The sequence below is a fragment of the Cryptomeria japonica genome, chromosome 10 (genome assembly GCF_030272615.1).
Source record: "Cryptomeria japonica chromosome 10, Sugi_1.0, whole genome shotgun sequence".
Taxonomy (NCBI): Eukaryota; Viridiplantae; Streptophyta; class Pinopsida; order Cupressales; family Cupressaceae; genus Cryptomeria; species Cryptomeria japonica.
The window spans coordinates 585,158,048-585,230,136 of NC_081414.1; the positions used below are offsets into that span (position 1 = coordinate 585,158,048).

Below are 72,089 nucleotides of genomic sequence, written 5' to 3' on the forward strand. Positions count from 1 at the left end.
TCTATCTTCTATGTTCTATATCTTAACTTTTTACTACATTATAATACTCAATTACAATGATTTATACAATCCAAGGGGATCTAGTCGGCCCAAAAAGGGATAAAATGCCGAAGAACAAGACCTAATGTGTAAAAACAACAAGGTCAACCTCTGCCAAAGAAAGTCCTCCAGAAAATCCAAAGGATGAAGTATAGATAAAAGGGAAGGTCGGCCACACACCAAGGAACATTGAAATCAACGTTCAGGGCTCCGCAAGCTACGAAAGGCATCCGGTAGATCCCGATAGATTACAAATGCAAATAGGTCCAGGCAACCAATACCAAAAAAACTGTCTCAGAAAACGGTAGTGATAACTTGTCGTAAAATGATCCAAATGCTCTGCAATTTAGGAATAAGGTAGATAATCAAGTTCTCAAGCAAAATCCAACTTCTTAAGATCCGATGAGACAATTCCAAAAAATGTAGAATGAAATGCTGAAACTGCAAAACAAAAAGGAAATAGATTTTGGTTGATGCAAGATTGTCAAGAACCGGGGATGCCCTTGCATTAGACATCTGGGGTTGTCGAAAAAGTGAGTCTCTCACTTTTCTAGGGTCGGTAGAAAACCAAGGCGGTCTACCTCTGCCTGAGAAATCCAAGATGAATCTTCAACTGGTTTGCCTTTCTACTTTACAAGATACTCCTTATATTGACTGCTCTAGGTACTACGCCCAATCCGACTATCCAAAATGTCTTCAATCTAATCCGGTTCCTTCCGGGGTAACTATTTTTCCAAGTTTGTAATACTGTCCTCACTGAATTTTGGTTCATGATATTGATGTAGATTTGCAATGTTAAATACAAGTGAAATACTCAGACTATTCGATAACTCCACTTCATATGCATTTCCAGAACCGAACTTTCTCAAAATCTTGCAAGGTCCAAACTTCCTCATCTGCAACTTGTTATAAGTTCCAACCAGGAATCTTTTTTTTCCAAGATACACCATCACTTCATCACCAACCTCAAATTCCTTATGTTTCCTCTTCTCATCTTCTTTCTCCTTATACTTGTTGTTCATGTCCTTCAAATGTTGTTTAACTCGAATATGTAAGTCCTTTATGTGATCTGCAAATTCTTCTGCTTCTAAATTTCTTTGGTCTTCACTGCTAATATCTCTTAATTCTGATATACCTCTAGGGTGTGTTCTGGTAACAATCTTAGAAGGTATCCTTCCAGTGCTCCTGTTTACTGAATTATTGTAGGCAAACTTTGCTTGTGCAAGAATCAAATCGCAACTTCTGGTTTTGTCTCCAACTAAGCATCTTAACAAATTTCCCAAGCTCTGGTTAACTACTTCTATTTGTCCATCAGTTTGCAGGTGAAAAGCAGAACTGAACTTCAAATATGTCTTCATCTTCTTCCAAAGTCTTCTCCAAAAATAACCAACAAACTTTGTATCTCTATCTGAAACTGTGCTCTTAGGTAATCCATGCAATCTTATCACTTCCTTGAAAAATAGGTCAGCTATATGGACTGCATCTGATGCCTTCTTACAAGGTATGAAATGAGTCGTCTTCGAGAATCTATCCACTACCATAAATATAGAATCATTCCCTCTTTGTGTTTTGGGCAATCCAAATATGAAATCCATGCTTATATCTTCCAAGGTCTCTCTGGTACTGTCAAAGGTTTAAAGAATCCCACATTCTAACTACTACCCTTTGCAACTTGACAAACTCTACAACTTTGCACATATTTCCTAACATCCTTATGAATCTGGGGCCAAAAGTAATGCTCACTCACCAATGCTACTGTTTTATCAAAACCAAAGTGTCTAGCTAATCCTCCACCATGTTTCTCCTTTATCAGATTCTCCCTCATAGAACTCTTAGGTATGCACAACTGAACTCCTTTGAACAACATCCCATCCTAAATGAAGTAATCCAGCCACTTGATTCTATCTACCGTAACCAGTTCTCTACATGCTCTCCAAGGTTCTACAAAATATGGGTCATCATCATACAAGGTCTTCAATTCCTCAAATCCTAATATTGTCACTCTCATCTCTATCAGAAAATTCCTTCTTCTACTCAAGGCATCAACAACTTTGTTAGATTTACCACTTATATGCTTCAACACAAAGGTGTAACTCTGCAAAAATTCTACCCATCTCATATGTCTCTGATTTGACTTACTCTAACTGTTCAAATACTGCAAATCTTGATGATCCGTATACAACACAAACTCCTTAGGCAACAGGTAATATCTCCACTTCTTCAAGGCTTGAAATATGGCATAAAATTCTTGATCATACACTGAATATCTCCTCCGAGCATCATTCAATTTCTCACTAAAATAAGCTACTTATCTTCCTTCCCAACTCAAGACTGCTTCTATTGTTGTTCCACTCGCATCACAATCCACTTTAAATACTTTGTTGAAATCTGGTAAAGCTAACACAGGCTTCTCAGTCACCTTCCTCTTCAGAAATTCAAAACTTTTGTTTGCTCTGATGGTCCACTTGAATTCCTTCATATCTCCCCTCATTGTCTCAGTCATAGGGTTACAAACTTAACTGAAATTTCTGATAAACTTCTGGTAGAAACTAGCCAATTCATGAAATGATCTTACCTCTCCAATGCTTTCCGGTGTAGGCCACTCAACAATTGCTTTTATTTTCTTAGGGTCCATCTTCAAACCATCCTTAGATATCACTAATCCCAAATAGACTAACTCGTCCTTCATGAAAGTACACTTCTTAAGATTTATCAACAACTTTTCTTCTCTCAACCTCTACAAAACTTGTCTTAAATACAACAAATGCTCCTCTTTTGTCTTACTGAAAATCAAAATGTCATCCAAATATACAATAACAAACTTACCCAAGAATTTCTTCAATACCTCATTCATCAACCTCATGAAAGTACTCAGTGCATTAGTCAATCCAAAAGGCATCACCAACCACTCATACAATCCTTCATTTGTCTTGAATGTTGTCTTCCAGTCATCTCCTTCTCTCATTTTAATCTGATGATATCCACTCTTCAATTCTATCTTTGAAAATTATTTGGCTCCACTCAAACACTCCATTATGCCATCCATCCTAGGCAATGGAAACCGGTACTTAATTGTGATCTTGTTTATTGCTCTCAAATCGGTACACATCCTGCATTCTCCATTCTTCTTAGGTGCTAATACTATTGGTACTACAAAAGGACTTAGACTTTCTCTGATCAAACCTTTCTTCAACAGCTCCTGCACTTGTATATTCAACTCTTCATTCTTTGTTAGTGTCATCCGGTGTCCAACTTTGTTAAGCAAACTAGCTCTGGGAATCATGTCCATGCAATGACTGATAATTCTCACAGGCGGTAATCCATTAGGCACATTATCTGAAATGATGTCTTCGTACTCTGTCAGCAACTCTTTTATCTCTTCTGGTTGTTCTTCTTCATGCTCTAGGTTCTCAGTCTTCTTAGGAACTAAGGCAAAACACACATTCTCATGTCTCATTCCATCTAGGAGTTTCCTTCCATCCACCAAATAGATTCTAGCATTCATACAGACTTCACTCTTCAAAGTCTCCTCCAAGGACAACAGGGTTTGCTCCATCCCATTGGCCACAATAGTGTACGTGTTCTTTCTCCCATCATGTATTGCATGTCTACCAAACTACCAAAGTCTACCCAACAAAAGGTAAAAAATATCTATAGGAATAATATCACACAAGACTTCATCATGATAATTCCCAATTTTCAATTTTACCAAACATTGCTCACTTACCAACAACTTATGATTATCCTGAATCCACGCTATCTGATAAGGCTTAGGGTGTTTAAATATTTCTAAATTTAACTTATTCACCATCTCTTCTGAAACAAGATTATCTGAACTACCACTATCAATAACAACTTTACAACACTTACTGGATAACTTACATCCGGTCTTGAATAAATTCTTCCTCTGCAAGGGCTCTTCATCTCCTCTAGTATGACACAAAGCTCTCCTCATCATCAACAATTATCCATCTTCCGATTTATTAGCTGATCCGATGGGGTTTTCTTCCACCACTATTGTTCTTCCGATATTCTCTATCTTCTTAGATTTGAAAGCATGATGTCCTTCTCCTCCACATTTATAGCAAGTTCCTTTAAAAACTCTATTGTCTTGTCTTCTGTCATCTTTTCCAAAATTCTCATTCTGGTAGCCATCCGGTTCTTTCCTCCGGTAGAAATTTCTATCATCTTTCTGGTATGAATTACCTTCTTTGTTCACTTCCTTGTCCTTTTTCAGATCTGTATAGGTTCCTCTACCTCTGATGTATCCTCTTCCTCCTTGAAATATTCCTCCAAAAAACCTTCCACCTCTACCTCTCTACCTTTGCTCATGTCTTTTGTTTAGCTTCTCTTCTACTTTCAGGGCATACTGGTAAGCTTCTTCAACACTCTGTAATTTGATCAAACTGAGTTCATCTTGTATAGACATCCACAATCCATTCAAATATCTTGCATCTTGTTAAACTTCATCATCAATATTTCTAGATATGATATTCAACTTCTAAAATGCTTTGGTGTACTCCTTCACACTAGATTCCTTTTGCCTCAAATTCTGCAACTTCCGGAACAAATTCACCTGATAATCAGTTGGCATAAATTCTTATTTCAATTTAGCAACCATTCAATCCCATGTCTTGATCTTCTCTTTACCTCTTCTCTGTCTATCAACTTACAAATGCTCCCACCAAAGAGATGCATGACCTTTCAATTAGGTATAGACATATTTCACCTTTCTTTCTTTTGCATTGTTCTCAAAATCAAAATATTTCTCCATCTTCTAGATCCAATCCATCAATTCATCTGAATCCAACTTTCCATCATATTCCAATGGGGTAAAATGAGGTTTAATATTCGCCCTACTCAAAACCCTCAAAAAACTCTCTTCATCCAGATCAATCGCTGGTGGGTTTACTTGTTCTGTCGGGGCTTCTTCTTCTTCATCTTCACTCACATCTTTGATATGTCAGCCTCTTCTCTGGGTTGTCTCAACGGCTTCCAATTGGGCTGAAATTCCTTACAAAATTTCCATCACAACAGGGTCTACATTCCCACGCGCTCCACCATTCCTATTTCCTCTTCATGCTAGTCCTCTGCAACTAAGGGTCAGATCGATAGTCGGCCACACTACAACAAAATTTTCAGGACAACGCAATCTTTGGAATGAAAGTTCGCTTTGATACCACTTGGTGCAATCACCGGTTAGGAGGGACCTCAAAGAGATCAATCTGGACCAGTCAGCAAGAGCAAACACAATGGAAACACGAGGACATGATGGAGGTAATGCAAAACTGTTTACAATCAATCGGTAACAACCAGGACCTCAAATCTTAAGATCTACCTTCTATGTTCTATATCTTAACCTATCTCTACATTATAATGCTCAATTACAATTATTTATATGATCCAAGGGTATCCGGTTGGCCCAAAAAGGGATTAAATGCCGAAGAACAAGACCTAATGTGTAAATACAACAAGGTCGACCTTTGCCAAAGAAATTCCTCCGAAAAATCCAAAGGATGAAGTGTAGATCAAAGGGAAGGTTGGCCACAATCCAAGGAACATCAGAATCAACGTTCAGGGCTCTACAAACTACATAAGGGATCCTGTAGATCCCAGTAGATTACAAATGCAAATAGGTCCAAGCAACCGATACCAAAAAAACTGTCTCGAAAACCAGTAGCGAGAACTTGTCGAAAAATGATCCAAATGCTCCACGGTTTAGGAATAAGGTAGATGATCAAGTCCTCAAGAAAAATCCAACTTCTTAAGATCCAGTGAACCAATTCCAGAAAATGCAAAATGAAATGTTGAAACTACAAAATAGAAAGCAAAACAAAAAGGAAATATTTTTGGGTTGATGCAAGATTAACAAGAACTGGGGATGCTCCTGCATTAGGTAGAGAATCTTTCGTTGAAGATGGAAAGTCAGTAAAACATCTTAGTTTTTGTAGGAGTTGATTGGAATTCTACTTGGGCTTAGTTGAAATTAGTGTATAAAGAAATCATATCCCTAGCCTAGGAAAGTGGGCAACCTACCTAGGAAAGTGCTTAGATGGATTTTGGTAGGACATTTTGATCATGTACATATATAGATGAGCTTGTGAAACAATTTTGGTTTTCAGTTTTTGAGGTCTTGTAGATAGGGGGAGTTGTGTAGAGTATTCATTTTGTTGTAAGAAGAAGCCATTTGTCTTTGATGTAAGAGGGGAAGATATTTTGGGATTGGCACAAGTGTTTCCATCAATGACAAAGGGGGAGAATGTTGCAAATATGAGCTCTTTTTGTCATTGATGTCAAACTTGTTGATCTAGATGTGCAACTTGGTTAAATTTCTCAGTTCAGTTGTGGTCTGATATAGTTTAGTTATAATGGGATATCAATATGATCATGCAAATGTGTGGAATCCATTTGTGGATGCTTCAGAAGGCTTATAAAGGTGTATCATAATATTTCCAAAGCTTTGGTGTTGATTTCTAGGATCTACAGTTGGTGTTTAATCATGTGTGAATGTGTTTGGTGTTAGTGTATAGGATTGCATTACATTCCTATGTCTACTAGTATTCTAGTGGTGCGGTTCAATTTTTCAACATTTGTGGATGTTTGGTGATGTCATCTTGGGCATCTGCTTGCATCTTTTGTGATCCGCATCATAATAGGTGTTAATTGTATTGGTGTACCTTAATCACTTTATCTTTTGCACCTAACCTATAATGTTTTGGCCTGTGTGGTTGTGTGTGGACATATGGGCAATGATTTAGGATGGACAATAAGGTGTGTCAACATGGTGTGATGCCTCTCACGTCTCATTTTGCCTTCCGTATTGCATTGGAGTTTGTTTTTGGTCGTTTATTTTGTATTTGCATATAATATCTAATTAAGGCAACCTAATTGATGTGAATCATTGTGGAAAGTGATATTTAAGTTATATGTGTTGTGCAAAGAGTATGTGAAGTAGTATAATGGTCCAAAAGTGTTTCAGAGTAGTGATGAAGACAATTTCTATCAGAAGTATTGTATCTTGCCCTAAAGAAGTGATCTTCAATGTTTGAAAGTCCCTTTTTGTATATTTCCCTAAGGTTGTGTGCCTTAGCTTTGTAACTCATCTCAGAGGTAGTGATTTCCTTGGCCTTTGGCCTAAAAATTGTAATCTGATTATCATATAGTGATATAATTCTCACTATGGTTTTTCGCAGTTTGGGTTTTTCATGTAAAAATCTTGGTGTTCTTGTGTGGTTTCTTTATTGGATTCAATTGTTTACTTTCATGCATAAGGTATATGGAATGAATGATAAGTAAAAAGGTTAAATCTGATTAAGTTTTAGTATATGTTGATTCACCACCCCCCCCCCCCCCCTCTTAGCATCTAATAGTGTTCAACAGAGTCAACCTTCATACTTAGGCACATACCTATATGAAAGATTTCACGACTTTCTTGAAACACCTATTTTACCATATAAGGCATGCACATATATATGTGAATTCAATCTTTGATTTGCCTTCAAAGATGCACACTCCACATATTTTTTTACTTAAATCTTCCTTTATATATGCATGTGTTGGAGTGAGGCTCCCAAGCCAAGATCACAACTGCAACAACTTCCACAAAAAGATAAATATTTCACCAGGAAATGATATATTAAGATGTTGAGATTTACAAATGTACAATAGCCTTGCTTATATAGGCAAGGGATGATGAGGTAAGTATAAATACCTGAATAAAAAATTAAATGCATGATTCTCTAAGAGACTGATATTACATAATGATCTATGACTTATCTCTATCTAGAATCACACCTAAGATAACTAACATGAACAATATTAAATGAGAGTTCCATATGACAATTAACCTATCCTAAGTAAACTTAACATGTGTGAATAATATTTACTCCAACACCCCCCCTTAAGTGCAACTTAGGAAGAAAAAATATAATGCAAAACTAATATGTAGATGCAATATGGGTCCTGACTACTAGGCAAATTTAGGTACTCATGTACAACTAATCATGCAAATAATCTCTTACAAATAGATAAAAGGAGAAAACCTCATGGGACAAAACTCCTCTCCAAAAAAGTGATATGAAAAATATGTACAGGTGATAGATCATGTGATGTATGGAGGTCTCATATCAATACCCCCCAAGAACTACATCCATCATGGGAATCGAATCAGTAGCCCCTGCATAGGAGGAAATGTGAGAGACTTTGTATCCCCCCAATAATAAATAATCACATACAAGAATGATAAGTGTTGAAGACAAAACAAGATCCAATGCTTACAACCCACTTGTCTCCTCTTAAGAAGAAACAAAACCATGTACATATGTAGGTATGCTTCCCATTCAGGATATGCTATGAAAGATGGAAGCATGAAGAATGAAAAGGGTATCTTTGTAAACTACTCATGTGTCTCCTTGTCCATGAAATATGTGTTGCAAATGTGATGTTGATGATTATGATTGGTTGTCATTGATTTCAACATAATGGTTGTCATTGATGTCAACACTTGGTTTTGGTGTTGGTAATTCAGTAGATGTGTTCCTGGAATCTTTAGTGCCCCATCAGAAGATGTGCTTTAGTTGATATTCAACGTGGATTGATTGAGTTGATGATGATCCAGATTTGGATATGGTGTTGATCAATTGCATTCATGTGTATCCTAGTTTCATTCCCATTTTTGTTGTTTTGGGTAGTGCTATTTTGGCTCTGAATTAAGTCCGAAATTTGAGGACGAGTAGCGACATTGGTGTAGTGTGTGAATCATGATTTGGGTCCAAAATTTGTGATGAATGTAACATGTTGATTTGACTGATGATGTGTGTTGTTGTATAGTCTACTTCTCATTCCTTCCCACCATGAGAATGTTTAGTGTTTACCTATTTTAGATCTTTGTCTTAGCCGACTTAGAAGATTATGTTTTCCAGAAGACAGTATATATGAGGATGATCTGAATGAGTTAGTGTGGAAAAAGTGTGGCATTTTTATTCAAGATATGCAATATTGAAAAGGAAGGATCAAATTGTTGATGATGTGTGAAGTGTGTTGGTGTTGAGGCTTCAAAAATAGTTTCGATTTTGCAGTGTGTGTTATAGTAGTTGATTACCTTTCTTTCTTTCTTTATTTCTTTGGCAGTGAGCCTTTTTATGGGTAGTGAGAATTATAGTAGTGATCCACCCTTTGTAAAAATCACCTTAACCAATGTTTTATATTGAGAACTAACATTCTTCATGGTTTTTCCCTTCTTAGGTTTTCTATGTCATATCTGGTGTTCATTGTGTGATGTGTTGTTTGTATGTGTTTTCATGTTATATCTGCTTTAATTAATTCTGTTGGTTATTACAAATGTGTGAAAGCATTGAAGAAATTGTTTAAGTTGTCAACTGATTCACCCCCACCCCCCCCTCAGTTGCCTGGATATTCAACAAGATGATGATGCCACAATCAAATTGGGTACATGCCCAATCAAAGAAGAAAGTGACAAAATGGAACTATGTAGAAAATGATGTAGAACAAGCTCCAAAAACAAAATAATAATAATATACATAGTTTCAAATATCACAAGGAATCAATGATGTAGGTCCATGAACAAACTGGAAAAATACTGATGCAATTAACTAAGAGTGAAACATGTAAGAGATTGGGTGGCACCAAATGGAATGACACAAATATATTGCCAATCTACAAATTCCCAAGATCTCAACAAGGCTTGTGAAGGCTATCAAGAGGAAACAAACGCAAATCAAAAGGCTTTGATACCATGTTGGAGCGAGACTCCCAGGCTAGGAGTGTGTGTTACAGTAGTGGATTACCTTTCTTTCTTTCTTTATTTCTTTGGCAGAGAGCCTTTTATGGGTAGTGAGAATTTTGGTAGTGAACCACCCTTTGTAAAAATCACATTAACCAATGTTTTATATCGATAACTAACATTCTTTGTGGTTTTTCCCTTCTTGGGTTTTCTATGTCATATCTGGTGTTCATTGTGTGATGTGTTGTGTATTTGTTTTCATGTTATATTTGCTTTAATTAATTCTATTGGTTATTCCAAATGTGTGAAAGCATTGAAGAAATTGTTTAAGTTGTCAACTGATTCACCCCCCCTCTCGGTTGCTTGGATATTCAACAAGATGATGATGCCACAATCAAATCGAGTACATGCCCAATCAAAGAAGAAAGTGACAAATTGGAACTATGCAGAAAATGATGTAAAAAAATCTCCAAAAATAAATTAATAATAATATACATGTAGTCTCAAATATCATAAGGAATCGATGATGCAAGTCCATGAACAAACTAGAAAAATACTGATGCAATTAACTAAGAGTGAAATATGTAAGAGATTGGGTGGCACCAAATGAAATAACACAAATATATCGCCAATCTACAAATTCCCAAGATCTCAACAAGGCTTGTGAAGGGTCTCAAGTGGAAACAAATGCAAATAAAAAGGCTTTGATACCATGTTGGAGAGAGACTTCCCGGCTAGGATCTCAACTGCAAACAACTTCCACAAAAAGGGAGAAATATTTCACTAGGAAATGATATACAAAGATGTTGAAATTTACAAGTGTATAATAGGCTTGCTTATATATGCAAGAGATGATGAGGTAGGTACAACTACCTTGATACAAAATTAAATGCATGATGCTCTATGACTCATCTCTATTTAGAATGACACCTAAGATAACTAACATTGATAGTATTAAATAAGAGTTCCATGTGGTGACTAAGCTATCTTAAGTAAACATGTGTAAAAAATATTTACTCCAACAACATGCACCCATCAGTGTGAAATTTAGATTGAATTTGACATGCCAAATATTCTTTCATGTTCATATGGCTTATGAAGAATTATGATTTTTGACTTTTAGCCTTTGTCTTTAATTTCCCTTCACAAGGTGTGTGCTCCAAATTATAGATTTGATCCTTGATTTTATGTTATATCTTATAAGACACATGCTTATAATTGATTTTAAATATCATCAATTTTTTAATGAAGTTAAATCTAGAAACATTTTAAGCATCAATATGGACAATGGGAATATCATTATTATTGTTGATTTTGAATATTAATGTTACCTTTGTTAGGTGTGTGCCAATGAGTGCATTTGCATGGTTTTTGAAACTTAAATGCATTCCCTTTAAATAGGGACATGCCACCATATAGTGGTTTTACATTGAAGATTTAAACTCTATTGTCTCTCATTTTGGTTCGTGCTAGTGTTCTATTTTGCTACTTAAAACATCTTTTTTCACTATAGATCATGCATTCACATATGTCATTGCATCTTTTCCTTAATGTTTGCATTCACTTCATAATGGTGAATACTTCCTACTAGATCTACAAAATTTTGATCCAAATCTTCCATCTCTTTGTTCGTTCTATGATGAAATCTCTACTATGGATGACAATTTTAATGCCCTGAAAAATATCTACATAAACTATTCAATAGTTGAGTCCATTATTCACCCAAATAGATGCATTTAAAAGCCTTTTATCGCTTCTACTAAGACATACAAAAATGATAAAGAGCACATGGATTAATAAGATAACAAAAACATATTTGCTAATTGGAAAAAAAGAACAATATTATAGTTATAATCTTGACACAATACAAAAGAATTACTTATATGTACAAGTATTCTATATGAGATTTTTTTTTTTACAATGAATATTCAATGTGACTATATATGTTCAATAACAAATACCATACAATAATGAACATTTGAATATTCACATGAACCAAACCAAAATCAATAAATTAGTATTGTAAATGTGAGTTTTTAATTTGTTGTTAGAGTTTTAGCTTTGACAAATATTTGCATTATTTTAATTTGAATATAACAACTACTTTTGAAGTAAAGTTTATTGGTGTTTATTCAATAAAGAGATTATAATTTTTTTCATATAAATGTGTCTTATTACTCAATAAAAAACACTTGCAATAATTTTCTCAATTTAGACACATGAGTTACATATAAGTATACACATAATATTTCAAAACTTTGTAAAATATTATGATAAGTTGTGCAAACCTTTAGGTGTTGCGACATGAAATTATAGTGTTGCAACATTTCTATTGAATTGATGTTTAACACAATCAACACACACACACACACACACACACACACACACACACACACACACACATATACATATTCACACACACATACACACATACCCACATATGTGTGTGTGTAAATTTTTGTATAAAATCAAATTGTAATAAAAATGTATTGCATAAAACAAGATCTTAAATTCGAATTATAATTGAACACATGACAATGCAATAAAATGGGTAAGACAAAAATAACTACTACGTGATACAAACCCAATTTGTATCTTATAGAGAATTGAATATAAAGTCTAAAAACTACAAGACAAATATAATACAACTCCTACAATGCTTTGCAAATAAAATGCCATACTTGAAATTATATAATTTAAATCATAATTTCAAATTTGCTAATCATATGTGTAGACACCCAAAATTGTCCAGTCTAATTAGATAAATATTTTATTTATTTAATTATCTAAGCTTAATTCTTCTATTAATTAAATAAATCTTTATTTATTTAATTAATTCATTTATCCTCTTCTAGCCTTATTTCTCATTTAAATAAATACATTTATTTATTTAAATTATCCTTTTCCTAAATTAAATAAATATCTTATTTATTTAATTGATCCCACTTCTTCTATTAATTAAATAAATCTTTATTTATTTAATTAATTCATTAGCCTTTTCTACCCATGACACATGTCATTCATCTCTTAATTCATACACTACCTACCCCTTTCATTATTTTATTATTTCCTTTACCTACCCTCTAATCATAGCCGACCTCCTTTTACACCTCTCAATCTTATCCCTCCATTTCATATAGTGTCTTCTATATAAGAGGATACTTCCTTCATTATCAACCCTGGCTAATAAATTTTATGCACTTGACTACACTATGATCCTACTTGCAACCACATTCCGTTCTTTATTGAGCTCTTGTGCACATAAAATCTGAGAGCAAATATATCAAACAAGATCAATGGAGATAGGAAGAATGGAGATCCAAACCCTATTGGACATGTGATGGTATAATCTTTGTGATTTCATTTGATTTGCATTGTCTTAGGTAATCTTCATATGTTATGGTGGATCTTTGTTGTTGTTAGGCTAGGGTTTTGTGGTTGAATTCATTTAGCCTTTCAATATCATTATTATTGTTATCCATTTTCACCATAAACATTTTGGCACGCCCGGTGGGACTCTTGTCTCTTTTTGCATTTAACATCCTTGTTGCAGATTTTGTATTTTGAAGTTGCAGATCTGACGTTTTTGATAGCATTTTGATATTCTTGCGTCTGCGTACTTTCGGATCGCGTTTTTGATTTTCTAGCGCGTCTGCGACATCTGGAATCGCGTCTGTGTTATTGGCAGTATTTTATTTTTGCAGGTTCCGGAAATAGCGTTTGAGTTCCTTAGTCACGTCTGCGGTGTTTTTATCTGCGTCTGTGTCCAGAGGTCGCGTCTGCATTCTGGAGCCACGTCTGTGTCTCACAGAACCGCGTCTGCGTCACGAAGTCGCGTCTGTGTCGAGGGTAATCGCGTCTGTGTGCACCGATTTCAAATTTTGAGTTATTGATTTAGTTTTGGGTTTTTGCATTTAGGGTTTCAGATCTGGTTTATTTCGAGCTAACATTTTCAGATCTAACGAAATTGGTGCAGCTTGTCTTGAAAGCAAAATCGTTTGGTTGAAGGTCCCTATTTTCACAAAGTCTTTTGGATCTAAAATTTACCTAACTTGTGTGCTTGCAGGAAGGGGTGATTATTTCAAACAATCCAAACTACTAACAACTCTTTGTTGCAAGTCCTTGGCAAGGGTTTTTGGATTTTTATTGTGTGCCTTGTTTTCATAGACTAGCAAACACTTCAATTGGTGCACTAAAATTGAATCATTGTTTTTTGTGTCTTGAGCAATAGGCTCTTTTTGTTTAATCTTTAGAGGGTCTGTCTTCTCGTGTGGTCATTAGGACTACTAGTGAGAAGAGAACGACCCAAGTTGTAGCGAGGAAAACCCACCTCTTCCGAACCACTATAAACAATTGTATTCATGGTTAAAACTATGGATAACGTGTGCTGATTAGTTCATACCGACACTATGTCTCCCCATAAACCCGTTTGATCAAATTTATTTGATCAGTTGTAGGGCGTAACCCCTACCGGCTGGGAGCCTTCTGTATTTATAGAGCTGAAAGTGCCGCATGTATGGCCACACGAGCGGATGCCCTTACTAGCACCTTTTTGTTTTAGAAGCCCAAATCCTTCTAGTTGTTGGGGCAGGAGGTCGGACCTCTGGTAGCGGCCCACACACATACGGTTCTTAGTAGAGATACAAAGTTCGCCACGGGGAGTTTTCGTTGGGACTGATGCTTGGCTGACTCGAGAAGTGAGTGCCTAGGGTGGAGCCAGTGAGGTCAAGCATCTAAGTATCCGCTCTGAATAGCGTAGCCTCGGGGGTAAAACCCCATGTGGGATCAACAAGTATTGTCTTGGCCAGCCATAAGAATTGTGCTTGACTTATGTTAAACATTCAAACATTCAAGACCAAACAACAAAACATTGTGTCTTTTGTGTCTTCAAGTGTATGCAAAACAATTTTACATCAAACAACACACTTTTCTTGGAGTCATTTTGAGTCTAGACACTTGCAAACATTGGGTCTTCATCAACACTGTGTCCTCTTGTCACGAAAAACAGTCAAACAGTCAGATTTGGTCACAACAAAACAACCTCACAGATTGGAAAAAATTGCACAAATTTTGCAGAAACGCGTCTGTGTCTGACATAATAGCGTTTGTGTTGTATAACCGCGTCTGTGAAGAGCAAAAATGCGTCTGTGTCTCCAGAATCAATAGTGTATTTTACAAAAATATTAGAATCATGTCTGTGTTAAACAGAACCACATCTGTGTCAGGAAATCGTGTCTGTGAAGTATACAGGCGCGTCTGTGTTCAAAATTGAAAAACTTTTACAGTCCAGCAAACAAACACAGTCAGTTTCAGAATTCTTGAGCTTCCTAGGTCATTTCTCCAGGGTTCATCTAGCATTCAACCTGTCTTTGGGTCTCACAAAGTCTATCATTGCTTTACACCTTACATTACATTCACATTAGTCTAAACTTGAGTCAAAAGGTCACTTGCTTGTCCTCATCATACTTTGTCAACACACTACATACAACAACATTTTGCTAAGTGGTCCCTCATCAAGGTCTATCACCTTTGGGTCTCATTTGGTCTTACTTAGAGTTAAGGTCAACTTACCTCATCAAGAGAAACTATCCTCTCTTTGGAAGCCACACCTACTCTACTACATACATACTTGGTCTTACACTTTGGACATTGCAAGTACACTTCAAATTCATTTACATTCCATCCATTTCTTGGTCTTCAATACTTTTTTCCATTTTTCATCTAGTCTCACACATCTCGGTCAATACCTAGTTCATGGTTGAAACCTGTCTTCAAAAATCTAGGAGAGAAACTAAAGAGGCTCAAGAGTCCGCAAACATGAGTTCTTATGAGTATGACAATGATATCTTTTTCAATTCTGATCATACTACATTACCTGACATGGATGCCTATAGAAACATTCCAAATATTGAGAACATGGACACTACAAACAACAATGCTACACATAATGACAATATGGACTTTTCCATACATTCAGCAGATGTGGAAGAATCCATTATGAATCCCCATTTCAATCGATTGGTTGAGGAAATAATGAGGAGGGATAGACAATACTTCTTACAAATGATGGCACAAAGTAGAGCCAAGATACCTCATGATTTTGACATGTCTCAAATAATGGAAAATCGACCTTTGCAACAAACTCACTCCAACATGGATCAAAGGAGGCCTAATAGTGGAGGAAATAGAGGACCACATATGGTACCTGAATCACCATCATCTTTGTTTCAAAAACCAGAGGTCCCACATACACATGGTCAAGCATATGATACTCACCTTCGCAGACCATTATGGAAGTCTTATGCAGAGAAATATGCTCAATCAAATATCAATGCTAAGGATCAACCACCAAAGCAATTGGACATTCAAAGGCATGCTCAAAATTTGGACACAAGGAAACCCCGTGTCAAATTTGGGGGCAACACATTAGAACATGACATGCCTATAGAGTATGGTATACAGGGACAAAATATATATGGCGTTCCTCAACATGAATCTATACCAAGTGGTCCATATACGCAGCATCATTATAGACCTCCTCCATATGAACATGTGTATGATCAATATTATCCATATATGCAACATGCTCCTCCTGCAATTGGTGCCTCAGGCATGGGTATGGTCCAAGAAGTCGATCGCCACCTAAGAGCAATTTGGAGCAACAAATCAGGGACTTACAAAAGAAAATGGAGGACATAAATACACCAAATCCAACATACACAATGAGAGACATATGTCCTTATCCATTTGACAAGAGCATTCCAATGCCTCCTTTTCCTACACACTTTGTGATGCCTAAATTTGATAAGTATAGAGGAAAAGGGGATCCTAAGTCACACATAAGACAATTTTTCACAGCTTGCATTGAGGTAGCAGCAGAAGAGACATATTTGATGAGATTATTCCCACGAAGCTTAGGTGATCAAGCTATGGAATGGTTCTCCCAACTCCCACCTAGTATTAAGTCATGGGGTGATCTAGTAGAGGCATTTATTCAACATTTCTCCTATAACATAGAGACAAACATATCAGTCACTACTTTGTGCAACACTAAGCAAAGGGAGGGAGAGTCTTTTGCATCATTTTTACAAAGATGGAGGAATCTAGACAACAGATGCTCTTGTGAAATTCCACAAAAACAAATGGTGGAGATGTTCACCCAGAATGTTAACAAAGACATTGGTTATGACCTAAGAAAAGCTTGTTTGTCCACCTTCAAGGACGTCATTGAAAAAGGCTTAGCAACAGAGAAGGTCCTAATTGAACAAGGAGTCATTAAGATATTCAAGGAAAACAAAGATGACTTTAAAGGAAAAGACAAGCCAAGATTTTGGAATAAAAACAAGAACACAGTCAATGATGGTGTTGTTGATGCCAACACAGTGCGACCCAAATTCATTTTTTCGGGATCAAGCTCTACAAACAACCAAGTGAATACTCAAACAACTTCCAGATCATGAAGGAAGTACACCCCATTGGGAGAACCACTTGAGTCAGTTTTCAAAAAGCTAGTGGCAAACAAGGTAATCACAATTCCAGATTTTCCTCCATATGAACCAAAGGTTAAACCAAATTGGTGGAATGATGATGAGTATTGTGAATTTCATAAGAGCAAGGGTCATAAGACAGGAAATTGTCATCGACTAAAGAACATCATACAAGATCTCATTGATAGAGGTGACATTGAGATTGAGGGACACTCATCCAATCAAGAACATGAGATGTTTAAGGAACCATTCCCAAAGCATGACAAGGGAGAAGCTAAAGCCACAAATGACCAAACCAATTATACCAGAGCAACCTATAACTATGATTCAACTATTAATTACATTTCGATGGACAATTACGTCTCTACCATTATCATCAAGGACAAAAACCTTGAGAATTCTACCCGGAGACCCAAGATTGTCCTAAAAGGCGTTGGATCTTCTTCCGAACCTACCTCTAAATGTAATGTCACAACCCGCCGAGGTAAAATCACTTTGCAAGGTGCTCCAACCAAGAACACCACTTCCTCATCAACCAAACTTGAGTATGACCTTTTAGAACAGTTAGGGAAGACACCCGCGCTCATCTCCATCCTTGAGCTCTTACTCATATCCCCCACACATAAAGCCATTCTTGACAAAATCTTGAGAGACACTTCTGTTCCTACTGATCTGAACGTGGACCAGTTTCAAGCCATGGTGGGATACCTTTCCATTCCACACTCTCTTACATTCACAGAAGCCGATGACGCCTCCGTCAGTCAACCACATAATGCACCTTTACACATTGAAGCCTTCATACACAAACATCGAATAAAACGAGTCCTGATAGATGGAGGAGCTGGTCTGAACATTTGTACATTGAGCACTATTAAACAATTGGGATATTCTGATAAAGCTGTGAATTCTACAAACAAAATTACTATCAAAGCATATGATGATGAAGAGCGTTCATCCAAAGGCACAATCACCTTACCTCTCAGAGTTGGGCCAGTTACAAAGGATGTGGTTTGTCAAGTCCTAGACCTGGATCTCACATACAATATATTACTAGGACGTCCTTGAATTCATGAAATGAGGGTAGTACCATCAACATATCATCGATGCATCAAGTTTCCACACAATGGAGTTGAAGTGACCATCAAAGATGACCCAAATCCGTTCATATATTGCAACAATCTGCGACCTAGATCAGAAATAACAATCCCAGTTAATAGAGAACCTATTCCTTCATCGGCATATGTGGATCCAAAATCATTGAAAGCTTCTACATCCAAACAAGCAGAGCTCAAAGAAAAATTCAAGATTAAAGACCCGAGATGTGGTGAGTATATCTTTCACGTTGATCAACTCCCACTCTCTCCTAAGGTATTCAGTCAACAAGAACAATCTATAAATAATTTGCAAGGAATTGGGTATGAACTACCTAGTGTTGTGGCTACTAAGTCTGAATGCAAAACTCCTCTAGTGGTGCAAGCATCTCTTGATATCAATAGTCGTAAGAGTGGTTCCAACGAAGAATTTATTGAGTGTATCGCCAGCCCTCTTGAGAACTCACATAGCTTTACCATTTCATCCACTCATTCCATCTCCACTCCTCTCCCAAACTTGGATCAACAAGAATCACAAAAGCCCTTAGTCATTGGGGATCAAGAATCAGGCTTTGAAAAGAAAAATCTACAAGTCAAAACTAAAGAAAAGTCCTTCAGTCCACATCAAAATCAAAAGCTATTGGACTCTAAAAAAATCAAAGTCAAGGATAAAAATCCTATGAAGCAAAAAGAGCAAGAGTTGATCTCCCCTAATATCAAAATAACTGGGGGCAAAAGTTCTACAATTTTAAGTCAAAAACCATACTTGTTGATCCTAAGTCTCCATCATGCTATCCTACTTTCACTTCTTTTCACAATCATAAGCCTTCATAACTCATCCACTTGTTCCACACATCCATTCCCTTCTGGTGATACATCATGGACCTTTAATGGAGCTTCCTCGAAGGACTTTGTTATCAGGGATGCCCAAACTTCTTCAGGTGACACGCATACGGGCCTGTGTAGTCCACACACTAGTAATTCTATCTCAGTTCCTTCATCAAGGAAGACAATCACTCGAGCTACATATCATTCAGTCAAGGAACAATACAATTACAATCATAAAGTCAAGCCTCGCACATTTGAGGTAGGTGACTTGGTTCTCAGAGAAAATCTTAAAAATCAGCAAGACAGAGAGAAGAAGGGAAAATTCGAACCAAACTGGCTTGGTCCTTACATCATCACAACAGCATATGGATCTGGTGCATATCAGCTTATGGATCTGGTGCATATCAGCTCTCAACCACAAAGGGTGAACCTTTGGAGGATCCTATCAAAAGCATGCACCTTCGCAGGTTTTACACATAGCTCTTCAGAGTATCCCAATTCAAAAATACAAAAAATCAAAAATTTCAAAAATACAAAAAAAATCAAAAATTTCAAAAATACAAAAAAAAATAAAATTATAAAACAAAAAAAATCGTTACTTGGTGAAAACCTGCAAATAGGGGCCTTGTGACACAAAAAAAACATTGAAAAATCGAAAAAAGTAAAGAGAAATAATTTCGTCCAACGGTGAAAACCACTTCGGTGGCGCCCTGGGCAAGTACCATGGTGAAAACTGGGTTACCAGCGCCATGCGTAGAGACATTGCTCCTCCCTCCTTTAGGATTCACTTTCATCTTTTCACTTTGCACACACTCACAACCAATTCATCCATAATAAACTTACCCGTTCCCATCATGGCTTGTTATTGATCTACCTAAGATTGGTTCGCCATTCATAATAAACATTCCTTTTCGCTTGTTTCAATCCATAATAAATCAGCTCCTATCTATGGCTAAGGCAAATCCTTCGACTAGTGATGGGTGTGGAACTGAGAACATCACATGTTTCGAGGAGTACAGTTTCTTCCAGCTTCCTTAAGTCTATCAGCACACAATCCGCAATAAAGCAACATTTGCATCACAGATCCGCAATAAAGTTTCATCTTCTCCGCAATAAAGTATCAGTTTCATGGATTCAGTTAGTTTCAAATGAGATAGTAGCAACAATGGACTTCAACAAATCAAATCTTTCAACAGACTCAAACAACATTATGGTTCAGTGCTATCTATCCTTTTTGTGAAAGTAAACATTGTGACCACAATCAAATAAGACTTATACAAGTGACAAGAGACACTAAACTTGAGGACTACAGTGGATGTTGGTGTCGAGTCTTGGTTTTCTTTTGATTTTATCTTTTGGTGACATGTCTTTTAGCTTTTCCGGGATGTCTCTGACTAGAGATTTTATCTCCAGGATGTCTTTGACTAGAAAGGTGAGGATGGGGTATCGTCACCTATTTTTATTTGCTGTTTGTGGATTGTCTCTTAGTAATGCTATGACTTGTCCAAGGATATGAGGACACTATGAGTCTAGTGTGAACTGGGGCATTCCTTGTTTGTGACTGTCTTATCTCCATGCAAACAGGTACAATGACTTTCTGGGTCGAACATATGCCTCGATTGTCATAACCTACTTGCCATAATAAAGCTCAATGATGATAACGCACAAGAAGCTCTTTCACTTTCATATCTTCTATCTTCCATCCCCCTTTCTTGATTGACTTCCATCATCCTTCTTGAGTCCGCGTAGCCTGCTATCACATGACTGAGTATAATGACACACCAAAAACACTTGCATTTCATGTAGTTGCACCTGCATTACCACATATAAGCATTCCATACATACATATAGATATCACAATTGCATCACATCCTGCACACAACACATGTTAGCACAATTTACATTTGCATTACATACATTCACATTTGCATCATGCATACACATATAAAACATAAAAGAACAAAAAAATATATTGCATTGCATCATATACATATTTGCATCCATATCATAAGCATCACATAGAAACATACATCACATAGGTACACATGCATATAGCTGCCGCAAAGATGAATCATCTCATATATATAATCATAAGTGTCATGATACAATGATGTCAAAATACATATGGCTACAAAATCACCTGCAGGTGTCTACATCATCATACAAAAATGGTACAATACTGATACATAGGGAGCCCTCTATGGCTATGATGAACTCCCTCCCTCAGAGCCGCCTGGCCTCGACAGAATCTGAGCCCCCGAAGGACCCGCCCCAGGATCATCCCTCCTGTCCCCTCTATCTGGTGGTGGTGGAGGACCCATAACCCCACCACTAGATGCCTATCTCCTCCAGCTCCCTCCCGTAGCTGTCGCTGTCCACGACGGTCTATGGAAGCTCCTCGCCTGCTGATCAGCTGGCACCGCACCATAATAGAGATCCCGCAAGTAACCGATCTCCTCCCCTGCCCGCAGGACGTAGGCATATCCGGCCCCTGTGTCCTCTGCTGCCTGCCTCCCAGCCCTCAGTGCTGTCTCAGCCTTTGTGTAGCGCTGAATGGCCTGATCCTGCTCCCGCTCAGTATCTTTGAGTTGCCTCCTGAGCCTATCCCTCTCTCTTTCCAGCTCCTGGATCTCATCTGCTTGTCCCTAGCAGATCTCCCTCAGCTCCATCAACTCATCCTCCTCTGCCTCAGCCCCCTGTGGCTCCCCCTGTACGGGTGCCTGCTCCTGTGCCTGTGCCTGTACTGGTGCCTATCCCTATATTTGTCTCTGTACCTGTCCCTGTACCTGCACCTGTCTGGGACCCTGTGCTGCTGGCACCTGTAGCGGTAATCCACCGCGACCCCTCACCACCCGAGCCCCTGTGTCCTCTCCACCCTCCCTCCGTAGCGCCACCCTCCTCTCTCCAACTGCACCCCTCCTGCTCCGTCGGCCTCTGCCCCCATCATCTTCGTCATCATCACCATCCCCACCACCATCTCCATCTAGTAACTCCCCTGGATCCGTCAGGCGTGGGAATGGATGCTCCGCCCAGTATGTTGTGTACTCGACATCCATGTCGGCATCCTCGATCTTTGGCCACATGTCCCAGGATAGGGGCATCATCTCTACTAGCTGTGTCATAGCCTGATCATATGATAATAGGGGCCCAAACTGCGTCTGATCCCTGACAGTCCATGCATACATGCCTGAACCCCGCGACATCCGCTGGATCCTGCCGAACTGCCTGCCCACCCTGTCCACTAACTGCCTCTCCAGCACATAGGGCATCCGCCCAATCAGGTACCTGCTTCGGAAGGTGTAGGGAAGCTTTACAGCATCGTGCTCCCACTGCTCACATCCCAGGTATGGCCTCCATATGACCATGTCAATATCATCAATCACCCGGCGCCAGTGCTCTAACCTGCCAATCCGTGGCTGCGAGGTGATCATGTCGTACAAGTGTACAAAACTGCGCCCATGACCTCTGCCTCTGAAATGTATCGGTCTTGTCACTAGCAGATGCTCATAGGCCCACACCTGTAACAATGTCACCCCGCAGCCCAATCCCACTGACCCGTGGTACACAAACTGATGCAGCTCATAATACAGGTGTGCTAGCACACACGGTCCCCGAGCATATCTGGTGTGCTGTGTCACCAGTGTCTCCAGTGCACCTCCCCAGCCCACAGCCAACCCTCGTGTCGCTCTATCAGGACACAGGAACCCACTGATCGCTCCTCCTATCACTGCTGACAGCACCAATCCTGTAGTAGTCATGGTGTCCCAAGCCACATGTCCAGCCCTCATCTCTAGTCCTGGGTCCTGGAACACTCGTCTCAGGGCATCCCTATCTCCGTCTCGATCGTACGGAATCAGCTCCCCATCGATTGTATCCGCAGAATCCTGTATACATCCTCAAGGGTGACTGTCATCTCACCCATCGGCAAATGAAACGTATAAGTCTCGGAGTGCCACCTCTCCGCCAGTGCAGTCAGCAGTCCCATGTTCGCCCGAAACTCAGGCACATACAGAATATGTCTCAATCCCATAGCCTCAATAGCAACTCACTCCTCGACGGTCAGCTCAGGTCGCAATCTCTGCGTCGACGAGAATCTCTCCCGTGACTCCAACATAGGCAAATACTCCTACAGTCAAGCAAATCAATCATGTCAGTCATTGTGGCATTCAATGTTCATCACAAAGTGCTACTTTTTATATAAGTGCATATGGTTATCTATCCTAGTGACACTCCCTATTCATCACAAAGTGTTGCTATTTATCCTAGTGGTACTCCCTGTTCATCACAAAGTACTACGTGTTTGGCACTCATTGTTCATCACAAAGTGCTGCTCACATTTGCACTCCCTGTTTATCACAAAGTGCTGCTCACATTTGCATTCACTGTTCATCACAAAGTGCTGCTCATATTTTAGTACTCCTGTTCATCACAAAGTACTATATCTTGGTACTCACTGTTCATCACAAAGTGCCTTGATCTATCCTATCTTAGGGCCTATGCTTGAGTGAATCCTCTTGAGTAGTTTCCTAATTGGCAACGTATGTTCTATCACAGAATTGTCAATTCTAGCCCTATTTGCTATCCTAGTCTTTCCTAGAGGACCTGCTTGAGTGTATCCTCTCAACAGCTTATCCAATCGACAACATATGTTCATCACAGAACTGCCGATTTGACCTAGAAGACACAAATTCACATTTTTGGACACAAACGCGCTTACCTGACATAAATGCGCTTGAAGACTGCACAGATGCGCCTATTTTACACAAACGCGCTTGAAAGACATAGACGTGCCTATGCTCTGCACAGACGCGCCTGGGCGACATAGATGTGCCTTCTTGGCATAAACGCGCCTACACATCACAAATGCGGCCGCATTTGGCACAGACACGTTTTCCATCATAGACGCGCTGACACCAACACAGATGCGCCTCACGAGCATAGACGCGCATGGCACCAACGCAGACGCGCCTGGACGTTTTTTGACATTTTTGGACCCTAACCTAAAGCGTATTTATTGCCCTATCTACCATGCATTAATGACAACAATAAATGCATCAAAGTACAAGGAGGTTTTGCAGTACTTACCGACTCTCCTGCCTCTGCTGGCCTATGAAATCAACGAACGTGGTCGAATCTGTGAACAAAGGCCATCGCTGCTGACTACTGCTGCTCTATTTTCGCTCTGCACTCTGCTCTCATGGATGTGTAGATGACAATGAGGATGTATTTCCCCCATGGTCTATCTTATAGACTACCCTAGCCCTAGCCCTCGTCTCCCGAGTCAGTCTTCTTTATCCCGTGACTTTGTCACTTTATCCGGTCAGTCCATTCTAGCCGTTCTTTCTTATCGAGAGATTGTCTGCAATCTTTTCAGACATTTTCATCCAATCTCTCGAGGGGGCATATCATTCCCATCCTAGGGCAACTCTGTATCAGTTCATCTTATCTTCTTTGAAACAACGTGACAGGCCGCATTGTCTCAAAGAGGGGCAAAATGTAGACACCCAAAATTGTCAGTTCATTTTATTTATTTAATTATCTAAGCTTAATTCTTCTATTAATTAAATAAATCTTTATTTATTTAATTAATTCATTTATCCTCTTCTAGCCTTATTTCTCATTTAAATAAATACATTTATTTATTTAAATTATCCTTTTCCTAAATTAAATAAATATCTTATTTATTTAATTGATCCCACTTCTTCTATTAATTAAATAAATCTTTATTTATTTAATTAATTCATTAGCCTTTTCTACCCATGACACATGTCATTCATCTCTTAATTCATACACTATCTACCTCTTTCATTATTTTATTATTTCCTTTACCTACCCTCTAACCATAGCCAACCTCCTTTTACACCTCTCAATCTTATCCCTCTATTTCATATAGTGTCTTCTATATAAGAGGATACTTCCTTCATTATCAACCCTGGCTAATAAATTTTATGCACTTGACTACACTACGATCCTACTTGCAACCACATTCCGTTCTTTATTGAGCTCTTGTGCACATAAAATCTGAGAGCAAATATATCAAACAAGATCAATGGAGATAGGAAGAATGGAGATCCAAACCCTATTGGACATGTGATGGTATAATCTTTGTGATTTCATTTGATTTGCATTATCTTAGGTAATCTTCATATGTTATGGTGGATCTTTGTTGTTGTTAGGCTAGGGTTTTGTGGTTGAATTTATTTAGCCTTTCAATATCGTTATTATTGTTATCCATTTTCACCATAAACAATATGAACATATATCATATGACACATGTGAATGATTGGATATAATTATTTTAAAATTTATCTCATAATTTTATGCTATTAGTCTACATTTATTTCAACAAGCTCCATTCCACTTGATATTTAATCATATCTATAAAGGATGTTTCAAATAAAAGTATAATTGATTTTTTTTTTTTGATTGGTAAATATTTAAATTTAAATTTATATTAATAATATTAAGAAATTAAATAATTAATAGGCATTGTATATCTGGAATCCCATGGTATGATTTTGTTACAAAATTACATCTTCCCCTTCAAAAATGGATTCACTACTACATACCCACTACAAAAATGACATATATATCTATTGCAATACCAAAATCATTAACGATTAAACCCTAAAATCTAAGTCTTTCTTTCGGCTTGTCAAACCATCATATTCAACAAAATATCTTATTGATTCAAATCCTTGTCACTAGGTATCTCGCGGCTGATCTAGTAGTCTTCCTTATGAAAGATAGATTTTTGTTTTGCCTTCTTTGGTCTCCTCCCCACTCGAAGTCTGCTCCATTTGTTCTCGATTGCAGAGATATTCCTTGATGAGGTTGCAACCTCCTTATGCCTCCACTCGACACATTTCTCTATCACTATCCACACCCCATATCAAGGAGAACCTCAATGGCGACACAAACTCTACATCTCAAACCCATTCCCCACTTTTGGTGATAAAACCTTCACTCAATCGTGCGATTGCCATCAAAGTCTCCATCCCAAACTTGCATTCTTCCCTTACATATGTTAGAAGTATGGTTGCCATTGCACCAAAAGATCGATCTGTTAGTGTTTGATACAATCATTAGGCTTATAGAATCCACAAGAAGCGGTTAAGACATGTCATAATCCTGAGCGTTGCACTACACAACACAAAGAGACCAAGGGCACACACCTTGCAACAATCCCCCCCTAGCGCAAGTGAGGGGTTTTGAACATGTGACCCAGGCTCTGATACCACTTGTTAAAAGTACGGTTGCTGTTGCACCCAAAGATCGACTTGTTAATGCTCGATACAACCACTAGACTTATATAATCCACAAGAGGCAACTAAGCCATGTCACAAACCCAAGCGTTGTGCTGCACAACACAAGGAGACCAAGGGCTCACACCTTGCAACAACACGTTCTTGCATAACCCATTTCACACCCTCCTTGTTCCTTTGCTCTAGGCACCAAGCAAAAACACTAAGGCAACATCCACATTCATGCAATATCTAAATTCTGAGTTCATGTATTCCTCACCCAAGGACATGTCAACAATCCTCAGAAAATGCGGATCTTCAATCTTAAAAATATTTCTTATTCTCTCTTCGAAAATCTTCCCCATAAAAGCAAGTTGTTGCTTGTCTGCTAGGAGTGAAAATTTTTCTTTCGTAGTTGATCTAAAAGCACTTGTTAAACCCCAAATCTCTTGCAAATACCACCACCCATTCTTTCTACACCATCTTCTAAAACCAATTTCTTCAAATACCCTTGTTTGTGAGCATTCAAACCAATGTCATCTGCTTGGACATATTCCTCCACTCCCCATAGATATGCCATCTCCGTCTTAAAGATGCCCTTGGTTGATCATCAAAAATCTTCCCAACGACGACACATTGCATGTTGATCGCTACACCACACATTAGTCTCTACTCTTGCCTTCACACAATTGGGGAAACAGTTGTCCCATCAATCTTTTCTCCAATCTACCCTTACTTCTTTAACAAGTTGTAAATCTCTAAAGTCTTCCCACCATTCAATGGAACTAACTTCTTTATTTAGACAACCCTAATTCGATAATTTATCCTCCTCCCTGTTATCTTCTTGCTTAACGTGAGAAATTTTAAAATCTTGAAAATGATTCAATTTGGACTTAATAGACTTTATAAACTTGTTTAATTTCCAATTTTGTGCTTCTCCCTTCGCAATTGAGTTTATTATCACTTGGGAATTGCCCTCAATTTGAAGTTTTGAGACTGAAAGTCGAGATGCTAGATTAATTGCAAGAATTTCCGCTTGAGCGTCTGCCTCATTATTAGTTCTTTCTTCCAATTCTTGGGCACTAATTGCAAGAATATTTCCATCTTCATCCTTGGTTACACATCCCGCACTCGAGAGGCCAAGATTTCCTTTTGACGCCCCATCAAAATTGATTTTAATCCACCCTTTCTTTGGTTTTTGCTATAAGACTTCTACATCTGATTCCTGAAGTGGATCAACCCAAAGAGGCCCATTAACCGACTGCATAATTGAATTTATTAAAATGAATGAAGATTATGCATATAAAATTATGAAATTAAATGGTCATTAAACATTAATTATGTCGAGAGATGCCCTACAATGGAAGCAGGGGGAGAAGCACCTGATGTTATGACCATAAAAAGACACTCTTACCATTTAACTTAAATTTGATAACTATTTAGATATCATAAGATCAATATTTTATAGTAAAAATTATATTAATAATATCATTTATTAATAAATATAAATACCATTTAATTGATTTTAGATATAATTGTGTAATTTTTTAGTATCAACATTTCACATGATCCATCATAAAATATTTGGAGTGCAAAGAAATGTAACATTGTAAGTTAAAAATTTCTGATTGTCCTTTTTGTAAATTTATCTAAAATAATTTATAATTCTATTAAGTAAGCAACCATTTGTTATTGTAAACTAAAATAAAAAAATTGAAGTCCTTCAATTAAAGCAAAAATAAATATTGTTACCTATAGACATAGCCATTGAATTGCACCGTTTCTGGTGTTATGCATATGACATAGAAAGGCAAAAAGTGAGTAAAAGCAAAAGCTTTTCTCAAACCTTCGCTTCCTTCTCACACCTTCTCTTCCTCCTATTCCCCGATCCCGTCAAATGTTTTTTCTCTGTTCTACCCGGTCAGGGCATACGACGAACGAAAAGTACTGCTAAAATTCCGTTTTTTTTTTTTCCCCCTACGTCTTCTCTTTTACAGATCGGGATTTCGAATCTGTTGGCCTCCATATCTTATCAAGCCCTGAGCTTTTCCTTCTTCGAGGCCACCTACAGCCAGAAAATAACAGAGGAAAACAAGATAATGGCGGAAACAGACGAAACAGCAGCTCGTCTGCACGCAATTACTGAATACAGAAAAAAGCTCCTACACCACAAGGAGCTTGAGAGCAGAGTTCGCACCGGTATGTGATGAAAATAATATGGTCTGCAATATATTTAGGTTTTGTTCTAGGGTTTCAATTCTGTGGCCATTAATTAAACTTTTCTTTATTTTCTAAAACTTTGTTGCTCTGTAGTCTTCGTCTTAGATGCCGTACACATGGGGTTCCTCTTCCATTGAAATCCCGTACGAGTAGGGCACTACTCATGGCCTTTTTTCTTCATTTTTATCTAATTTCATAGTTTAATAAGTTTTAATGGGATTTAAATTTCTTATGATTTGCTACTTTTGTTCATACAAGTCTATAAAGTTGGTTGATTCATTTTATGCAATTTTGGTACGTAATAGTCAGTTAGAGATTAGGACTCATTACTTCTTCTCTTGGAAGAAAAGTGTTGTTTAAACTTTATATATGGTAATCTTTGGAGTAGTTGCCACAGATGAGGTGTAGTTCTTCCCTCAATTTCATCTGAGACTTGCAGCGGAGTTTTATATCTATATCTTATTAATTTCAACACTTTATCATAAAACCTGGGAATGAGAACGCTTCTCCGCTTTAGAAGCTTCACATTTATATCATTTGAACTCATCCAAATTGACCCTGCTTGATAATTTTTTAATATATTCAACTTATTTTACATTTTTGTTAGATGTCTATGAATATTTTGAAGCCCAATGCTCAACGAGAAACTGAAAATGTGAATTAAATGAGTGTTATACTTTACACGTTCTTACCGTTGTTTCCATCATTATATGGGGTAATTGGGCTCAGGTAGCATTTATGAGTCATTTATTTATTGCTTTGTAAACATAAGTCATTAATCTTACACTCTGATGTATCCTATCCGTGTTGTGACGCAACCTTGTATATATGCACCGGAATCATGGACCGGCTTTTTACAGTGTGAGGATTTAAACCTGTGATGCATTTTTTACAAGTTTCTGTCCATCACTACCATACGGTACACAACTACCTGCTCCATATAAGGTAGTTGAAGTTCTATTTGCAGTGATCAGATGTGTTAGGTAGGGTTTTAGAAGCCCTTTCATTTTGGTGTTAAATTCATCAAGGCATAGGTAGATAGTTAGTGCCTAATTTAGGGAAGATACATCCGTCAAGGCATAGATACTTTGGATAGAGATAGGTGCAAGATATTAGGCAAAAAGATATGTAGGTATCCGACTTAGTTCAGCATCAGTCTCTTGCTCATGATTTTCGTGAAAGCTCAATGTTTTGTGTAATGCATAGTTTGATCTTGTTTGAGTGTCAAGTTTAGGTTTGTGATATTTGTTTTCTCAAGATAGTGACAATCAAGGATCCAACCCACAAACTAGATAAAGAAAATTGCTCCCAATCAGCTAAGTAAGCATTATTGTGATGGTAGATAGATGAAACATAGATATTGATAATCAAACTATGATAGGTGGGTAGGTGGAACTAATACTAGGTGAAAGTGTAGAGAACCTACTATGTACAAAGCTGCTAGTGTATCCTGGGGATCAAACATAAAATTTCTTAAGATGAATGCTATGATAGGCTCCAGATCCATAGCTGGCTATGATGACGAAGGTTCCTAATTAGTTAGGCTATTCTTTGGAATGGAAGAATAGCCAGTTGCCAAAATTGAAAGTATTAAGCAGATCTTACAAATGCTAAATTGAATGGTTAGCATTTAATTCTTGGGGTGCTTCATGCAAATAGAGGCGAATCTTGAAAATAAAGGCCTGGCTTTTTTGTGAGTTTCTGTTATTTCAATACAAGGAACAATGCACACTGAAAATAACACATAAACGAATTGAGCCTTTCTTACCAGAAGCTCAATAAGACCCTAGCATACCTTTTATTTTACAGTTCCCCTGTGAGACATGTGGCAACTGTCAGAAAGAAAGAAAATGAATTTTTCAATGCCCTTGAATGATAAAACTATGATGTCTATGATACTCAAAAGTACTCTGCAAATATAGCAATAAGGAGTCAAGTTTTAGCTTCAATATATAAAAGAAAATAGAGGCTATATGATAAAAGCACAGCACAAAATTCTAAGTTCTTACTACCTAGGGGATGGAAGATGAACCCTAAGCATGTAAGGAAACACAATGTAATGTATTACAAAGATTACAAATAACTATAGAACTACCACAGGAGAATATTGATGGCTTTGGGTGTTACAAAGATTACAAATAGCTACAGAACTACCATGGGAGAGTATTGATGGCATTGGCTATTAGGAAAGTTGAGATAATCAATCAATACCTCTTTTTATCATAGACTATAGTTCTGGTATGCTTTGTATATTGTTATTGTATTATGATATCAGATGATTTGTCAAATCTTGTACCATGTAGTTTGATTTATCATTGATTAATATTACAATATATAATAGACTCAGTACCATTTTGGATCTATATTCTATTTATAGCTTAATTGTACCATAATTCAATGGTGGATACACATTTTAGGCTCCAAAGAATGTGGTAACAGTGGCGTAATACAATAGCTAGGGTGCAATGAATCCTATTATATAACTATTCATTTGTAGGAGATAAAATTGATTCTATTTATTATAACTTTTATAATTTTATTCAATAGGAAGTGCATTCTTATCTGAATCTGCTCAAATTCTGTATTACTTTACACAAGAATTAATTGCATTTGTGCTAAAAATGCTAAAAATGATATTGATACCTAGTTCTATCAGCACATAACATTTGTACATGTGGAGAAATTTTCTTCTACTTGCAGAAGTCAATTCATTGTGCTCTGTCCTTATTCTAAACAACAGAATGTTTGTGACAGTTGCCTTTGATGTGATCCCAATCAGACTCTGATGTTGGATTTGAATAGGGAACAGGATGATTCATGACCAAGACCACTTAAAAAAAAGGCCTTAGGGTTGAGGGTTAGGGCCTTTTGTGCAAAACAGGCCATATTTTTTATTAAATTTTTATAAATAGAAAAGGAAGAAATTTGTCAAATCTTCTACCCACCTAGAAACTGTTGATTTTAGGTAATCAGATGTTAATCCAGTTACTTAAGTTATAAACAGATTGAGAATAAGCAGAAATAACAATAAGAACACACAACACAAGACACAAGTACCCTGGGAAAACCTCCCTCTTGGAGGAAAAACCCAGCATGAAAGATTCAGATCAGATTCTTAATTATGAGCAGATTACTTATCTGATTTGGTTGCCAATCTAGGGCAGACTGAACCTAGCATATGCAGCTGTAGTGTGTCTTCAGGGAGAGCAGAATATCGACATCAATTGAAGAGGGAGATCACTGAAGTATAGCGCATCACCTTGCCCAGCAAGTTGTCTAATGGATTCGCTCTCTAAGATGCCTGATTCGCTGACTGTTCTTGCATAAGGCTAATCGCACTTGATAAGGATGTTTGTTGTGTAGAATGAATCTTGTTTATATACAAGATTCATGTTCAAGTCTCTAAGTCGGCCTTAACTAATTTCCTTTATTTTACATATTTCACTTTGCACTTTGGTGCCCAATTTGGGGCCTACATAACTTGCAACTTGTAACACGTTTCATTTGGGCCTAGCCCTATAAACATAAATTGCTTAACCACACGTTACATATAGGTGTGTGTTTAGCACGTTTCATGTGGAGGAATACATAATGTGTTGCGTGTGAACATTTATGGGTCCACACGTTGGGAAATGGTCCTGTCATAATACAACGTATGGTTATTGGGCCCAGCCCAATACATAACTAATTCACAGGCCACATAGTAAGAATGGGTCCGCCCTATTACTTAAGTTGAATTCTAATTTTGCCTTTGGCAATCAGAATTCAACTTTTATTTTTCTACCTAGTTACAAAAACCAACAGAAACTGCTCTGATTCCTTCAAAGAAATCTTGTGCAAATGTGGAAAGAAACAAAAAACATCTTTGACTAAAAAATCACCACGACTAGTTGAAAATTGGTCAAACTCACAATTTTTGATTTATCAGATCTGATTTTCTTGCTATTTTTTGGGTAAAAATTACAAAAAAACTGTATGGGTCAAGTCATTGTTTAAATTGTGATTTTGCCAACCTGTTGGCCGGGGATTTCTTGCATGTTTTTTTGCAGTTTTTGCTCATATGCATCAATTATTCTTAATTTTAGTATTTAAAAAATATTGTGGGTGTGAAATGAAGCCTACACATCATTTGTTAGATTCTTTGAAAGCATTGTTTGTGAAGATTAATGCTATTGTGTATTGGATTGCCATATTTTCCTCCACTGCCGCTGCTGATGTTTTTCCCCTCATGATGCAGCTACACAAGGTTACAAATTAATTTTATTTTAGTGAAAAAACTTATGAATAGTTTTAATTTTTAATAGATATAAACTTTTTTTGAGAGGAAAGTTGAGGGAATCTATTGAGCTGTTGCCTATAACCAAAAGAAATTTATAACACTCATCAAGACTAGGAGGTGAAACCTCCATACAACTTAATCTAGCCTTGCTTGAAAAAGCCAGGGACAACAAAACTACTCAAAGCTGTAAAAGATTCACACTTAAAAAACTATATCAATAAACTAAGAAAAGCAAGTGTCATCCTCTAGGAAACTTCCAATTTTCTTCAATGGATGAGAAACAGTAAGTCAAGAGCAAGCCAAGAGAAACCTAAAAGTGAGCTTCCACAGTCCACTAATCGGCAGCACTGATTGAATCACTAGTCACAATAACTACAGTCATGTTTCACAAGGTTTTCAAACCAAAGTATGCCAGTGATGCTCCCTATTCACGAGGTTTTCAAATCAAAGTATGCCAGTCGTGTTGCCTATCAACAAGGTTTTCAAACCAAAGAATGGCAACTGTCTTCACAGCTGTAGAGATAATTATGTTCATTTTTGAAATAATGACAGCAATAATCACCATTGTTTCTGGGCAACAGATCTAACTGCTATATAGTAATGGCAGCAGGAAATCTTAATAACTACTTACATTATTTAAGGTGTATAACCCATTTATAAAAATTCTAGAGAAGAATGATATAAGAATGCATGTTTGACGCCTATCTAGAAAAATAAATAAAATTATTGTGATATACTGCCAATAATATTGTGATATGTTGGTGAAAAGTTTTGGTCAAAATTAGAGTCAAATATTATATGTTGAAATGTTTTCAAGAAAATATTGGGAACCCTGCCAAGGAAAGATATATTGATTTATATTAGAATATTATAAAATATCTGCTTCTATGAGATTCCAGACGTTACTTGATCATTTATAACTAAATAAAAAACTCATCAAACTATATATTGTTCTTCTAAGGATATCATTAACAGCTAAGTGGTGTATTTGGATAGCATAAAGTGAAGTGAAACAAGGATATCTACATCTGCTCCAACAGTTATGTTCAACATTATGGCACATCGGAGCATGGTTGAACTTCCACCTAAGTCTTCTTGGTAGACTCACACTATAATACAGAGATACTTTGAAAGAAGAGATGCTTTTCAATGTCAAGATGTGAACTATGCAGACATGGAAGGAAACCTCCTTTACATCTTTCTGTATCATGCCAGTGCAGCTAGAACATTTGGACAATACTGTAATGATTGAAGGGTAATTGTCAGCTCATGGAACATGTTCTTAGTAAAATAGAAGTAAATGTACTCCATGCTATTTAAAGATTAGCTCATCAAACTTTAATAACACCTTGTATCTTGGGATTTACAAAGTTTTTAGCAGAGGTTTGAAACTTTCAATTACAATTATTATCCTTAACCATGAAAATTTAAGAAAAGGCCAAATGCTAGAAAATTGAATCCTTTCACTTAAATTGCAATATCAATGGGAAGTACTTATCAATATACCATTTAGATTTGTTTTTTTGAATTTTCCTTGTATATCTCTTGTGCATGCTTACTTAGTTTACCCCCTACACTAGATTTGCAAGTGGTTTTCAAATTTGCATATAATTTTTTAAGCTTATTTTTTAAGTACAAATATATAAAATTATTTATGCTGTTTGATCTTCAAGTCCTCAATATGGAATCACTGCTGCAGCCTGTTGTTGATGAACTAGATTCACACGGGGTTGTAAAGGGGCTCATCAAGTGACTGATGTATTGTCCACATTATGATGTCAGCCCCCATGTGGGTAATAGAGAATTCTGGAGGGAATTTCAAATATAACAAATACCCTCGTTCTGCATACCTTTCATACCAAAAAATTGCAATGGGAGTGTGACAATACATGAGGCAAGGAAACCGTAGAAGCACCCAGCTTCAAGCATGATTATCCTGGAAGGTTTGAGAAGTAAATCAGCTAAAATGTAATACCTATGACATTACATTTAGGTCTCTCAAGAGTGTTTTGTATAGGACAATCTGTTTGCTGTGATAAACTGCCAATCATTAATTTTGGTGGATACCAATTACAAATGAAATAATAGAGAGGCATTGCATTTTGCACATATCTCCTATCTATGTTTGCAGATTTATCTGCAGTGCTATGCCACATACTACAAATGCTCACCATGGATCTCTGTATTAACTTTTGTGGAGAAATTACAATTGTTTCTCTTGGCAATCCATGGACAAGTGAAAAGTGGAAAACACAATGGTCACTATTTTCTTCGCAGTTTTGCTCTTTTATTCTTACACCACCTTTTTTTTGGAGTTTTTTGCCATGAATTACAATCCTTAGACATTGTGTTTGGTCCAAAAAGTGTAAAGCTCTAGTGTTTTAGATTAGTCTTTATGGTTGATTCAGGTAAACAAAATACTTCAAGAGTTTCTAGCTTGCATCTCGATGCTCTAGATGTATTCTGTGATTCTTGATTTATCTTTTTGGATTGGAAGCTCATCCATTTTGGGGGAATTAGATCGATTTTTGAATGCATGGACAGATGAATTGAGACAGCTAAATGCATTAGTCAAGCATGCGGCATAATGAATGCATGAATGAGTCAGTTAGATTAATGACCATAGTTTTATATGAGGCTTTCAGATTTATTGATTATGTAAACTTTGTGTATCACAAGGTTGCACGAAATTTGCAGGGAAATGCAAGAAAGCTTTTGTCCTGTTTTATGTTTTTTAATCAACAATTGCTGTTCTGTGGAATCAACTTATCGTTGTTTTTCTTTGAGAAACAAGAAAAATCCAAAATTTTCAATATAACTTACGATGTATTGCAATATTTTCTTTGCATTCCTGTTGTAATGTAAATGACACATATTGTATCTTTCATGCCATGCATATTATAATACTAAAATCTTGAAAGCTTTACAGAATTAATAAGGAATCTCAGTTCATTGTCTTTACGTTATATGATAACAGATATGCTGCTTCTTAAGTGGTTTGCAATTAGCTTGAAATATCAGTTTAAATCCAGTTTGTTCAAATGTTTTTATCTGAAAATCTTGGTAAAAATTATAAAATGCAGTTCGTGAGGCTTTGAGGAATGCGAAGAAGGAATTTGACAAAACTGAAGATGATTTGAAATCTCTGCAGAGCGTTGGTCAAATAATTGGGGAAGTGCTTAGGCCACTTGATAATGAACGATGTGAGTATCTTCATCCTTTTTAGAATCTCTCTGCTTGTTATGAGAATAGTTAACTCTTTGGGTGTTAGGTCACAGTCAAGTTATTACTAGAGTTTAGAAGGTGACAAGTTTTAGAGAATTATGAGACAACTTTTGAAAGTTTTGTCTATTTGTTTATGGAAACAATTCTTCTTGTATGTATACCACAATTTGGGCAGTGAAAGCACAGACTGATTGGCTATTAGTGCTGTTGTTTGGATACTATTTGGTGCTTCAATGGGCGAAACTCTTATTCATGCCACAATGTTTTTGTGTGAAACTTGATAAAGTTAGTTACTTGGGATTTCAATTATCAAAATTTCGCACAATTATTTTTCTCAAGAATTTTTGTGTCAAGAAGCTACTAGCTATATGTTGAAGTATTTCAATGCAGTTATGTGCTATGCATTTCTGTTGTAATATATTTTAGAATAAGTATTCTTGTGTTTGGCTAAGATGTTTATTTATTTCAATGTTAACCTGCATGTGTTGCAATAGTATTTGTTATGTGGTGATGGATACTTTTTGCCATACTTACTGATGAAACATTCCAGCACGTGGTTTTGACATCCACTCAATCTTCTAAGGTACACATCATAATAATATTATAATTCTTTTTCTCTGATCCTATTCTATGAAAGTGTGTCCTAGGCCTTTATTTTATGTTTGTGTTTGTTATCTATGAGTTTAAATAGAACTCTGAGCATGTTATTCACTCTTTTCAACGTTGCAATAAGTATTAGCTAAATTTGCTGGTTTTTACTGTTTATCAAGTCACTGAGTTGGCAGGTTAATGGTATGGATGTGGGTAAACTATATTGGGGATTTGTCAAAGTTTTTTGGGTCCTTGATTTTGGTATGGCTTGGGAATGCTTGTACAATTATAATAATAATAAAAAATGTAAGCAAACTAGCCAAATTAACCACAATACCAGTGTTATAACTTATATGTATAAAATAAACAAAAATACAAAACACAACTGATAATTGATGATCCAAATATTAAATGAGTCATGCCATATGATCTATGACTTATGATTATATTATTTGTTCAAAATAGGAAAATACTCAATGGTCATGGTCAAATTCAATAACTATGTGAACAAATTTGTATTGCTCTTTATGGAGAGCATCCAAACCTGCAATTGGTTTACTAGAACTAGATGCCGTAGGATTTAATAGCAAAGTTGCATGTACAGGGATGCAGATACAGATATGGATATGGCCATTTTTGAAGCCTTTAAATATGGATATGGCTGGATATGACATTCATAAAAACCACACACATATATTTAACATAATTGTCTAAGTTATTAGAGGATATTTCCATTACTTTTAAAGCAATATAGACACATAGTTGCTACATAAATAATTATCAGTTGATCTAAAACATTTACAATATGCAAAACAAAAAATACAAAACAGACCTATAATTAAATTAACAATAATTTCAGTTAAATCTAAATTAAAATAAAATAAAGTAAAATTTAAATACAAATTGAAACATATATATAATATATCTAAATAAATTTAAAAATAATAATCTAAACTTAATAAATGAAAATTTACTCACTTTTAATTTTTTAATCTTAATTAAAACTTAAACTATAATAAATTAAGTAAATATAAATTACAATAATATTAAAATTTAGTAAAAAATGAAGAGTTAAATATATATATAGGTATACGAGTGCTTGGGGAGGGGCGGAGGTGTATCTGGATACTTTGATTAATAGCAGTACCACGCTCTCTAGCTCTTCTATGCAGTAAGGTCTTGCTTAGAACTCTGAGTTTTTGTTGTAATTGCTTTTCTTAAATTTTTATCTTGTTTTTTGTGGTTTTATTATGACTATTGTTTGACAGTTCAACTCTGCCTGGGTGCTTTGCATCTGTTGCTGGGACTTACCTTGTCTGGCCCTGTGATAATGGAGCAGCCTGAAAGGTACCTGTTGTGACCTAATCACACATCACCCCATCTCAGATAGGGACCCCCTACCTTTTAGGCCCTTTGGTCGTTTGGTTTTGGTTTTTGTGGGTTTTGGTGGCGGTCTCGTCAGTCTCTCATTTTTGCAAATGTTCGGGGGTCAAATTGATTAAGTCTGCTTTTCGTTTGAGTGGTTTTGGTGAAGTCTAGTGCCTATTTTGTCAATTTTAGGGTTTCTGCCTTTAGTCCTAGATTTTAGGGGTTTCTGTTAGGGTTTTGGAAAAACTAAACATACAACTGGAATCAGGGCCCTTCAAGGAACCTCCTAGCAAAATTTGAGCCAAAAGGGAACAACTTTCTATTTTTAGAAAGTTCCTATTTTTTAGGGATTTTATTGAGTTTCGGAATGTCGTCATTTTGCCAAAAATCAAACTTGCTATTTTTAGTAACTTTCTATTTATAGTAAGTCATTCCTGTGTCCTGTTCTAGGCGGTCTAACACTGACATTCTGAAGGTTTCTATTTTTGAAAGTTTATTTTTGGCAGAACCATTCAGGCGAAGTGATGAAGGCCAAGCATTCACAACTACTTCTAATTCCGGAAAGTCAGAAAGCAGACAAAGAGAGTCAAAAAACGGCGAAGTGTTGAGAGCCCATTCCTGAAGTAGAAAGCTTGAGAAATTTATCTAGGTTCGGGAAATCACATCAAGTCCTCATCCGGAAGAAGCTCAAAAATTCATCGAAGTTCATGAAGAATCTAAGACAAGTGGAATTCCTTCACCCATGCCAGATTGCAATCCAAGGCGCCAAAATGTAATATGCATGGAGGGATAGAAAATTTATGAATTCCTTGACCTTAGTCAAATTCCGCCCTACTCCTCATGAGGGCGCTAAATAGGAGAAAGCATGGAAGGAAGGACAAGTAGAGAATTCCATGACAAGGTCAAAAATCCACCCAAGAAGGTCATAGGGCGCCAAATTCAAGGGATGATGGATAATTCAAACAAATATGAGTTCCTCCTTCAGTGTGAAATTCCGCCCTAGCACTGTGGAGGGCGCCAAAATGGAGTTAGCAGGGAAAATTTGGAATTCATTGAATTCCTCGACCAAAGGGAAATAACGCCCTAGGGAATAGTAGGGCGCCAAAGGGAGGTGGTGAATGTTGTTTGCAATTAGGGATGGCGGATTCCAATTGCCTTAGGCAACATTGGAATCTGCCTAAGGGTCTGGTCCCTCCTTTAGCGTGTAGGGCTGGGCCCTATACCTCTTAGAACATCTTAAAGAACCCCACGCTACTCCACGCCACATGCAAAGGTCCAACCCTATATACAATACATTTCGGATTAAAGGGAAAATAATATAAATTAAAGTATAAGCCGACATAAATATAAGCCGACATACATGGACAATGCATCATATAAATAAAGATACTTCTCACCTCAATTACACAGATTCAGTTTTGATTTTTCATGCGAAATACATGTGCCTGCCAATGCGAATTTATAAGGAGCAAAATTACATCTGCAGTTAAAAGTGAATTACCTCTGTCATATCAGGAACCTCATCTGCTAGATGAGGTGCAGAACTCATCAATGAAGAGAGCGAATTAAGGAATAAGGTTGCTGTCCATCAAAGAGCAGACTTCTGATACAAAGATTGCAGACCTAGGGTTTGGACCTGATTACTGTCAAGGTGTAACAATTTGATGCTTGTGAAAGTGCAGTCTTGAGTGCAATCACCCTCAAGTACATGAGATAAGTGTTGTAACCTTCATATGAATTCAATCCATAATCAGATCTGAGGATCTTTTCTGGCTGGGTTTTTCCTCCTAGGAGGTTTTCCCAGGGTAATTGTGTCTTGTACTTATTTTGTTCTTTTCTTGGTTATGCTTAAATCTGGAAAACTATAAACTATTCATTTAATCAATTTAGTTAGTAATTAAATTCTGATTTTCTGAGTTTACATTAATCTGAAAGTGTTAAAATCAACAGTGAAGGAAAATGTAAAAATTTATGAATTCCTCCTTCATGAATAGATAGTGCTCAAAGATGATAGAGGGCGCCAAGGTTGGATTGCCATGGAAAATAAAAAAATCCATGAATTCCATGCCCAGTGCAAAATGCCGCCCTAGGAAGCAGTAGGTCGTTAAACTTCAAGGGTCATGGAAAACATGAAATTCCCTCAAGCAAAATTTCGCCCATGAACATGAAAGGGCGCCAAAATGCCCAGGCTTTGGAAAATGTGCAAAAGATGAATTCCTTCATCAAGCCAGTTCAACGCCCAAGTTCAAAGATGGGAAAGGAAGGTTTAAATGATGATGAAATTTCTCCTCCAAGATGATTCCACGCCCAAGAATATCGGAAGACTCTTGCGACCAAGGATGAAATTCCAAGGCATAGGGAATTCCATGCTCAAGCCAGAAAACTAAGGAAATTTGTCCAAGGCCTGAAAATCCAAGGGTCAAGGAGGAATGAAAAGCAAAAATCCCCTCGGGAAGTTTTTTTGAAATTTCCATTTTGAGACACCAGATCTTTATCAGAATCCGAATTTTTTTTTACAGATTTGGAATCATGAGAGAATTCTCTCTCTTGGACCGGAGTCCTAAATTTTAGGAAAGTTCCAAAAAAATAGGAGATGTTGAAAAATCATTGAAAATCTCTTCCAGAGCAAGGCAAGTTCAAAAACTTCAATAAAATTCTTCATGGATCAAATTCTTCTCTCCTAAAGTTTTCTCTCCCCAGGGGTTTCCTGCCAAGTGGTATAGCCAGGTCAGCGCATATTGAATTAATGGCAGATTCCTTTTGCATGCAGCCGTCACGTTCAGGAGATGATGGTGCCTTTATGGCATAATGGGCAATTTTTGCATGAGGGTACATTCATTGCATAGTGGGCACTTTTTGAATGTAATGGTTAATTAATGCTTTATGGGTGCCATTTTTGGTAGGATTGTAATTAATTGTATAGGGGCATGATGGGTTATTAATTGGAGATTCCCACCTTGTTGCATCATGTGTGGGGAATCTTTTAGGGAAAACCCTAATTAGGGTTTTGCATGTAGTCAATGCCAGGAGCTTATATAAAGGGGTGACCCCCTCATTTGTAAAGGAGGAGAGATTATTGTCTGAGATTGTTGCATCAAGATTTGTTGAAGTAGCCAACTTAATACATTGTTCGATTTTGATAGTGTATTCTTGTTCTATTTTAGCAATCCACATGGTCTTGCTCTTTTCATAGATTAGATTTGCTTTCATGTTATCAGATGGACTGGATTTATAGGATTGCTTGTTGCAAGATTCGTGCTCATACTCTTGGTATGCAACTGATTGTTGCATATCGTGCAAAGTTAGCCTGAGCCCCCATTATTCGTGTATGTTTCACTTTGATTATCAGTAGAGATTGTTCGATTTGATGGTTTCTATTGATGATTTGAAAATCTTTAACACACCCTTTGAAGATTGCATTGCCTTCGTGTAGTTGTGCATTGCTGGCGAAGCGAAGCGTGGTTGGATCTTGCATAAGTAATCCCGTCTCCTTGTTCATAGGATTAGATTAGCCTTACCTTAGTCCTCTAAACCTTTCCTCATTTACTTTTCTGCATCTCTTAAATCCAAAAATCCAAAAAATAGGGCTTTCATTGCAAATCATTCACATAAAAAATCCTTGAACTCGCCTAAGTATGTCATCCTCTTCAAGTGAATACGTAAGGCCCCTTGGGTTAGCAGCAAACCCATCAATCAACTGAGTCACGTCCATGCATTGAATGAACCTTGGAGTTAGCTGTTTGAACTTTTTGTGCAATCTTAGCATACGGACTAATTTTGATCAAGAGAGAGTAAGGTGACCGTTGGTAACTTTATTCTGTGTTAGACATGGTCATAAAAAACACGTCAACAGTACCCAAGAGGTGCTTGGACTAGTAATAGTGCTAGATTGTTCTGGTAAGGGTTATGGGGGTCTTCAGGACAGTTCTCTGTAATGTAGAGTCAAAGTTATGTTTGACATGGAGATTTCAGTAGTATCCCGCAACATGCAAATTGGCATTTGCCATATTCCTCTTCTTGTGATTTGTGTTCCAATTAAAAAGTTAGCCATATTTTTGTTTTTAGGGAACTAGAGTCTATCATCTTCCAAGTCCTAGGTCTAGATAAATTATTCAATATATGTATAAAATATTGTAAATAATGTGCTCACATTGAAAAGGGTGCTCTACTTAGAGGAATCTTACAATTCCATTGTTGGTGCTCTGTATTATATGACAGTTGTAAGAAGACATTAAATAGGGAGTTTCTAGGTGTACTGCGACTAGCACTTTGACCAGCTATTTATAGCCCAATTTTAAGAGGTAATTTTATTGCACCCACATGGAGCACTTGGGAGTTACATTGTACCCCCTAAGTCGTAAGTGTCAAACAGTCAATCGAGGAGCTACTTTCTAAGTTGGGAGGAGTTAACTCTTGGAGGAAGGTTGCAAAAATGGGATTTCGACCATTTACTATTTGTAAGAGGTGTGTAGAAGATATTATTGCGCCCACATGGAGCGGTTGGGAGTTACATTGGACCCTTTTGGGTATTCAGGTCAACCAGTCTGAATTGTGGTTAATTGAGTTTGACTGATTTATTGACATTTTTCACCATTTTTGGTGAGTTGGCTGATATTTTTAGCATAAAAAGGATTTTTAAAAATCTTTTATCTTTTTAGTTTTTTTAATCCCAAAAACACTGATCCTAATCCCTTTTTTCTTTTTATCTAAAACTCCTAATCTTGATCATTATCCAATTTTTTCCTGATTAAATCATGGTTTTTTGAAGAAATCTGTCTTTTGGTTTACCGATTGATTCCCGATTACTTGTTCTGCTCCAATGGGTCCAAACGTTTCTCTGTGTTTTCCAACTTATTGGAAAGATTTGATCTAAAGCTTTCTGCACGAAAACATTTCCTTCAATTTTTCTGGGTAAGGGTGTTTTCATTTTTACTCTTATCAATTTATTTCGGATGAACCTAATTTTTTGGTGATCCATTTAATCATTTCATCTTGAAAAAGGAATGTTGTCTGCTGTGTAATCTCAACAACTTGGTTTTCTCAGGTTAGTGAGATCTTTGGATGGATTGTATCTTAATTTATGAGTGACATGCTAATTTCCAAATTGTAGGAATGAATTAGCATGAACCAATGACAAGCCATCGGGCAATGTGAGTTATTATAGTTTGTTGCAGGTAAGTCAAGGAGCTTGATCAGCAGGGTCCCCAGGAACAGGTCTTGTCATTGACATTGTTCAGGTAGTTATACAAAGGAAAATAATAAAAATGAAAGTTTGAAGGAAAAATTCTGGTTGAAGAAAAAACAAATTGCTCGATGAACCTTTTAAATTTTTAGCTGTGGCAATATTTCTTTGTAATCTTTCTCATTATCACTTAGAAATGACAATAACTGATGTTATGTAAATATGTTCAGTAGATACACGTTTTGTTTCCATAATAGAGCAATGTATTGCTCCATGTTTAATCTCTAGCATTTTTTAAGTACTGGTGTGTATGGGTTCTTTATCTCTCTTTGAATATGACAAAGTTCATAGACTAAAACATACTAGCTTACTGTGTTATTCTTACAGTTTCTTTAAATTTGTACATGGTATGCTGTCATGTTTTAACATGGTTACAATCAGAAAATCAATGTTCCACGGGTGTTGGGGATGGGGGACAAAGGGCTTAAGCTTTGGGGACGGGGGGACGTGGGCCTTGGGGGGGGAGACATGTCCCCGTGGAACACTGCAGAAAATTGATCAAGCACCACTACTCTTTTTGCTTGATTGTTTTGTATCAATATCGCACATTTTTTGCCTCAATATCCCTGACTTACATATTGAACATGCAATCAAATGTATAAATGTTGTTGGAAAGTTGACCGAATGATACAATATAGTAAATATGTCATGTTTTAACATGGCTACAACCAGATAAAGGTAACCCTGGGCCGGCTGGGTGTGGGGGAGTGGTTAGAGATGATAATGGTAGGTTCCTTGCAGCGGTGGCACTCCCCTTGGGATGTCAGACAAACCACCTTGCTGAAGCTGTTTCTCTCTACCATGGTTTAAGCATTGCCAAACTTCTCAATTGCAAGATGGTGTGGTTAGAAGGGGACTCGAATAACATTATACAATGCCTTAAGGGCATTCAAAAACCTTCATGGACTATCGAAAATTGGTTTAATAATTCATTAGACATTTTAAAATCTTTTGAAAAGGTTTACATATCTCATGCCTTCCATGAGGCCAATAGAGTGGTGGATTTCTTTGCCAAAGAGGGAGTTAATGCGAATAAGTTGGTGATTTGGTACTTTGGAAATTGTGTGCCAGAGGATGTTAATTCCTTGATGATATATGATAGGACTCATGTGTGGAGTGTCCGATTCCCCATTCTTCAATGATGTGGCTGTTAGTCCTGATATTAATTTCCATTATTACATGGAGTTGGGTGAAAGTAAGGAGGTTTTCCAGTCTTTATTTTTGCTGCCCTTCTTACTCTTTCTGGGTGCTCGTTGCATTGCTTGTGTTTGCCCTAGTTTAGGTTCACCTGGCCTAGACTATGAATTTTAGTGACTATTTGAAGGTGGGTGGAGAAAGGAAGAGGATTGAACCCATAAATTGTGAGGAGTTCAAAAACAACACAACAATATGGAGAATTCTAAAGCGGGGAGGTGTTACCCCCTACCTTGAGAGGCTCCATGGTTTCAATCCGAGAATTACAGCCAAATTTGCTAAAGGTTAGAAAGACGGGAGGATTTCTCTCTTTGGGCAAACATTTGACATTGATGAGCAATTCATTGCTCTAGTCACTGGGTTGTCTACTGAAGGGTCAAGGTGTTTAGGGACAGGAAATTCTCAGAGGTGGCCATCAAGAAATTCCCCAAGGAGGAGAAGGAGAGGAAGAACCTAGTTAAAGCATCGAAGAGTGGTTATGAAATTGGCAAAATCAAGTCTCTGTGGCAGGCTGCGCATAAGGTACTCATGTGGTATTTTTCCATGGATGGTCGTTACACTAGGGTTTTTGGTCATCACTTTGTGTTCACAGAATAGATCCTAAGAAAAATTCGGTGCTCCATGAGGGTTTGATCCCTCCCTCCCCCCTCTAAACTCTTCCCTGTCCCATCTAATGAGGAGATGGCTTTTGAGGAAGAGGAATCTGGTAGTTGCTTCATTGAAGGGGTTGAATGGCAAACAGAGGATGATGAATCGGTGTTTGTGGCCAAGAAGAAGGGGTCTAATTTGTCTAAACCTGTTAAGAAAAGTACCCTGTTTCTGAGAACAGATTTGTGATTGATCCTTCCATTCACAGCCTTTCTAAGGAGTCTGCGCCTGCTACCAACAAGAAAGGGAGAACGAGCTTCCTTAGGGATCTCAATGCTGCTTCTCCCATCGATCTTGATCAGGATAACCCTAATGATTTGCTGGCAATAGCCCGTAATGCTGCGGTTGACAACTTCAGAATGAACAAGTGGATCTTTCATGAAATTAAGGACATTAGCCTCAAGCTCTGTTCAGTCAGCAGCAAACAGGAAGGAAGCAGTGAGGGGTTGTGGAGTGAGGATGAAAGGAAATCTATTGTCGATTCTCTGCAAAAGATCGCGAAAAATGAAGTTTTGAAAAATGATTACGAAGGGAGAATTCATTATTTGGAGAATAAGTTTAAAAACATAAACGATGACCTTATCTCTCTTGTATCCTTTAGTCATAGAGTGGTCAAGAATTTTGCTGATAGGTTCAATACCCTAGTAGAGAAACTGGAAAAATCTCAGCAGAAAGGGACTGTGGTGGATATTGAAGCATTGGATAAGATGAAGGGGCAAGAGGAGGATAAAGGCCCTTGCAAGTGTGCTAGAGCCAATCTGAAGAGATCTGTGGAACAACCCTCCCAAGACATCCAGGCCCTGAAGAAGATCGTCCTCAGTATGACTCAATTGGAAGCTGAAGGCGTTGAGGCTCTTAAATTTTTTGAATTAGGCTATTCTGGTCTTTTGTTGCTCTGTTTTTTGTCTGATCTTTTGCTGATGGTTTGCGGCCAGTTTACTGATTTTTATCTCTTTGGCAGCTTAATGTAAAAAGGGTTTCGGGTCCCTTCAAAATCTGTTTGAACCCTAATAAAAGACATGGCTACAACCAGAAAATTGATCATGTACCACTAGATAGTCTTTTCTCGATTGCTTTGCTTCAATTGCACACATTTTTTGTCTTGGTATCCCTGACATTTACATCCTTAACATGCAATCAAATGCGTAAATGTTGTTGGAAAGGTGACTGAATGATATAATTTAGTAAATATGTATATATATGTTCATTATGCCTCATTTGGATGCATCCCCATCTCTTGCTTCTGTCCCTGATCCTTGTGTTTTTCATTCTGAAATATTGTTTCTATATTTTTGAGGGTACTTCAAAAGATCCCCTTTGAACAATCTGCTGTTTCTCTTTTTTTCCCAATATAATTTAGTAAATATGTATATATTTTTTCCTTAGCCTCATTTGGATGCATCCCCATCTCTTGCTCTTGTCCCCGATCCTTGTTATTTTCATTCCGAAATATTGTTTCCATCTCTTTGAGGGTACTTCAAAAGATCCCCTTTGAACATTCTGCTATTTCTCTGTTTTTCCCAATAGGGGACGTGGATGTGGTAGAAACACACTTTTATTTCACTGATGTGCTATTGGCTGTATCACCCACGACTCTATCTGCAGCAGATGTTTGAATTCGATCAAATTAATATTTTAACTGCACATGTTTGGACTATTGTAAGTAAATTATTTTTTTAAATTTTGGGACTAAGAATTTTCCTTTGTACAGTAATTGTGAAAGCTAGCAGTGGGCCAAGATATGTTGTTGGCTGCCGGAATAAGGTAGATAAAGATAAGCTCACTGCAGGCACGCGTGTTGTTCTTGACATGACAACACTCACAATAATGCGGGCTCTACCTCGTGAGGTACCTAGCATTAGAATCTCATATCAAGTTGTTACAAGCACAAATCATTTTAGAATCTTGTAAGGGGGTTTTCTGGAAAAAAGGCTAATCTTTTTGGTTGGCATATATTGGATGCAGGTGGACCCTGTTGTTTACAATATGCTTCATGAGGATCCTGGCAATGTGAGCTACTCAGCGGTAGGAGGTTTGTCAGATCAAATAAGAGAGCTGAGGGAGTCCATTGAACTTCCTCTGATGAATCCTGAACTCTTTCTTAGGGTTGGAATCAAGCCTCCTAAGGTAAAGCTTGTGTAGGGTGCAAATTAATAATGGGAACTACTTGTTTATGTAAAGTTAAAATTGCATGTTTAATTTATTCTTGTTGGAAATCCTTTCATAGAGATTGATTCATATGCTTCCAATTTCAGGGAGTACTTCTATATGGCCCTCCTGGAACGGGAAAGACGCTATTGGCAAGAGCTATTGCTAGCAACATCGATGCCAATTTCCTTAAGGTATTAGCTGAGCTTTTTTGGTATCCATTTTACTTTTATGCAATCCAACTTTCTTATTTCTTGTACTCGAGGTTTGATTTATGCCTTTTTGTAATGCTATTTTCCAGGTGGTTTCAAGTGCTATAATAGATAAATATATTGGTGAAAGTGCGAGGTTGATCAGGGAAATGTTTGGTTATGCACGGGATCACCAAGTATGTTTTCTTATTCATTTGAACATCAAAAGAGTAATTTTTGGTGTTTGTTAATATAATTACAAATACAAATATTTCTTTTATATATAATAATAGTTTATTTTAATTTCAAAACATTTGTATGGTGAATTACTAGCTCATCACATCCTATTTATAATTGGAACGTCTTGATGCTGAAAAAGTTTCTCTTTATGCTTGCAACTCTAATCCTCACAGCAGTTAAATTATTAATTTTATAATTTACAAGTATTCTGATTAATATAAATGTAATGCTTAATGTTATAGCGGTTTTTGTTGCAGCCATGCATCATATTTATGGATGAAATAGATGCAATTGGTGGACGGCGTTTTAGTGAAGGGACTAGTGCTGATCGAGAAATTCAAAGAACTTTAATGGAATTGCTCAACCAACTTGATGGTTTTGATCAATTAGGAAAGGTATTGAGTTTAAGGTGCTCAAGGTGCTGTTATTGTATATCAACTGCATTAGACAAGAAACAATGTTATTTAAGATTCTTCAAGGTGGTTGTGCAGTTTTCATTAGGATCTGAAAATATTGGCAATCTTTACATTACATGTAGGTCAAAATGATCATGGCAACAAATCGTCCTGATGTTCTGGACCCAGCCCTGCTTCGACCTGGCCGTTTGGATAGAAAGATTGAGATTCCACTTCCAAATGAACAAGCAAGAATGGAAGTTCTGAAAATACATGCTGCAGGGATTGCAAAACACGGAGACATAGATTATGAAGCCGTTGTAAAGCTTGCTGAGGTCTTGTTCTATTTCTATAATACTTTGGAATTTATCCGAATTTCTTTGTTATCCTAGAATTTTCTTTGGTATGTTTTGGAGTTGGTAATTGTTGTTTGATTAATCACTGTATTGCTGAGCATTCTTTCAACTTTTATCAGGGATTCAATGGAGCAGATCTTCGGAACATTTGTACAGAAGCTGGTATGGCAGCTATCCGTGCAGAGCGTGATTATGTAATCCATGAAGATTTTATGAAGGTGAATTCTCTTTCCCTTTTTGTTAAGCATTTTATAAAATTAGATTTGCTTGTGTTCTCTGGCTTGTAATTTGTACCTATGTTTGCAATTGCAGGCTGTTCGTAAGTTGAATGAAGCAAAGAAACTGGAGTCAAGTTCACACTATAATGCAGACTTTGGAAAAGACTAGTAAAATGGTGAAAAGATAGCAAGGGGACAAATTGACTCTGCAATTTTTTGTCCATACAGGGACATTTTACCTTTCAACTCGATCAGTTGTCATGACAAAGGATGGATTACAGGACGTTAGACATTAATGTTTTATGTTCTTTAATTGCCCTCGTTTAATGCTAATTCTTTGCATGTTCTACCAATCTTTAAGGATTGTATATTCAAATTTTAATGCTTAAGCAGACGAATATGCAAATATTGCTGCTTTTTCTTGGCAGAATGTCAACCGTACGAATATGCAGGCATCTGGTTCAAACAACCAACTGATTATGTAATCCAGATCACAGGGAATTATTTTACTTAAATTTATTGGATTGTTATCAGCATTTTGGTCCAATCACAGTTTAAATATTTCACTGAACCTGTATTTAAGAAATAGGTTAACTTGTATTATTTGGATGATTGTTTTATGACGTTTATCAATATATTTACATGTATTGTTAAGCTTAACGCAAGTCTTTTGTCTGGGTTTTTAATCATTCTTTTGTTATATTCTTTACCCTTCTAGGTATTAGGCATTGACGAGTCAAATTGCATAACATATACTAAGCTTATTGCCCTCAGAATTACAGGCAGCTAAATGCATTTTCCTGAGCAACATTGTTGCATATTTGCCTAAAACCTTTTGTTCAGTTTGAAAGATGTAAGAGGTTTTTGGTTTTCAAAACTTATTACTTCGTCGTCCTCTGGTTTGTTTGAGACAATACTAGAACACAAAGGTTTTGCAAGATTTTTTTTTGCGTGCTGATTAAAATTTTTCATTGTTTATAATACATATAAATATTACAAGAGAAAATTTCTTGTCATGATATTGCACGTAATTGGAAATTGTCAAACTTAGAATGTCTTGGCTATATCGGCTGTTTTTGGTTGCATGGTTCAAATGGTCCACAAGCCATGCCGCAGTGAGTCCTAAGACTACAAAGCTGACTATTTTTACCATTAGATTGTTCTTGGTAAATATCATAACACTCGCAATCCTGATATATATTTTCTTATTATGATAAATTCATTTCTGTCAACGGGGGATGCTTGCACATTATGCTAATAGTTAACCAAAAAATGTAATAGTAAATAATCATGGCAACGCAGACGGTGAAAGTCCTACGTTGCAAGACAGTCACTACATATCCATTTGGTCAAATGGATTATTTTGAAGCAGCCAGTTAAACATTTCCTTTGATAGTTTGATCTACTACCGAGGTCAAACTCATGGAACCTGCAAACCTTGCCTGGGTTTGGGACTGGGGGTCTTTTAACATTGTCAATAAGGGTACCAAGCAAGCTAAAATTGTTGTCTGGTGACAACTGTTATATTTAGGGACTTTTTCTCTGCTATTCCTTGTATATGCTCCTTAAAAATTAGTCATTAAAAATATGTTAAATTGAAAGCCATCCAAGGGTGCAGAGTGCTGAATGATGAATTGTTGATCGAAAAAAAAAACAAGGTACTTGATAACTACTTGCTAACGTAGAGCATTCAAAATAAAAGAGCGATGGTGAAAACTCATTGGCTTATCCTCTCACCATAGTTTGAAACTCCAAGCTAAGGATAACATCCTTCCATCACAAATGGCCTAGGCAGACTAGGTCCAACATTTTTGGAAGGCTATCAGGCTACATTTACATCTCATTATTCAATATGAATCTTTTACTATTAAGATTTTTACTGCCCTATTGAGTTATTTAGATAGGTTTTGGTCTATTTGCAATGATGTTTTATGTTTGCTTGACAAGCACTTGTTGTAAGTTTTTAAGGTACATTTTTGGTTCTTAGCTAAGATTATGTATGGTAAGGTCTGTTGCGATAATGTCTCTATTGGAAGCATCGCTTACACTATATTTTTTCAACAATTCTATCAGCTTAAGGAGTCAAGTTTCAAAGGTCGTTAAACACTTCCTTTGGAGTATAAGATAACGACTAAAATAGCAGAGTAATAATCCTTCCAAGATAGGGGGCTTTGTTTTGTTGTAATAGATGCTTGAATCTAAGGCGCTTGAATATATAATGGTCATATTCTTATAGCCATCAAATAATAGAGTTGTTTTGTTTTAGCTAATGCTTTACCAATGTTGAATTAGAGATCTAGACCAAAAAAAAGTTAGAAGCTCAGAGGCTAAAAATGAAGATATGACTAATAAAATAAATAAATGTTATGTATAGCAAAATTTGACAAAATGTCTTACACCTATGCCAAGTGCTCAAAACTAGTTTTCCAAAGAAGGTACGAATTTAATAAAAAAATATATGCATGTATAGCAAAATTTGACAAAATGTCTTACACCAATGGCAAGTGCTAAAAACTAGTTTTCCAAAGATACCTAATGTGGTAAATTTTTGGCAAAATTTGGGCCCTTAGGGCCAGCTGTTGGTCATAATGTGATCATTTGCTAGTGTTTTAAGTGCTGAGTTTTATAAAGAAAATTACTATGTCGTCGATGATATTGGGTTGGTAGAGCGCAGGCAACTTGTGGGTTCAGCCCTCTCACTTTATTAGTGAAATCGGGGGCTTTGCTAAAGTGAGCTTAAATAAATATCATAGTTTAAAAATGAATTTTTAATTAATTAAAATTCGATCTTTGTACCTTCTTATTACACCAACGAACGATGGCAAAAGGTGATGCAAAAGACTACAAATATTTTCTAGAGAGTTGAATATTCTCTATACTCAATCTAGAGAATTGACTACTATATGATTGATACTATATGGTACAGATCCATACGAATTTACATGATTTTTAAATTTATTTTCAAACCCTTTTTTAAAATGGCAAATTGTTTTTGTCATCAAAATATGGAGTGCTATATATGAAAAACCATAGGGGTTTTTGGCCCTTCTAAATTCAATGGTGATAGTCTATTTTGTTCTAAAGTGCATCTCAATTTTTTTTTGACTTAATTATCTCTTATATTTAAGAGGGGCTTATAGATTTGAAGCTTTGATATCATGTTGGAGTCACCGATGGATTTAAGCTCCCAAGGTCACTTGCAATACCAAAAGATGCCTATCACAAGAGAGCAATAAGGAAAAACTATTGTTTGATTATGGAACAATAGATTGATTCAAGATAAGATAAGATAAGGTCACATGACAACTAGAGACTTCTAGAAAGATTATTAGATCTTTAAGTAAACTTAACATGTGAATATGAGTGAAAAGGGTGTAACAAGGAACTAGTTATATAATGTGTATGATATCAAACAATTGTACATATTAAATAATTCCTCTCCAAACCCTAAAAATCCATATGCAATAAGAAAAATACCATTACAAATAATATCTACAATGAATTAAAATGTTGGGACACATATCAAATTCTCATTACAATCACACCAACAACTATGGTGAGAAAAAAACTATAAGCTATAATGATTTCACTACTCATTGCTTATAGGTTTCTTTGAAAATCTATAAATAACTAAGGAAGCATTCAGTTATAAATATCTACTACAAACAAATTACATCTTTGTGATTATAAAATATGTTGCTCAAGAAATGATGGATTTGCAAAAGTTGAAACTCTAGACTTTGTAATTGTAAATTGCAAAGCATTAAGTTCTCTTTTTCATCTCTTTCGTGTTGAATAAAAAAGGCACTTGTGCTCTTCTTCCATTGTGTTTGTAATTCCACTACCATTGGGGGATGAGGTCAATTTGATACAAATATTATTGATATATATTATTTATCATAAGAGCGTACTGACCCCATAGTTCATGGATCCCTTATGTACTTTTTCCTATATGTTTTGTGATCATTATCCTATTTGTCCTTTCTTGGGGGCATCTCATTGTGGTAATGTGCTTGTCTTTTGGATGCATGCTACCTTAAAGCAATTACTCTTGATAAGCCATTTACAATTGCAATAATGTGGGGGCATACACTCCGCTCAATGTTACAATTTTTGCACACACCATGACATGTTTTTGATACTCAAGTTACTTTGCAAACTGAGCCTTTTGCTTTGTAATTTAGAATTTTTCTTTTTTCATACTCATAGTAAGCGAATCTTACTAGGCTAGTACAATCATGTGTTCTCTCTCTTCTCCTTTCTTGTGTTGTCCCTTTTATCTCAATATTAGAGTAGTAAGATCCTAAAGTCCCCGCGGGCTTAGTGTGTCTTGTCTCTTTTATATCTTGGTGTAAGGTTTTCAATGCAACTATGTAATTTATTGTGAGTATCCTTAGTCTTGTACTCCCACTAAAGTGGGGGCTAAATGTAGCATTGTAAATTGTACTCACTTACAATTTCGTCCTCACCTAGGCCTCACTTTCGTATTTTGACTTTCGATGCCTAATTGCAGTACTGATTTTGCTCACAGCACATTCTGAACTCACATTTTCATCACTTGTCCATTTCCCTCCCCATTCTGGAGTCTTGATTTTCAAGACCAGGGTGTGGTACACTTTGGTTTCCTGAAATTCAATTTTTTTTTCTTTCACACAGACAAGTATAAAAGGAGGTCTACCCCTCTCATTTAAAAGCTAAACATTTCAAGAGGCAAAATTATGATCCCAATTCAATTCAAGTGAGCAAACAATTAGCCATTCATCAAGCATTGGAGTAGAAGTGGAAGTGAAGTTTAAGTATTGAAAATGACATCCATGATCAAAGTTTTATGAAGACATCCTACATGAAACCCTAAAACCTTTGTGTGAAGGTCAAATAGAACTTCACCAAGGTATACATTATTTTTCAAGCATTTCAACCTTTCCCTTAAAAGGAAAGTATTTTATTACAGTCTTTCATTACATTTATCAATTCAATTTCATGGTTAATTACAAAACTGGGTTTTGACCTAAGGCAAACCCCTATTCCAAAAATCTTTCACTTTCTTTATGTGTGCAGGAAACAACTGCTAGAGATGTACTCAAGAAATTCAGTAGAGTCGATAGTGACGAATAGGTTTAACTTTCAACAATGGAAAATTTGAAGGACCAGGGCGGATCTGTGCTACCTAGTCCTGAAAAATCAGGTCGAACTTCTGAGAATAGGTTCTAAACATCTTCTTTTGCCCGGATCTTAGTGGGTGGCTTTGTGGGACATCTGTAGCTTATTGTTTCTATCAATTTACTTCAATTATCCATGGTTTTATCCTAATTTCATGATTACATTCCAACTTCAACTAAGAAAGAGGATAATCAATTACAACCAATGAATCCAATTAGAATCTTAGGATTATGCCTAGATCTATTGGGTTCCATCCTCTTTTAATGTATGTTGTGTTAATTGAGAATTTGGTATATATATATATATATATATATGTTCACACACACACACATATATGTGGATCTTCTCAATTAATTATTCACAAAATTTCTTACTTCTCTTTTCTATTTTGACACTTATTTCCTTTCGTAATTTTTTTCTTGTTGTTTTTGTGCATCTTTATATTTTTAAATTTATTTTTATGTTTTTAGGTAAACACATGTACATTTATTGTACACATACCCATAAACATACTTACATACATAGATTTTCTTCTTAATTTTTTACCTTACTCTTTTATGCATTAGATTCCTTTTTTTTTTTTTTTTTTATCTTATTCTATTAGTATTGTTCTCCCCAAATTTGTGTTGTTAGGTTTGTGTGTATATTCATGTATTTTTATCCTTATTCTATGCATTCTTATGAACTCCCCTCACTTCTCTTGTCTCTTGATTTATTGCACTATTTTCATATAATACACATTTATATTAGTATTCACTCATGTAAGTGTGCAAACACATATACACATACACATACACATACACATATATAATATATATGTATATATACATACATATATACATGTATATACATACATATATACACACATATTCATGTACATGTACATGTACATATACATATACATGTACATATACATATACATATACATATACATATACATATAAATATACATACACACACACACATACATACATATATACACACACACACAAATATATATATATATACATACACGTGTGTGTGTGTGTACATATACATACACATACACATACACATACACATACACATACACATACATATACATACACACACGTACACACACTTACACACACACACACATATCTACATACATATTTATACATATACATATACCTACACACACACACACACACACACACACACACACACACACATAGTCACACACACATATATACACACACACACATATACACATACCTATGCATGCATATATATTCATATGTATATGTATATATGTACATATATACATACTCACGCACATACATACATACATACATACATACACAGACATACAAACATAAATACATATAGACATACATACACATGTACATATATGGATATATATGTATACATATGTACACACATATGATATATATGTAAACACACACACACATTCACACACTTTTATAGATACATTCATACACATTTTTGATATTTTTCATTATTTTTTATTTCTATTCTTAGCTCTCTCAATTTTAAGTTTTGATATTCTTCTTTTTCTCTCCTTTTTTTGATTTTTATTAATGCAATGTCTCTTATTTATGTCTTGGTTCCCATGTCATCCATCTTCCTCCCTCTATTTAGTCAAATTACTCTACAATTTTCCATTTGATTTCTAATCACTTTCTATTTGTATCTTGAAGATAAGATCATGAAGTATGATTTAAAATATTGATGAAAAACTCTACATAGTTAAAAACCCCAAAAAATCATTATATATATAATATCATGTATAGTGAAAATTTATTGGATGTCTCCAATTAAATTATTTGTTCACAATTCATATTTTGAGTGATTATATTTTATTAGATCAATCCATTCATACGAGTCTGAACGACCATTTTGAAAAGTAGCATTAATTTGTTTATCCAATAGAATGCTATTGATTTTTTAAAGACATGTTATGTATTTAACTAATTATCTATAATTTTACCATTATTAAAGAAAAATATTTGATTTGGAATGAGGACTAGGTAAAGAATTTATAGAAAGAAAGAAGAATGAAGGCAACCATCTTTATCATAAAATTGAGTTCAAAATAAATGTGGGGAGATTGTCTTCTACTCTCTAGATCATTTAATTGATGAGAGTTGCCTTCAATACTGTGCAATTATTTGGTCAATTTCAATCTAAGTAGTATGCTTGTGCGTGGTTTAAAATATCTTTATTATTGGGAAGAGGTAGGTCTCAACCTTGCATTCTTAACGTTTGTTTTAATATATTTTTGTATGCAGTTACTATTTCATCTTCAAATTCACATTTATTGTTGTTATGAGAGTGACATCTCATTTGGAGGATGATTAAATTTCATTTTTTGTATGAGGAGGTCGACATGCTAGTTTGAGTTACAATGATTCAACCATGTGTCAACATCTTGTGGTATGTAAGGTCATCATGATGGGAGATATATAAAAAATTCTATGTTGCATGTAAGAGAATGTAAGAGGGAGGATACAAATAATCTTGAATAGAATTATGATAGTATTTGATGTATGTCATACACATCCTTTTAAAGGAGGTAAATGCCAAAATTTGGGCACCCAAGTTAGTGGGATCGATATGACAAGTAAATAACCCATTTATGTGTTTCTTATTTATTTTGGTGCTTGGGTTGAGATGAATTTGGGGAGTTTTCATTACAAGGCTATGTTACCAAATTTCATCTAGAAGAGAAAGATGAAGATCTTAGTGTTAAGGCTTTGAGCATATAAGTGTATTGTAATATGTTTTTTTTACAAATTAATACATTGGTTTAGTGTTTTGGTGTGTGGGGTTTTTAGTTGAAAGGGTTTTCCCATGTATTTGACATTTCTTCTCTTTTATCTATTCTTTTGCATTCTTATTCTTAAATGTGTTAATTTATATATTGTTATAATATAAAACTATGCTTAGATCTAAATTTTATTTTACTTTCCTCAAAGGATTAATGTGGATAATTATTTGTCTTGATTGCATTATATGGGCATACTTGTGTTCACTTTGTTTCAAGCATGTTAATCGAGAAAATTGCACATTACTAGAAGGTGCATTTTTTTTTAATTGGTATGAAAGCTATGGCGGTTCCATGTTTTTCTTGTAGTTGCATGCAAGCTGTATTTACTTTCATGTTTGTGCATGTGATGCTTCCATGGTGTTTGAGATTTTGAGTATTTTTTCTTTTGTGATTTCTTATCTTGGAGAGCTTGATGGAATTTATAAAAAGAAAAATAGATCAGTCATTAAACCTTGTATAAGTGAAAATATTATAGTTAATAGTTTTTTAGGGTACAACATGTATCTGGATGCCAAATAAAGTGGATCATTATAGAGTTGGTCTTGTGGTTATTGGTAACATGATATTGACTTTGAGCTCTTTTTTGATACTGTAACAACCCTCTTGCATGGTGGTTGTGTTCTTTCATTTTATGGTCAACTACAATAAAGTATTCATGTTGGTTGTATATTCTCAACTCCTTGGTTACATGGAGAAAATTGTATTTTCTTGATTATGTTTTGATGTGCTTGTGTTAGGTGCATGGGTTTAGCCTCTTGCATCTGTAGACACTATTTTATTTGCCTCAAACACACATAAACTATGGAGTTGGTAATTGGATGACATAGAAGCTTATATGATAGGATAGCTCTTTCATACACATGTATATGGTGGTGGTTATGGAGTTGTCTTGTTTGGAGGCTTGAAGTTCTCAGACAATTCATTCTTCCTTTTGAATGACAATATTTTCTTGGTTTAGATTCATGTTGACTAGATCTATGGGTTTCATAATTTTTTGTTCTAAATATATGGTTATAATCATATATGATAAGTGGAATCATATTTGCATGTATGGACATTTTGGTGTTTTTAAACTTGTAGGTCTTGTAAATGGTAAATGGAATCATATTTGCATGTTTGCATTTGACATGGATGGTTTTGTAAATTTTACACATTTAACCAAATTTGCAATGATGTAGATATATGGATGGACTATTTTTCAAATTATAAATGTGATGGGGTGTTTTTGGATGCAAGATAGTTGTAGATTTGCATGTATGCTTAATGCATGTTTCAAGGAGGTTATTTGTAACATTCTCAATGTAGAAATTTGTGTGTTTAGTCACATATCATTTGTGTAGTATAAACTCGATATGAGCATGTAATACATGCCCTCTTGGTGATTGTTGGAACTTGTATGGTTGAGGTATATTCGATTCCACTTGGATAGTACTTAAGGCCACTATAATAGTATTCCCTTCTCCCTCTATAATGTCTAGTGATTTTTACCATTTATTTGCATTTGATGAGATATGAAACTTCATACTTTTTGATGTCATCAAGTGGCCTTTTCATACCATGGATGTAGCGTGTTTACTTCGTGATTGTTGTGAGTGTAAGCCTACCCTATTGTGCATTGCATGAGTGTTTTGGCCTATGCGACTATCTCCTAACATGGTTAGAGTGGATATTTGGATTCCATGAGGTTGGGCGACATGGAAACTACTATTAGGGATCAAATATATTGGGAGGAGTTCTATGGTCATGATCATAGTGGTAAAGGTTTTTCATTTCATTTGTGTCCTTATTTTTAACATATAGTAAAAATACAAAAGAAAATTTGAGCCCTCTTCCTTGTATGTAATGTAATAATTTGACCTCCCTAGTGGATGGAATGTAATCATGCCACATAAGAGGTATTGGAGATATAGTTAATTTTCTGCTCGTTGTTAGATTTGAGCATGCTTGCTATCTTGATTTTTCTTTACGATTTTTTATATTTATTTGGATAAAATAAAATTATAAATCTTTATTTTAGATATTAAAATGAATTTTTAGTTTAGAAACCTTATAATTGATGATTTTCTTTAGGAATATTCTTGTGTGTTGTATGCATAGTGTGTTGTTGAGAACTGCCTCATTGAGGGGTCGTTGGGTTCTCTTAGTGGTTTTGGTAGGGTTGGTAAGTGTGGTACACATGTTTGTTCACCTCTTGTGCAATTGGTCTTGTGTGGGAGTCTCTCGTAGCCTCCCTAACCCTTGGAAATGTTCTCCTTCGTGGGATTGTGTGAGGCAAGATTGGGTGTCTAGAACCTCCTCGGTTCCTTGTTTTTCTCACCATTTTGGAGTCCGTCTTTTGTTGAGGTTGCTACCTTGTAGTTCTTGAGTGGTTGGTACATCTTTGGGATTTAACCATAGCATGGGTTTGATTGTTGCATGGGAATCAAATGCTAGAATAGGATTATAGAAGGACTACAACACTTGATAGGGATTCCAATACTAGAATAGGACTCCAACACTAGAATAAGAATCTAGCACTAGAATTAGGCGCCCAAGAATTCATGATAATTTCTTCTCTAGATGCCAATATCCTCTTTGGGTGCTAGTGTCCTCTAGTGCCCTAATTTTTTCATTTTGTTGTTTGTCGATCTTCCATTCATTTTTTGAGGAAACTTTGTAGATAAAATTTCCCTCTTAATATAGATAGTCTTCCCATGTTTTCATTTCATTGAGACATACATCAATTTTTATGAAATCTCCTTGATTTGGGAGTAATGTAGTTTCTTGAAAGTGACTCATTGTCATTATAGTTAGGGGAGGGTTTAAACCTCCTAGTTAGAAAACTACTTGTTTAGTTTTGTACTGAAGTTTTTGTTTCATTTAGGGTAGTTTTTGAGTAAACTAGGTATGAATATTCTATTCTCCTTCTCCTTATTTCAAAGACTAGTTATTGTGTCATCTAGTGGGGAGGTGTTAGCTCCTCATCATTCTACCTATTGTTTATGTTTCTAGGGGTGTTTTTTTCATATTAAAGATAGTTCAAGAAACAATACAAAATAAGGAGTAGAAGCTCAGTCCGAAAATATGAAATCAACCACTAGAAACACTATACATATACAATATAACGAGTATCACCCAAAGAACCCCCAAAAAACTTAAGTACATAGTTTATATGCTACTATAGGCCACAAGACATGCAAATTAGACATTTACTCCCATGGCCCAATGACACTATTGCTGAATTCCATTGAATCACACTCATGAGTTCCTAAAGGTGGTTCAATATTGGGATCTATGACACAATCCCATCCAACTTCCCATTTCCTAGGGATACTTCTATTTTTCTCTTCAATATGTTTCTTTGTAATACCTTTCTCTCTCAAGTATTGGTTCAACATCTTCTTCTCTTCATGGTTCAAGTTGTTCTTCCCACATGGAAATAAATGTGTTGATTGGATATCAGTTTTATAAAGTAGCATTACTCCTCTCAGTAGAATCATTAACATATCTTTGGGTATGTCCATCATAGTAGCAACTTGAAACATTATATAAAAAAATGTGAGCACTTTTAAACTCACTAAGATGCCTACCCTTGGATTAAAAATTTCCTCGTTTCTCCTTTTCCACAAAAACCATAAAACTTCACAAGTGAAAATAGACCAAAAGGAATTTAAAGGATTGTCAAACCAGTCAACATAACTAGCCAAGATTTCCATCCAAGAAAATGAATCTTTAACACCCCATTTGATAAGAAAATAAAAAAATAGAGACCACATGGTTAAAGCATATTGACATTCAAAAAATAAATGCTCAAACGTTTCAGGCTCATAACATTACAGATTTTGGAATAAAGACGAATATCAAACAAGACATAAAAAATTGCAAGCTTTTTCAATATTAACAACCAACAAAAGTGGATCCTTTTAGGCTTAGTTGGGTTTTGCCAAAGAAACTTAAGGATGGATGGCCATTTGGAGTCCGACCAATCATTGTGCTAGTTGGTTTTAATCCATTGCAAGATCTCAGAATTTTGGGCCATCATATTGCATAACAGTTTTATTGTTACATCACAAAGTTTTATTCTATTAGTCCATCTAACTTGATCCAATAATTGAGACCCATCTATGAGCCTTCTCAGATCACTATTTCCAATTGCCTTCCCGATCATAGAGTTAATTTTTTTACATGCCAAAGGAATCCCATACTTACCTGCCAATTGCTCCCATGATTTGATCTTACCTTAAAAGATAATATCCTCAAAATTAGCAATACCAAGAGAATACCAATATCTAGCTGAGCATCCTTGAGTTAGATCTTGGGGCTTATCATTATAAGATACACCCCACCAAATTGATCTGTCCATAACACAGTAAGAGGAGGAAGTGCCAATAGACTTCCCATTATCAATGACCTTCTAACCTGAGACCAAGCTTTTCAAAGTGAAGAAAAAACCGCAGAGCCATGGCCTTTAACTTCAAAGTCACCAAATAGAATATTTAAGATGTTCAAATGACTCTAGGATTTTCTTTTCTTAGGCTTAGAAAAAGCCAAGTTGTTTTTCATCGGGACCTTCCAAGGCTCATTACCCTACAATGATTTGTAAATCCACTTAGAAGCTAAGGCTATGCCTTGAATTTTAAGATCTTTCAGTCCTAAGCCTGCCTAAATTTAGGAGCACAACACCATTTCCATGAGACATAATATCTCTTCTTGTTTCCTTTTCCATCTGACCACAAATAGTTTCTTAAGGATTTTTTCAAGTTTATTGAAGTGGACATTGGGGAACATCCATGCTGAAGAATGATAGGAAAAATGAGATGACAACACTTTTTGAACAACTTGCATTCTTTTAGCCAAAGATAGAAGATGGGTTTGCCATTTTTCATGTTTTTTTTTAATTCTTTTTAAACAACCACTCCCACATATCCTTCTGAGAGGGGAAAATAGCAAATTGAACTCCTAAGTATCTCACTATTTTGGTTGGCCCATACCACCCCCATCCCTTATTTTGCAACCAGTTAGGAGGATGATCTGCACAACCAATAATAATGGACTTATTGGGGGGCACTTTAGATCTAGAAACATCACATAAAACCTGGGGTATTTTCACCACTTTATTAAAATTCTCTTTTCATATATCAATAAATATGGAAGTATCATCTGCAAATTGAGCATTAAGGATAGAGTCTCCATTGGGAAGACAAATACCTTTCAAAGTGGAAGATATAGTGTTTGTTCTCAAAACATAAAACAAAACATCTGCTGCAATGAAAAAAAGAGAAGGGGAAATATGACACCCTTGCCTAATGGATCTTTGTAACTCAATAAGTTCTAAGAGTTGACCATGTATATCAATCACTGTACAGGAGTCTCTAAAAATAATATCAATCCATCGACAAAATTTGGGTGGAAAACCAAATGCATATAGAATCCTCAATATGAATGGCCATTCTCTTCTTTCATATGCCTTTTCAAAGTCAAGGAGGATCATAGCCATATTTTGATTGTCATACTTAGGCCAATGCATACCTTCCCAGCTGGTGATCAAGTTTTCTAATATATATCTTCCTTTAATTAATCCAACCCGGGTAACAAAGATAACCTTACTAAGCACACCTATCGGTCTCCTAGCAAGGGTTTTAGCTAGAATTTTATATGACAGTTTCAAAAGAGTAATTGGTCTCCAATTCTTTATTTGAGACCTATCCCCATCCTTTTGGATGAGCTTGATTAGGCCTCTATTGATGTCTTCCCCTCGAGAACCTCCTTCAAAGGCAACATAATATAGATCAAGAAGTTCTAAACTAATCTATTCCAAATTCTTTTTATAGAACTCAACTGGTATCCCATCCAAGTCAGTTTCTTTACCATTGGCTATAGATAGGATAGCATCATCAATTTCCTATATTGAAATACCTTCATAAAGGATTAGAACATCTTGAAGGGAAAATTTCTTGGGGATAAGTTTCAGACACTCTTTTAATATTTTTTGATTCTTAGGCCAATGTTCAGAAGTGAAGAGATTCTAATAAAACTCTTGGAAGGCATTTCTAATCCCTTCTTGGTCTTTAGACACATTCCCATCTGTATAAACCTAAAAATGGTCTGAAGCTAATTAATTAAATAAGCAATTATTTAATTAATCCCCCTTCCTAATTAATTGAATTCATTAGCAATTTGTTTAAATTCTCCCTTTCATCTACTTATTAATAAATCTAAGGATTTATTTCATAGGTCCATTTCAATAGTCCCCTTTAATTAATTAATTCAAATTAATTAAACCTCCTCCCATTTAAATCAATTCTTCTAATCCCCTAATTAATTAAAACAAATCAATTTAAGAGTTGTTAAAAATTAACTAGTCTTTTCCTATTATTTGAATTTTTAAATTCAAATTACCCACATGCCTCCTAACTTCTAACCACCTAACCTAACCATCCCTCTAACCTATCCCATTTCACCTAACCTTGGGTTTAACTAACCCTATCCTATCTTGCACATCCTAACCTCCTTATCCTAACCTTCTATGGTGTGGATATTCTCCCCTTGAGACACATGGCACTTTGGCCACATGTCTCCTCTCTTGGACACTTGCCCTCTTATGAGAAAGGCTCCTTGACACTTGTCACCATAGAGATGACAAGTGTCCCTTCCTCCAACATCTTCTCCAACCTCCTCCAATTTCACCCTTGATATCTTTAGACTCAATCTTGACCATTGATTCCTACCACCTCACCCCTGGCCTTGGAAATCCTATAAATATCCCCCATTTTGGAGCACAAAGGATCCCATCTCATATCAATTTATGCATTGTTACTATAGGCATATCCATTTTAGCATATCACTTGAGAATTGTTACTATAGGCAATTGCATCTTAGATCTAGTTTAATTTGATCATTTTCTAGAATAATTGTTGAATCATGTAGCTTAATCAATCTCTTTTCTAGCTTAATTGTATCATCATCATAGCTTAATCATGCATATCATTAGTTTAATTAGCCTCTTGGATCAATCTAGCATAATCAATCTCATCTAGCTTGAATATCATTATCATTACAAATCCTCCATCTAGGTGTAGTCAAGTCACTGGGATTGCTTATCCAGATCTGAGAGAAAATCCATACTCGCATCTCTTAGGAGGCGATAGGTCGCTTTGTCATGGTTCACCTTTCATTTGCTTTTAATTTTCTAACCATGCTTGTAATGATCTATTGAGTGTTTGTGTTGCAGCTGCAGGTATCACACTTCACAGGCACGCCACCATCAATATAAATTCCATCAAAAAAATTCCTTTTTTCTGTTTGGCCTTTATAAGACTAAATAAGTATTTAGACCCTCTGTCACCATCATTAAACCAGTTCATTCTTGATCTAACCTTCTAACCTTGAAATTTATAATTTTGAATCTTCCTAAGTAAACTTTTAGTCCTGGAAAGTTTTAGATCGAACTCTTCAATAGGGCCACTGCATTGTATTTACTGTTCCACTACTAATAACTTCTGGTGGAGGAAAGATTATAAGGCATTTCTATCTAAGGAATTCTTCTTCCCAATAAATTGAAACATCTTTGTCCAAGTTACAACCAAAGTATTCCATTGTTGGATGGGGGCTAACTCTCTATTATAGGCTTCTTTTAGTATGGTAGCAGTGTGAATAACATCCACAAAATCCTCATCTTGTAATAAAGAGACATTAATCTTGAAAACATTAGAGGTCTTGACAATTTGACTAGGAGAAGAACCATTAAAATCCACAATGGATTCTATAGGGGAGTGATCTGACATAGATGCAGGGATAACATTTATTGCATTTCCCCCTTCAGAGGACTCAAATGAACACTTCTTTATTTGCATAGAATCTATCAAGTCTATAATATATTCTATTTTCCAAGGACAGGTTATTACACCAGGTGAACCAAATAGAAGATGATGTCCTTTTCATGTTAGCAAGAGGGTCAAAGATATTATGAATTTTTTTATGCTTGGACCAAAGTATTGTTCGTCCCTTCCAAACTAGAGATTTACCCCCCCTTCTTATCCTCTTTATATTCTCATATTGAAATTTGTTGTCAGGATCCAACGAGCCTTCAAGAGGGATATTGCCATCCAGTTCCTTAATGAAGACCTTTCTTTGTAATCATTAGATGCATAAATTGAACAAATTCCTATATATAAATCCTCAATATTCACTACGATCCAACACAGTCTATTGCAAGGGGACACACCCTTTTGCACTATGAAATCATTTCACTTTGGATGGACTAAAATGACAGACCCACCTTTACCTCTCTCATGATTAGTAATAAAGGTCTTTGAATTATTCCAAACAAAGTTTAGAGTATTTGTTACGTGAAACCCTACCACTTTTATCTCCTGCATGCATAAGAAGTCTAAGGAAGCCCTCCTCCTACAGAAAGATCTAACAACATATTTCCTATCCCTTGTCTCTAGCCCCCTCACATTCCAGCTTACAATTTTAAATCTCATTCAGGATCAGTGAATGAGGGGGGGGGGGGGGATTTTTGATTTCTATATAATCTATAAAAACACTTAGGGATATATTTCCCTTTCTTATTGGTTTTGTTTTCAGGATTTGTCTGAGATAAAGAATGTCCATTCACTAGTTTTATTTTCTTTTAGATGTCTCTAAATGGGCCATGAGAGCTTAAGCCATTAGGAGAGACTTCTGTCATGTCAACTTCATTATGGAAAACCATTAATTCTTTCCCATTAATATTATTCTCTACTTCAAAGTCACAGTTCATGGCTCTAAGATCTTTGTCTATCACATGAGGTGTTTTGCAAGTCAAAGCTCCATTCTTATCAACCTTCTCTTTCAAGGACTCAAGGGCCAGCTGTTGTGCATTTTTAATGGTAAATTTAGTCATATCAAGATGAGGAATAGATTGGACCATGGTAGTAGTAGAAGGGTTAGAAGGAATGACTTCTAGGTCCCCTTGAAATAGAGGATTAAGCAGAGAGATTTTGACCTTAGGGTGAATATCCTCAATAGTCTCCATCTTCTCATTAGAAATAAAAGAGAAATCATTAGGAGCAACTTCATCAGTTGACTATTTATTAGAACAATTTCATCAGTTTTATTCAATTGCAAGAAAACTTCACCACTAACTTTGGAGACCTTTTTTGAAACTATAGCATCCTAAATTGTACTCCCTTACAATTTGGTCCACATTTTGGCCCTCCTATTAGCGTTCATGTCCTGAAGCCAGACTCAGACCTAATTCTACTCATACCATTCAAATCTAGCCTTATTTTCACTTTATACATCACATGACCCTTTTGTTTTGGTCCTAAAATGGGGTAGGACTAGGGCGTGGTGCCTTGGTCCTCTGAATTAAGACCTTAATTGGGTCCCTCTCAATGGTCACAGTGGCAGGAATGTGATCTCCATGTCGGCCTATGTCATAAAATTAAGGTGTTTTTTGACAGACAAGTATATAAGGAGATCCATGCCTCTAATTTGACATATAACAAGAGGATAATAAGAGCATCATAAGGCATCCATTCAAGCAATCTATCATTAAAGCATTGAAGTATTCATCATCAAGCATCTCTAGAGGTCTTCAAGGCTTCATATTCTTCATTCATCCATCATGGAGCAACATTACATCATTCATATACAAGCATGTGTGTGTGATTAAGGTTTTGTAATGTCCATGCCATTTCATACAACATATGTTACATTCAAGAATCAATGCATCGTTATGAGTCATTGCAGATCTGAGGTATATCTTTCCATCATTTATTTTAGTATTTGCAACATTTCATTCAAGGTTAATTCCTAAATTGGGGTTTGAATTAGGAAAACCTCTATTCCTAGCCTATTTCCCCTTCTTTTTGTGTGCAGGAAATAGTACAGAGTTGCGATTATTGACAGTGACGAATCAATTCCCCCTTGGAGTGCAAAAAGTTTGGAGGATCAGGGTGTGGGCGAAATGGTCCTTGATTTTTAGGATCTTTTTTTGGGAATAGGTATGAATTATCTTACACTACTCAAATCCAAGTTTGTGGCTCAATCCGACACTTGTAGCTTATTGTTTTCTCATTTTACCTTCATTTTTAGCACTTTTACCCTAATTTCAGCAATTCAACTCACAAAAGAGATCCAAACCCCAATCCAATCAGAATTCTCAGTCCTAATCCTTGCTAGTTTGTGACTAGATCTATTGGATTGGAATCTCGTTTGAATGTAATGGTCACTAAGTAAAAATTAGCGGTTTTCATTTATCTAATAGTGGAAACCCTATTTTTTCACCTATTACAGAAATATCTTTCTGGCTGTTCTTCTATTATAAATTCAATGATTGATATTCATTAACAACTTTAAATCCCTCATTACAGTTAAGTTTGAGGGATGGGAAATCCTTCCTCATAAGGCCATTTTTTTACAAAAAAGAATGCCTTCAAGTTCCTCATAATTTCTAGGTCCCAAACAAGAGTATCATCTTCCACATTTAACACTAAATGATCAAGGATAATAGCTTCAGGGTCAAGGGCCATCAAAACCCTAGCATTAAGATGTGATAGAGTCACTCTCAACTCTTCAATCTGAAGAACAAAACTTAGAAGATCCAATAATTTTGGTAAAAAATGCTAGTATTCAGTTTCAACTTGCTTAATTTCAATCTAATTTGGAGTAGGTTAGGCAACTACATTGTCCATGTTGCCGTTGGTCGACCACAAACAAGGACTAAAAAGGGATTTCCCAACATTCCAAAAATTCTTTTTCAAAACCCTCTCTTGCATTGCATGAAACTTAAACACAATGATAAACAATCCTTTCTACACCATTCTTGAAAATTTGAAAAAAATATCCATCTTTTTTCCCCAAACACTTTCAATCCATTCATCAAAATTTTTTCAAGAAGGGAGCATGTTTGAGTCTAAACAAACAAAAAATACTGCAACATTCCTTAATCTATTATGTTCATTCTTCATAGCTATGATCATATCTTCATTAGGAGATAAAGTAAGGGATTTTTTCACCGTGGTAGGAACCTTACCATCATCTCTCTTTCTAAGGTTCCTAAACTCAAGGTTTCCTCCATCTCAAAGATTATCTCCTACAGACTCTAGTAATCTTCTGGATCTCACCTTAGCACCTTCAACTACTTTGAAGACTCCTTGGAACTCCGCGGTGCCAGGGCACACTTTTGGTTCAATTTCTCTTTCCCATTTGACCCTTCATCGACCTTCTTTTCCTTATTAATCTCTTGGTCCTTGGAAGGACCACCTCATGGATCATCATAAATGTCCCCCATGAGCCCAAGGCCCAAGAGAACAACTAGTCTCTGGAGACACTAAATGCTTTCCATACTCTAGAATGACTTTAGGGAAAGGGATAATAATATTTTTAAAGATTTAAACTTTTAAAACAGAGCAGGAACCATAGCACTCTAACCTTTACTCATAGCCCACAAAAACAACAACCACACACAAAAACAATAACTAAGAGAAAAAGAAGAATCACAAGTCACGAAACAAACCAGGCAAAAGACAAAAGGAGAACAAAGAAATTCAATCCTTACAAAGTGCACCAAACAAATGAATAGAAGCAAATGCAGCCCCCCAAGGTCGTCAATGGTTGAAACCCTTGACTCTCCTCATTCTAGGGGTGTTGTAAGAGTATTAATTTTTATTAGCATGGATTGGACATTGATGGTTCCATCATTTTATCCTTGTATCATGTTGCAAGAGAATATGGTCATGGATTAGTACCTGATTGCCATTTGGTGTTGTCTCCCTCCTCACAGGTTCATCATGGTAGTTTTTATTTACAATTTGATGAAGGTTAGCCCCCCTACAAACCCAAACACATGACAACAATAGAGAAATGAATAGAAGATGCAAGAAAGGAATCACTTTCTTTCTATTATCTCAATAAAATGAAAATACAACATTCAAATAATAACATGCTACAACCACATGGGATTTCTCATTACAATAATCTACAAGCTAGAGCCAAAATCTACAATACTAGAATTGTCCTCTGTAACCCCCATTTGTCTTCTTTATATTGGGAAGTTTAATCGCCCTAGAATGTTTTGGAAAGTGTAACTCCCTCTTTTGAGGTCAACCACTTTTGTATCCCATTTCCCTATATTGGTACCCCCCTTACAAACCCAAAGACACAACAACAATAGAGAAATGAACATAAAATGCAATAAAGGAAACAATTTCTTTCTATTATCTCAATGAAATGATATTACAATATTCAGAAAATGACACGGTACAACCACATGTGATTTCTCATTACAATAATCTGCAAGCCAAAGCCATAATCTGCACTACTACAATTGTCCGAGCAATAACCCCCATTTGTCTTCTTTACATTGGGAAGTTTAACCGCCCTAGAATGTTCTAGAAAGTATAACTCCCCCTTTTGAGGCTGACCACTTTTATATCCCATTTCTCTATATTAGAATATTCTAAGAATATCCCAAAATGAGTTTTGGTGTTCATTGGAATATTTTGAGATTTTTTTTCCTCCTAAAATAGCACAACTTCCAGGGGCCATATCTTTTGATTCGGGAACCTAATTGGGCCCCATTTTTTTTAACTAAATATATCGAAGAGATCTACACCATGCTTTCCCCAAATCAAGAACTGATTAGACTTTCATCGAGGTCCAATTCTATCATTTAAGGGTCCAAAATTCAAGTTGAATATTTTTTTTAGGATTTTGAACCTTGAAACATTAATATCTTTCGAAAAATACATGATATTGAGATGATTATTTCTCCAGTAATTATATTTTCCCATTTTGCTTCTTGGGGTCAATTTTCAGGTCCATACATGCACAAATGCAAAGTTACTAAAAATAGCAACTCTGCCAAAAATAACAATCGTACCAAAAGTAGGCCTTCTGAAAATTTTAACAATATTTTTGGGTGATGCAAGATTTATTTTACACCCTAGATGCTCTTGCATCACAATGGCTAAGTATTTTCATTATGAGGTTATTCGTGTTTTCATTTTCATTGTGTTCCATACAAAAATTTTGTAATCATTTTTGTGCAAGTGCAACTTCTTGTTGTCATATTGTTGTTTCAAAAATAAATTTATTTTTTCTATTTTATCTTAAATGTGTAAACTTGGGGCATTACATAAGTATCAAAGACCATGTTGTAGTGTTGGGATATTTGGTTCATGTTATTTCCCATGTGGTTTGTTGTACTTGACATGTATTTGCTCAAGTGTTTGTTTCTGAGTGTCAATTTTTTGGCTTCTTACTTGGGTGCCTTATGCAAAATTTTATATGGTCCATTGTGAACCAACCCAAGCAATATTTTTGTAGAGGAAGGGTACCTCCTATGCCTTATCATATTTGATAGTTAAGGATAGATACTCCTCGTTGAGATTATTTTGAGGTGGAGAAGGATTACTCGTTGGTGTGTTGCTTGTTGTGTATGAGCATGTGTTCGACCTTCATGTGTGTATGTTGTAGGCAACATGTATTATTTCCTAATTTCTCCCTTATGAGTGTGAATGTGTAGTGACCTATTGACGAGTTTTTTGACACACTCACCAACAGGCAGGTAGAACATGAAGTATATACCACCTCTCTTGAAAAGTAATCAATCTCGAAAGACTGTCAACTCCAAGATCTTTGTAGTCGGGTCACGACGGTGTTGGGTAAATCGATGGTTGATGTAGTTGTACCTGTTAAGGGGCTTGCTGATTCATAACATTATGATTTATTTGCATAAGTTAGATAACTAAACTATAACTAAGCTAACTGGCAAGAAATAAATAGAAAAAGGTAAAGGGGATGCAAGGAGATGATAAACATTCAACATTCATTCCATCTAACAATATCAACTAAACCTAGAGGAAATTAGAGTGTTCATACATCAACATGCAAATCAACAATTAAACACACTAACGAAACCAAATTCAGAGATTGAAATTACTAAACCACATTTGTATCAACATTAACCACCATTGAAATGTGTAGATCAATGAGAAACAAACACAATTCTCTCCAGTTTCAGGAAGTTAAACCAAACAAAATGAGATTAAACATTCACCATATGAATGAAAACAACTGAAATAAACAAGAAATCAAATTAAATTTCATAAGTTCGCCTTCGAATGAGGTTAGTTATTCAGCAAAATTGTCACATAGAATGTCTGATTTTAGTTTCCATTAGGTTGTTTCCAACTACACTAAGATGAAAATGCAAAGGAACAACTATTTGGAATGATCTTTAGCCACTTTCCAAAATTTTTCCAACTCCTAAGCTATTCCTAAGTTCTAAATTACCAATTCTGAAAAAAAGTCTAACTTCAGAATTGCTAACCCCTTACAATGAGCTTTCAGCTCTAATTTATAACAATTTTCCCAGAGCATCCCCTCTTTGGAAACTAAAGATCAACTCCCCGATTTGTGCATGCAAACACAAAGTTTCCTCTTGCAATTGAAAATCAACTTCAGTCATCCATGCAAACTTGTCTATGAAAACATGAGCTTTCCAACGCCGAGTTTGACTCCAACTTGACTTCCAGTTTGAATTCAATTCGACTCTCAGTCTTTGCTTTCAAATAGCGACTTCCCATTTTCAGCCTCCAACTTTCTCGAGTTCAACTCTTGGTTTAATATTGATTCCATCTTTGAGTTCATCACATTAAAAATAATAATAAATCAATTTCAAATTATCAAAACATGCCTATTCATTTCATAAATTCACAATTTAAAGTAAAAGTTAATTTCATTATGAATTTTAAAATAAAATAATTTAAATCTTTTAAATTAAACAATATTACATTAAGATTCAAATTATTAAAATATAATTTTTTAATTAATTTTAAAAATATATTAAAATTCAATATAAAATTAATAACCCCCTTTCATGCTTATTGTTTATGGTGGATGGTGGCCCCCATTTTCCATTATCTGCAAATACAAAAATAAGACATAGTTAAATTACACAAGTTCATTTCAGAGTGTGTGTCTCATAAATTTAAATTTGTCATCCTATCGGTATGTTCTCATTTATCTATTTTTTCTTTACTTTCCTAATGTTGCAGTTCCTAGTTATTGAAAACTCTTCCAATTATCGATTATGTTAGATAAAGGTTAAAAGTATTGTACAAAAATTAAAAAATAAGTAAACCCTATTTACTGTACCAAAATCGGGACATAAGTAGTAGTGATGTCCACATATTTATCTAAGTGGTGTTACAAAATAGACTTCAACTTCCAAGTTTTGTCAAATTCACAGAAAAATCTTTTAAAATCAAATAAGGTGATAAGCATTTGAATATTCCATAGTTCAATTTGGCACCAGTTGTAGAGTGTGTTGGGATTCAATCTAACAGATGGAAATTTTGCTTGAATGCCCCCTTGTGCATATAGCCTTATTTTGCCCA

General features: G+C 36.0%; 1 protein-coding gene across 1 annotated transcript; it reads left to right on the forward strand.

Annotated features, from left to right (window-relative positions):
* The first annotated feature begins 28,234 nt into the window (after window positions 1-28,234).
* Window positions 28,235-49,282, forward strand: LOC131071889 (26S proteasome regulatory subunit S10B homolog B). Its single transcript, XM_058007854.2, has 10 exons — window positions 28,235-28,630; window positions 36,014-36,133; window positions 46,910-47,046; window positions 47,164-47,325; window positions 47,454-47,540; window positions 47,648-47,734; window positions 48,035-48,172; window positions 48,316-48,507; window positions 48,648-48,746; window positions 48,841-49,282. Exons 1-10 carry the CDS (start codon window positions 28,531-28,533, stop codon window positions 48,913-48,915), a joined length of 1,197 nt encoding a protein of 398 aa, XP_057863837.2. The 5' UTR covers window positions 28,235-28,530; the 3' UTR covers window positions 48,916-49,282.
* Window positions 49,283-72,089: the final 22,807 nt, after the last annotated feature.

Bases quoted from the DNA above. Each gene is read 5' to 3' on its own strand.
- LOC131071889 (XM_058007854.2), top strand. From the start codon at position 28,531: ATGGCGGAAACAGACGAAACAGCAGCTCGTCTGCACGCAATTACTGAA. The intron at 47,047-47,163 runs GTACCTAGCATT...TATTGGATGCAG, and splicing joins TGCGGGCTCTACCTCGTGAG to GTGGACCCTGTTGTTTACAA. The intron at 47,326-47,453 runs GTAAAGCTTGTG...TTCCAATTTCAG, and splicing joins TTGGAATCAAGCCTCCTAAG to GGAGTACTTCTATATGGCCC.